General features: G+C 39.1%; 2 protein-coding genes across 2 annotated transcripts; both read left to right on the forward strand.

The window, feature by feature from the left end:
* The first annotated feature begins 18,248 nt into the window (after positions 1 to 18,248).
* LOC130549557 (uncharacterized) lies at positions 18,249 to 22,078 on the forward strand. The gene is made up of 6 exons (XM_057326789.1): positions 18,249 to 18,341; positions 18,807 to 18,929; positions 19,074 to 19,178; positions 19,598 to 19,714; positions 20,733 to 20,925; positions 22,059 to 22,078. Exons 1-6 carry the CDS (start codon positions 18,249 to 18,251, stop codon positions 22,076 to 22,078), a joined length of 651 nt encoding a protein of 216 aa, XP_057182772.1.
* Positions 22,079 to 32,133: 10,055 nt separating this feature from the next.
* Positions 32,134 to 63,495, forward strand: fam83b (family with sequence similarity 83 member B). The gene is given in 5 exon segments (XM_057326788.1): positions 32,134 to 32,244; positions 37,967 to 38,449; positions 58,956 to 59,120; positions 60,338 to 60,462; positions 60,612 to 63,495. Coding segments are annotated over 4 exon segments (2,772 nt in total). The 5' UTR covers positions 32,134 to 32,244; positions 37,967 to 37,990; the 3' UTR covers positions 62,635 to 63,495.
* Positions 63,496 to 72,089: the final 8,594 nt, after the last annotated feature.

Raw genomic sequence — 72,089 nt, forward strand, 5'->3', positions numbered from 1 at the left:
CCATGCCACGCTCAAAATTGCTTAAATCACCTTTCTTTCCCATTCTGACATTCAGTTTGGAGTTCAGGAGATTGTCTTGACCAGGACCACACCCCTAAATACATTGAAGCAACTGCCGTGTGATTGGTTGATTAGATAATTGCATTAATGAGAAATTGAACAGGTGTTCCTAATAATCCTTTAGGTGAGTGTATGATATATGCTCTGTTATATGTCAAAAATATATATGCCTGTAACAAATATTTTGTACAGTTTACATGTGACCACAAATGAATGTTTTGACTCTCTTATGTTATTATTTTTTTGTGTTTACCATATAGAAAAGTGTTCTCTTTATTATGTCTATGGATATGACTATGAGCAAGAACACGGTACATGAAACAACCACAGCAGCAGCAGGACACTCACTTCAAGTGTGCACCTGTGGCTGGGTGAAAATAACATCATTCAGGGGGTTGAGGATCCACCAAGGAAAGAGAGGGTGCTTGAGAGAGCAGAGACAAGGGCCTCGCATTGACGAGTACTTCTTACGAAGCAACCAGTCAAGTCAGTCGATTGAAGCACAGCGATGGGATAAAAACCAAAGTTCGCAGAGCATCAGTACCCCTGTCACTGAAGAGGACAATACAAGCACAGAAATGCCGGTGGAGGAACCCACCCAACCGCAGAGACCTCCTAAGGAGGAAAAGATCAAAGGACACAAAGCGAGGTGTGAGGTGGCCCAAAGCTGTTGAAAAGAGAGAGTGGGAAATAGTCAATAACAACCTGACAAAAATCCTGGAACAACAAGTGGGCACAGCAGAGAAAAAGCTGGAAAGGATGGGCGACATCATTTAGCACTATGGAGAAGAGCGCTTTGGAGTGAACACAAGGAGAAGCGTCAAAGTAACACCAGCACCAGCCAAATCCAGGAGGCAGCAAGAGATCGAAAGGCTGGTCAAAGAGAGAAGGCAGCTGAGAAAGCAGTGGAAGAAGGCCTCTGATGCAGAGAGAGAGGGTCTCAAGCTACTCCAGGGGGACATCAAGTGTCGGTTGGCAACCTTGCGAAGAGCAGAGAATTTGAGGAAACTTTGCAAGAAGAAGGAACACACAAGAACACGGTTCTTTAAAAACCCCTTCAAGTTCGTCAAAGATCTCTTCGCTAAGGAAAAAAGCGGAATGCTGAAAATTACAAAGCAGGAACTGGAACATCTGGAAAAGGTCCACCATGACACGAAAAGGCACGAACAGATAGTTATCCCACATGATATCCCACCAATTCAACCTCCTGATTTCAACCTGGAGACGGGCCCTCCAAAATGGAAGGAAGTAGAGAGTACAGTACGGCGCGGAAGATCAGCATCAGCCCCTGGGCTGAATGGAGTACCGTATAAGCTGTACAAGAACGCACCAGATGTTCTATGCTATCTTTGGAGGCTAATGAGGATAGTGTGGCAGAAGGGAATAATACCAAAGGCGTGGCGAAGGGCTGGAGGGGTGCTAATTCCCAAGGAGAAGGACACAACAGACATAAGTCAATTCCGGCCAATCTGCTTTCTCAACGTTGAGGGAAAAATATTTTTCAGCGTGATAGCACAGAGGTTGTCCACCTACCTGGAGAAGAATGGGTACATTGATACATCCGTACAGAAGGCTGGCATTCCTGGGTTCTCTGGTTGCTTGGAGCATACCAGTATGATCTGGCACCAGATCCAAGCGGTGAAGAAAGACAAAAGAGACATCCATGTCATCTTCCTTGACCTTGCCAATGCCTTTGGATCAGTTCCCCATAACCTCCTCTGGGAATCCTTCAACTTCTTCTACGTTCCATCATCCGTCACTAGTCTAGTAAAAGCCTACTTCGAAGACCTGCAACTGTGTTTCACAACATCATGGCAGGCTGTACAATCTCACCCCTGGCCTTCACAATGGCCATGGAGGTCATCATCAGGGCCTCGAGTTGGGTGGTGGAGGGTGAGCGAACTAAGAACGGGATACGCCTTCCACCTATCCGAGCATACATGGATGACATGACCACTGTGACTACTACTGCAGCATGTACCAGGCGGTTACTTGGAAAAATGCAGGAGAACATCAAATGGGCCCGGATGAAAATCAAACCAAACAAGTCACGAAGCATCTCAATAGTTAAGGGATAGCTTAAAAACGTGAAGTTTTGCATTGGTGACGACCCAATACCAGCAGTGTCTGAGCAACCTGTCAAAAGCCTGGGCAGATGGTATAATGCAAGCCTCAGGGACAAAGACCAAGTGCAGCAAGTAAGGCAGGACATCACCAACAGTCTGGAAAACATCAACAGGACCCTACTGCCAGGGAAGCTCAAGCTCTGGTGCCTGCAATTTGGACTTCTCCCTCGGGTAATGTGGCCACTCACTATTTACGAGCTCCCAATAACAACGGTGGAGAAGATGGAGCGAACCATGGCTTCATATGTGAAGAAATGGCTCGGTGTCCCACGCTGTCTGACTAACATCAGCCTCTACGGCAAAGGGGTCCTTGAACTGCCTATCACAAGCCTTACCGAAGAGTACAAGTGTTCTAAAGTAAGACTCCAGATAACATTGAAGGACTCCAGAGACCATACCATCAGTAATGCTGTTCCAACCCTGGTAACTGGACGGAAATGGACACCATCCGACGCGGTGCAGCAAGCCATGTCAGCCCTGAGGCACAGTGACATTGTAGGGCACGTCCAGTTGGGAAGAGGAGGCTTTGGCCTTACAGCAAGTAAGCCAACTTGGCGTAAGGCCTCAACATCAGAGAGGAGGAAAATGGTGGTCGAGGAGGTGCGCCGTCAGGAGGAGGCGGAAAGAAGCGCAAAGGCTGTCTCTCTTGCCAAGCAGGGACAATGGATGAGGTGGGAAGGCCTGGAGAGGAGAAAGTTCAGCTGGAGGGAGCTCTGGGAAATGGAGGCAAGCAACATCAGCTTCATCATCAGAGCCACCTATGACGTGCTCCCATCTCCAAAAAACCTCCACCAGTGGTATGGCGAGGATCCAACCTGTGCCCTCTGCCCAATTCCAGCGACTCTCAAACACATCTTGACTGGTTGTAAGACCAGCCTCACACAAAGCCGCTACACCTGGAGGCACAACCAGGTCCTCAAGAGTCTGGCAACAGCTCTTGAGAGCAAGAGGAATACCACCAACTCCTTGCCCCTGAGAGCAACCAATTCCATCTCGGCCCCAACCTTCATCCGAGAGGGACAGAAAAAACCCAACCATCTCCCTATCAAACCAGAAGCTGGACAGCTAGCCATGGCCCGGGACTGGAAGATGCTAGTCGATATTGGCCAGCAACTAATCTTTCCACCTGAGATTGCAGCTACCACCCTTAGGCCAGACTTGGTACTCTGGTCCCCCTCATTGAAGTCTGTTTACATCATAGAGCTCACAGTCCCATGGGAAAATTCAACAGAAGAGGCCTATGAGCGCAAGAAACTGCACTACATAGAACTGGCAGCAGACGCACAACAACGAGGATGGAAAGCTAAAGTCTGTCCGGTTGAAGTGGGATGCAGAGGGTTTGTGGCATCGTCCACCATCAGACTGCTGAAAGACCTTGGCATCCATGGACAGGCTCTGCGACAGACAATTAGATCTTCAGTCTCTGAAGTAGCTGAAAGAAGCAGCCAGTGGATATGGATTAAGTGGAAGGACCCTTGCTGGGCTCAAAGAGCCGCTCACTAATCTCCCTCACCACTTGAGAACCCAGGTTACAACCCTCCAGGAGGAGGGTGAATAAGGTATGCGGTCAGCTTTAGGCTTGACTCAGGGAAGAGGACGCCCTCTGCCTTGCATAGTCCCGTGGGCTGCGCTAGTTAAATAACCAGGCAATTCTCATGATTGGGCATGGGACACAAGCTCAGGTTTGATCACCCTGTAGCTGGCCACCTTTGATGAGGGTGTCTAGTGTTGAAAGGCCGAAACACCCCCTGATTCAAAGGTACACTACTGAAGATGTGTCCCAAATTTACAGCTTTCCCACATCTGAGATACAGCTCTCATGCCACTCTTAACATCAAGGCAAACCTCATGTACATACCACCCATTGGCACAATGGACAGTTTACCATCACGTCCCGTGTTTCATGATTCTATTGCATCATTTTCTGTTTTATACTTCTTTCACTACTTATTATATTAATATGTATTTGTAAAGCTTTTAAAGATTTAAATACATTTGAAATTAGAAATACATTTGAATTGAAGAAAATTGAATTTACTTATTTTGTTGGTTAGCTTTCTTCAAAATCTGATACGTATGTGTTTTTCTAATATTTTCCTAGTAAGGTGAACGCTAATATGTTAATGTAATTAATGATTTTGAGTCACCTGTACATGTACAGTCAGAGGTATATTACAAGTATTTCAAGTGCAAAAATAATATCTAAATAGTAGTGCTGTCAATCGATTAAAAAAATTAATCGGATTAATCACACATTTTTTCTGTGATTAATCATGATTAATCGCACACAACAATTATATTTTAAAATATACTTTTACATTTTAATAATTTCACATTTAATCTTCAAATTGATGTAGAAACAACATATTTCTTTAACAGCATCATTTTATGAAAGCATCATAAATATATGATATTAGTATTGTAACTGATGTCTCTATTAAATTGATTATATTAACATTAATTATAGCCATTCAACAGTATAATTGAGAGCTCATGTAGGAAATTGAAGGACACTTTACAGTCTTTAATGCTAAATTATAAATTAAATGCAGAAGAATTCTCATTAAAGCTACAAAATCACATTGATTTCTTCTTTTATTTTGTTCTTTGATTAACATTAGTGACAGGAGTCACAGCAGCACGTTTAAGAACGTGGCCCCTTTAAGAGCTGTCTCAGTTCGCAGATCTGACCGTCACCGCACTCCCATTTTCACAACTCTTTGCATTCATTTAAGATTTTATTTTACACTTTGAAGTCTGTGCTTAAGAAAATGCTAGACAAAACGGGCTTTCTGACATAATCTTGTGTGGTTTTATCCATTCAAGCACGAAAGAGAACTTAACACGGATGCGCTGACTGACAGAGATTCACCGACGCAGCCGTTACTGTACACACCAGACTGGACCTCTCGTTGCGTTTTGCCGCGTCCCACAGTTTAGAAGCTGTCTATCTTCATTGAACGCCTCAAAGCAACTGTTTCAAATCGCGCTTAAGTGGTTTAAAAGCCTGTACACGAATAAGAGCGTGATTACATAATGTAACGCTAGACAAAGGATGTCAAAACAAACGGATGCTGCGTTAATTGCGATAAATATTTTCTCACGCGTTAATTTGAAAAAATTAATTGCATGCGTTAATGCGTTAACGTTGACAGCCCTACTAAATAGTATGTTCATAAAAATACAAGCAAGTAGTAGTTTACTAAGAATACACTTTGAAGTGTACTTACAAATGTACTACAAGTATTGATCTACTTAACTATCAGTATATCTGCAAGTTCACCTAAAGAAAGGGTACAAACATACTTTAAATAATTTAGTAGTTTACTGAGAGTAAACTTTAAAGTGTACTTTTATGAATGACAACTGTGACCCTGGATCACAAAACCAGTCTTAAGTAGCACGGGAACATTTTAGTAAAAGACAAAAATATATTGTATGTCAAAATGATCGATTTTTCTTTTATGCCCAAAATCATTAGGATATTAAGTAAAGATCATGTTCCATGAAGATATTTTGTAAATTTCTTACCTTAAATATATAAAACTTTATTTTTGTGAGTGGATGGCCTGCCACAGTGCCCCTGATTAACAACTTCAAAGGTAATTTTCTCAATATTTTGATTTTTTTGCACTCTCAGATTCCTGAGTTTTAAACGGTTGTATCTCAGCCAGATATTGTCCTATTCTAACAACTCATACACCAATAGAAATCTTATTTATTCAGCTTTCAGATTATGTAAAAATCTCAATTTCGAAAAATTGACCCATAAGACTGGTTTTGTTGTCCAGGGTCACATATGGAGAATGTGGTTAATATAAAAAGGCGAGTAAAACACTAACTGTTATACTATCAAGATATCAAGTCAGTATAGCACATTAAACAAGTTGTTACTTTATTATACAATATAATATTCTATTTTGTCTGTTGAAACATGTACACAGATGTCCCCAGTACAGAACAATAAATAAATTAATAAACGTTAAACAGAACATTACATTAAAAAGCTTACAATGTATTATGATAATGTTATATATACAAATATACACATACACTAGCACATTTTTCTTTACATTTGCAAATTTAGTAAATATGTTTTTTTAGCAATCACTATTCATGTTGACATGAGTTATTGACTGTAAAGGTGGCACCTTTTGTGGCATGTATGCAGATTTCTCCTACTTACAACTCTTTACAAATCATTTTTCATTATTTGCTCATGTTTTTGTGGTACCTAATCTAGTTAAAAACTATTCATCATTTGTAAATGTTTATCAACATTTACTATTTATCATCTTGTAACTTTACGGGAAATGGACTCTTTTTTTCTTACACTTTTGCATTGTTTGTAGCATGTATGCCGGCTTCTTCTAACACACAAATCTTTAATTGTCTGTTCATGTTTTTGCAGTACTCAATCTTAGGTTGAAACTATTTAAAAAGGACTGCTTTGGAAAAGCCACTAAACAATAACATGTGAAGGGATGCATATAGTATAGTATCTCAGTATTTTTTATACTAAATCTCACCACTATTTCATTTTAACACTGTCTTTTCTACCTGCAGCCTCCCTCCACGTCTTCTGAAATGTCCAGTGGCCCGGTGCGCCAGCAAGACATGGAGTGATGTCATCGACCTCATTATTTATTAATTTTTTAATTTATAGTTAATATTCTCTTTCTGTCTATCTACGTTCCCGTTCTTTAATGTACATTTTTTATATTCTTTGATCTATTTTTATTTTTACATATTTTCTTTTAATATCTTACTTATTAGTTGGTTCTTATGTTTTGTTTGTTATTGTTTACACTAAATATATTGTTTAAAATGGCATTTACTTGCATTTACAAAATAAACCAATTTAATCAACACTTGTGACTGCTGAATTTGAAAAATGTTGTTTAAAAATTAAACTGAAAAAACAATATTTTTATGATTTAAAACTAACTTGGACATTAAATGTTTCTTTCCTTACATTTACATTAGTGACCACTTAATGTAAATTTCATTATTAGCTTTACATTTTACTATTTCTAGATTGTATTTTGTGAATGTTACACAGATACTGAACAGTTACTATAAATTCCATTAAAACTCATTTAATTTATAAGCATTGAATAACATTGAGAGAACACGTATAAACAAAAACATAAGGTTAAGAACAGTCCTAAAGCATAGAAAGAATGTATAGAAAACATTTGTATATGAAGAAATAAAATGTTACAATAACGTTTTGCTGGAGTTTGTATTACCCTACAAAAACGTTGGGTCAACGTTATAAAAACGTTTTGCAGAACGTTTTTCATTATCTTAGAAAAACATTAGGAGAACGTTTATATAACAAGAGAATTTAACGTTCTCATAACGTTTTGGATAACGTTCTTGTAACCAATAAAAAACGTTAATAGACGTTTAAAAAACTGGACGTTTTGAACGTTCCTAGAACTTTTAAAAATAACGTTTCTATAACTTAATGAGAACGTTATAAAAACGTTCTTATAACATAAAATTGTTAGCTGGGAGACAATGTCTTTAAAATCTGTTAACGAATAAATACATTATTTTTACCCTCTGCTCTTGTTGTTTCTTTAATAAATATAAACCAAATTCATTCTCCAAATGTTTTTTAATGATTTCATCTTTTATCATTTTAAAAAGTGAGGGGGCAGAGTGACTGAAGTGGCCGGGCCATGCCCCCTAGGGCCGCTCGTGGCGCCGACTCTGCCCTCAAAACTGTAACATTGTGTCATTCACATGATATTTTTCTAATTTTGTAACTGTAATATCTGTCTCTGTTTACTGCTGGCATTGTATTTGTTGCAATAAAAAAGACACATCAGCAGAAAATAATAATAACAAAAAAAATAAGCGCATGGATGAAGGAGGGGAGACGAAATGGAGTGGTTTGTTCGGTACCTTAAGATTCAGTTCTGGTGTTCCTGGTTCATATGCGCGCTTCAGCAGTCTTAGACCAACCCCAAATGCTCTCATTGGTTGAGACGTGTGGTGACGCCATTCCCCAGCCAGTCAACTAGATCAACATCCCACCCCTTCTGTGACCCGTTGTTTACGTTTCAGAGCCAGTGAGCAACGGACTTTCGAAATAAAATAATACTTAAAAAACTGCGTTAATACGATAAAATAATTGTCGGCGTTAATTAATTAACGCGTTAACGCGACAATAACGTGTTAACTTTCCCAGCCCTAATATTTATAAATACAACTAGCACTTTTATCTTTCGTTTTATGCTTTCTACACCATTAAAAACATTTTAAGGGGTTCTGAATACAACATATTTTACATTTCATCCTCAGTCAATTTAGTGTCTCTTGGCTCCCTGTCTGTGTCAAGCAGAGCTTTTCATTGTAGCATATAGTTCATTTCCAATCTTTATCAGTGCCACTAAAAAAGAAACAATGCAATCTACTGCACAGCATGGCTCCTCGTCTTATAACAAGGACACTAGTCTTTAATGTCAAGCCTTCATTTGGCCTATCAACTGAAACAAAGGAAATGCTACAAAGACTGCATGTTGGCTTTAATCTAAATAAACCAAATAAATTAACATAATATTATAGTGTTATTGCAAGATAATGCAATGCACAGTGGAAATAAACTTGTGAAGCAGAGATAGTTCTTTATAAAGAATAACTCCGTAACTACAGCTATTAATTATAATGAAATGACACTGGATCTGTACTGACACTTCATTAAATGTGTATTGCTTCAAATATATATTTACCCATAATAATCGTGGATACTAGACAGACACTTAATATATTATATGGGTAATTTAAGTCAGAGGTTCTATTGACCGCTAAAAATCTCATAAAAATGAAGTGTAGAGAAAAGTCTTTTTTTCTAAAGAGCTTTTCAGTAGTTCTGCCAAATGCATACATGAAAATAAATGAAAAGACGCATGGCCAAGTTGAGCAATCCTCTATAGTCATGTTTTCTCCTCCCTTATAGATGGTTTCAAAGCAACATCATAAACAAACGTTACTGAGCATGCACACGTTTGTGGACGGTACACGTCCGGAAACAACAGAGTGCCGTAGATTATTTCTGATGACAAGGAAAAGAAACCGAGAAGAACAGGCTAAACTTGCCTCTCAAACATTTTGAATTTAAACTGCGATACCAATCTCAACCGCTAGATGTCAATGTCCCATACGTTTTCTTTAAATGCGACAACGTTACACAACCCATTCAAAAAATTGTTTATTTAATAAAATGAACATACAACAAAATTCAATGAATCGTTTATTTTACAGAATTATTATACAATAAAATATTAATATAAATTATTATTAGAATAAATTAAATATAAATAGTTATATTATCAGCCACTAGCCAGACCAATAAACAAACACAGACTGGACGTTATATTCTGTCCAGACGCGTGCGTTTCTGATGAAACCGTCTATAGCCTCATTACTCTTTCTGTTTGTAAATATAGCTTTATATATTGTTCTTATTAATTATAATTAATTATATTTTGTTATCATTTTGATGGTGTTTCACATACTATGTGATGACTTCTTTTCATCTGATTTAATTTATTATAAGAAATGAAAAGGTCTGGGGACAAGCCGGAAATAGAGAAACTCATTTAATTTAATTTAGGCTTTTAACACCCAAGAACACACAAGAATAAGGAAAAGGTCATTAAAGAGACACAAAACGTAATTGAGACTATTAGAATGATATATTTTTAATCAATATTTTTCCCCATTGTAGGGGAAAAATCCTAATTCACTAATTACCAAATGTCTAATAAAAATACACTTGTGTAACAACTATCAATAGAGCGTTAAATTGTATTTCAAAGGTAAAATCCAGCTTCAGTTTTTCTTTTGATTATGTTTGAATACTTTAATTAACTGAAATGATTAAATTCACTTCAGGTCTTTGCCCAAGAAGAGCACTTCTGCAATTGAGTCAAACCTTTGAAGCAGTGCACAAAATATTTCCATGATCCATAGGGTTTGAGTGGATTTTCCATATCTTGGATCAGCTATGCGACAGGCCTATTTCTTCTTAACTGTTTTTTTTTTTGTGGTCTTTGCATGGACGAGCCTTAGAAAGGTTATAAGAAGTTAATTACTTTTTATAGAGGCTAAAAACGGTCTTTCATACAAAACTGACGTAGAAGGGTATTTCTTCAAATTACTCTTTCTCTTTCAGTCTCACAGCTATACAGTGTGGAATTAGCCATTCAGTTTTATCTTATGATAAATGAGCTGTGTTCTGTAATTCTCACATTTTATTAAATAGATTAATCATTACTTCATTAAAGATGTATCCATTGGGTTGAGCAGCAGATTAAATAAGTATCAGATTAAATAAGTAGCCTACATGGCTTGTCTATTTCTATGTCTGTTCATCTCTTTCAGTCCAAATCTTTGTGATCTTGGGATAATAAAAGTTCAAGGCTCTTTTACAACTAAAAGAACAATCTGCAGAAAAACAGATTGAATGAAAGTTGATTAAATCATTTGCAGGCTGCCTCAGGGATATTGCTGACATGATCAAATTAGAATGAGATTTAGCTCTGCAGCTCTTCAACTAGGGCTGCAGCTATCAATTATTTTAGTAATCTAGTATTCTACTGATTTTCCATCGATTAATCGGGTATTCAGATAATAGGTACTTTTTCTTTATTAAAGAGCAATACTAAATATACAAGAGAAAATAAGACAGGTCTCTTAAAATGAACAACTAATTTGTTTCCTTTTTAGAAAAATTAACATATTTATTGCTGAAATTGCATACATTAATATCTGTGAAAACTAAACCCATTTAGTACATTCCATTGCCATATTACATTCAAAATGCAATATAGGCCTAATACGAATGTATAAATAAGAAACATTAATACAAATAGAAATAATAATTTTAAAGGTAAACAACTAACTTCAGCTTATGCATGATGCATTTAGTTTATATAAATATATAAATTAGTTTATTTTTTACTATTAAATAGTAATATATTTGTCCACATAAAAATACTGAGTTAACCGGACTTTTATTTTGGCAGGTCGTGGGGAGATGCTTATTTTTTAGTGTGTTGGCTTCACTCAGTAAAATGTTCTGAAATAAACTCTGAGCAACTCTGGAGCATAGTTGCCAAGTCCGCTTATAATACGCGACCTTGGGCTTCTTTTTCTGTCAAGTCGCTTTAAAAAAATCACTTCGGTTGCGGGTTTTGGGGCTTATTTAAAAAAATATGGTAGCTTGCTTCTGAATCTGACAAGCAACTTCGTTTCTTTACATCTATTGTCGCTGTTTTGTTCAACCCATTAACACCGTCTGCTCACAGCTAGGCTTTTTGGACTACATATGGCAGCGCACAAGATCACAGCACCGCGAGAGCTATTTGAAAGCATACAGAGCAGTCTACTGTCGAATCACTGTCGCGGTACTATGATGTCACGCGCCGATTGGTCACACAACGGATCTCAGCACGTAAAACGTAGAGAAGCCAAGAATAGGCTCGTTTGAGATGGCCAAATTTTGCGCAGAACCGATCACCGGTGAAATTACCACAAATTGTGTTGCCTCGAAGCTTCGTTTAATCCATTTCACTACAGTACTCACGGAGCGCTGCGTTTACTCACGGACCGTTATTACTGACACACAGCCCGCTAAACTCTATTCATGTTACAGGGCTCTCAAGTCTCACGCATTCACCGTGAGACACACTCAGTTTAGTCTGTTCACACCCTCACACGTATATATCATGCTGATAAATAAGTGATAGCTTATTGAAATGGTGAACTGCTATTTTAGTTAGTTTTAGTCTATTTTGTGAGTGAAACTTCTTTTCCGGCTGCATTGAGTCCATCAAACTAGATGCGGACTTGTAGACACCCCATCCGTGTTGTGTCCAGTACGCACATTGTGCCTCTACTTGGACCGCACGCAGAGCTTCAGAAGCTCTGAGCAGCTCCTTGTCTGTTTGGAGGTCAGCAGAAGGGGAGGGCTGTCTCCAAACAGAGCGTGGATGCCGTCACTATGTGTCAAAGATTTGGCAAGCAAAAACCCAAATGCAGGCAGCGGTTCGGCAAGAACATAAATACTTTATTTAACAAACAAAAAACCCGCGATGGGGTGTCAAAGACAAGATAAAACTAAGAAAACTGAAAACAGGACTCCCCACGAGGGGGCAAAAACAAGAAACAACTAAACTAAACACTTACAGGACTTAGGTCAAACAAGGACATCAAGGCATCAAGACAAGGAATAATCCACACAGCAAGGTTTGACACGCACGTCAAGCAGACTGGGAACAAAACAGTACACAAAACGCAAGGACACCACGCACATACAATACACGAGCAACCAGACACTGAAACAAGAGGGCAATATAAAGGCAAGACAAACGAGGGATAATTACACAGGGCAGGTGTAGGTAATGAAACACTCAGGGAAAGTTAACGAGGAAACGAGATGGCGGGAACGGGAACAGAGACGCGGACCGGAGAGAGAAAGTATGGAAAGCCGAAAGGTCAACAATCTCTCTCTCCACATAAAACCTAAGGCTTTGTCATGACTCTGCTACAAGACCAAGAATAGACATGACATGATGAAGCAGAGTCATGACACTACGGCATACCGATCTCAAGATTGCCCCTGCCCGTTAGGAGTGAGGGCACACTCCACTCGGGGTGTAGCCTCCTCATGGGCACTGGCTCAGGGCGCCTCTCTGGCAGACATCTGGTTCTACAACCTCCACATGGAACCGGTGTCAGCCCGTGTCTTGCAGGGCAACAGGTAAGACCAGCGACCGGTAGGGCGTACGCCTGCGAAAGCACCTTCCCCCTCCTAGGTGGGTCAGCGTGCTAGGTCCTCCTTCCTTCTTTCCCCACTGGGTAAAGAACAGGCATTCCTCCATCACTAAGCACCTTCTGGGGGACCGGGCTGAGCAGAGCAGCCCTGCCCCCTTAGGCCGGGGAACAGTTGAGTTACCTACCACATAGCTCTAACTGGACCTAGTGCTCCAGACGTGGTAACCCCCCCCACTGGGTGGTTCCGTCTGATGCATCCTCATGACTGGTTCCCACCTCGTCAACCCATTACCTCCCTAGGTGGACTTCCACCTTGCGGTTAACTCCTTCAGTCCGCACATTTTCCCATGAGTTCTCCCCTGATGGTGAGACCATGTTGGTGTCTCCACTAATCCCTCCCTATGGTACGTAGTGGTCTCTGTAGCGTTTTCCCCCAGGGGGGAATAATGCTTACCCAGTGGCCCTTACAGTGCCGGGCGACTTCTCGCTGTTAGATAATCAAGGCCTCCGCCGGTGATGGCTGGTGGCAGGGGCTTCCCACCTTTTCTTCAAAAGCTCTGGGACCCTCTACTTCTCCACTGGACGGTTACAATTTCGCGCTAGCGCTCACGTCTGACTCGGCCAGGCCAATCAGCGTCACTCCGCTAGAGATTGTGACACGGCACAGCGCTGTGACGTTTTCCATAGGAACTGACACAACGTCGAGAGACCGAAAGAAAGGGAAAGTCTTGGTTACGGATGTAACCTCAGTTCCCTGATGGAGGGAACGAGACGTTGTGTCCTTCTTGCCACAACGCTGGCCGCCTGCCGCAGCGGTCGAGGGATGCTCTCACGCTCCTCAGACCAAAAGGTGAATGAATGCAGCACGCCGTCTCCCTTTTATACCCGGATATCTGGAGGCGGAGCCGGCATGCAAATTTCATTCGCCAATTTCATTGGCCTTTTCTAAAATAGTCGGAAGCGATAGGTTCTCAAGAGCGAACCCCATCTGTCGGCTCGACACAACGTCTCATTCCCTCCATCAGGGAACTGAGGTTACAGTACATCCGTAAACCAAGACGTTTAGTTTCCACAGATATTAATGAAATCTGGATAAAATAAGAAACAAGCAGTATTAGGAAATATTTTATGGCTTAAATACAAAACATTGAGTATATGCTACTGGATTTTCTAAAGTGGTCATGCACAAACAAAGACAGCTAAAATAATTATTATAATTACTATGACTTTTTTATTATCATAATGTGTTTTCTAACCATTTCTGAGGATTCAGCAAGAGACATCTCACTGGAACTGGAACTTGAGCCGTATGAGCCTCTTTTAATGGACTCTAAGACATCTTTGAGAGATGATACTATCCCAGGAAGATCTACAAGATAAAAAAGTATGTTTCAGATTGAGTTAATCTGATTGACAAAAAAAAAACTGTACAAAATAAAAAAATAATGAATTGTTGACTCAGTCGGCTTAAATCATTAAATAAAGACATCATATTTACATTTCAATTAACTCATAATTTACCTTTTAAAGCTTTGACAACATCACCATCAAGCTTGACAGTGTTCTGCGGAGGTGTGCTCTGCAAATGACTGTTCTCAAATTCCTTGCTTCCATTATTATCATCTTGTTCGTTGTCACTGTCCAGTGCAGCCTGTATGTTAAATTTGACACAAGGTTAGAAGAGGCTCGACAAACACCTACAGTAAGTTAGTGATGTTGTATTATTCAATTAAGTAACCAGTTTAGATGACATGAAATGTTATGTTAATGGTTGCATAATTATAATTTAGATTTTTAATTATTGTGTTCACTGGGACGCCAGGGGTTCATGCTCTAAACTATTCAACTGTGTTGCAGATTCAAGGAACTGATAAATCACACAAAATGCATGCAAAAAAGCAAATAGAAGGGTGAATAGCCCAAACTCACTGCAGCTCCCATAAAAAGTTTTTAAAAAAATAAAAACCAAAAAAAAAAAAAAAAATTTTAGAAAAAAAAAAATTTTTTTACATAAAATCATCCCACACAATGTAAAGAACATTATGTAAAAATATAACCTTGATATCTTTGAGTAAAGCAGTGTAAAAAAATACATCATAGTTAAATTAATAGGTGAAATCAAACTTTGATGCTTATCACTCAATTAAGATTTTTAGACTTTAGCCTGGATTTCACAGGGACACATATAAACATTTGATTCCAGTCTTATTAAAGGAAAACTAAAACAAGCTTTATGAATCTCCTTTTCGGACAAAGTGGAAAAACTGTGGTGAAGGAAGCCAAAAAGTTATGCGGCTTTCACACAGGACACGCGGAATGCGCTGGGTTCAACATAGCCCTTCAATTTGCGCTGCGCTGGCCGGAGCAAAGTATGCGGAATTTTCAAAACATTGGGAGTTCTATACGTTTTCTATAGCAAAAGAGCTTTATTTCAAAGTAGTGGAGGAGGCTAGAAGAGGGAGAAAATGGAATGTTGCCGCTGCCCGTGTCCATTTCACACGCATATTACCTACCTACAACAAGCTACCTGACTTAAAACACACCTGACATGCCAACTTGAATTGACATATGTCTCCATGTACGAGAGAGAGAGAGAGAGAGAGAGAACATTTTACTTCACGCAAAGCGAAACTAAAACCGCTAATAAAGCAGGCTGTCCTTATCAACGTACAAAATGAAAATAAACACTCGACTCTACACATGGTTATCATATTTATATTATTTATTTCACTTGTTCTTGTTTAGAAATGCACGCTCAGACGCAGCCGGCACGCACACACATAACACTGCGCTGAACATTTAAGTTTGTTAAGGCACTTTGTGTTTTGTGTCCACCAATGAATAAAATCATCTCATGAAGTCCTGAAACAAAGTTATTTAGTGACAGATTAGAGCAGTCGATGGAAAGAGGTGAGTGAGGCCAACCGTCAAGGTGCAGTTTAAAGCTGTGAACAGTGCTGCAGGAGACTGATGCACATTTACATCATGTATTATTGTATGATCAACATTACATATTTATATGTAATTCTTTCAGTATCTCTGTTAAAAATGTATATTACAAATCAATCTGTTATTTTCAGTAATGATGCTGTTAAAAATATTTTTGTAGACTTTTCAAGTTTTGTTTTTCTATATTATCTAACGGTCTGTTAATGGTGGAGGCCTCATGGTTTAGGTAAATTATCACACTGCATGAATAAATGATTATGTGTGTGAGGAGGAAATAGAATAAGCTGGTTGTAATAATAATGCTGTAGTTATTTCTATAGTCTTTGTGTAATATTTAAACAAAATGTTTGAATTGAGAGGTTTGGACTTTTTTTCACAGAAATAAATAAAGTAAAGTACCGAAAAAAGGTACCGTTTGATACCGGCACCGAATTCCAGGTACCGTTTTGGTACCGGCTAAAAAGTGAACGGTAACCAACCCTACTGCCGATGTCCCTATTCAAGCGCAAAATTGTGTTGTGCAGTTCCCAAAAAATTCCAACACAGAGTAGCATCCATTTTATCTTTCATGCTCGGATGCCTCGTTTCTATTGGCAGCGCCGGTAATCGTCACAGAGCGCAGCAGCAAAAAATTGCTTTTTTTTTTACTTTGACCGCAGCGTGCGTGCAAGCTCAACAGCGGTGCGTTCCGCGCAACATGAAACCACCCTTGCGCAGAGATTGCCATTGAAATGAATGGGTTTCATAGCGCAGAGCATTCCGCGTCCTGTGTGAAAGCCGCATTACCTTGATACTTAGAGAAACAATTTTCACTGTAATGGAAAATAGATCAGAGTGAAAATAAAACTTTGAATATAAAATGATTTAATATGAAATTAAAACATCGCTTACTCTTTTCCTTGATCTTCTACGCTCGTTCTTTTCAAACATGTCAATGTCTGTGTTATCTGAATCATCGGACATTGGAGTGGAGGTTATGGGTGCTGCTTTATTTCTTTGTAAGTTCTGGAGGTCTCTTTTGAGTTTGTTTCCCATTGCAACATCGGCTGCACCTTGAGAAGTACTTGCAATCTAAAAATAATACATTCTAATGTAACATTTCACCAACAAAAATAATAATCATAAAGAAACTGAAAAAGGAGCAGGCAGGCCAGTCATTATTGAAAAAATATACAATAATTCTGAAAGTTAGGAAAATCAAAAACCTTTAAGGCCTCAGCTGTTTTTTTCCCTTGCTGTGTGGTTGTCTTCCAGATGTCTTCGCCTCTCTTAAAAGCATCTCTCTTAACAATTAAGTCTTTGTAAACATCTGTCATTAAAAACAAAAGTTATATAACAAAATTATAATATAACAAAATTTTAAACTGAGAAACAGATCACGTCCATGCACACACACATCCAATAAGCGCGAGTCGAGGCGAATTGATTGCGCCAGCATCATGAGAGTTGCGTTGAAGTAATTACATGATTAAATACTTTGAAATATTTGTAATAAATAACAACTTTTCCCCTATAGTAGCTTTACTAATAAAAGATTCTATTATTGTAACGAGGCTTAAGGCCGATTATTAATAAGCAAGCAGTATTTTTCATGCAAACAATGTTTTATAGCGGTTTTATCAAACAGAAAGTCACTTTCTAGAGTAAGCATCAACAATCGGTGCCTAAATTACTAACGTTAGACCTAATGCTAGCAAGTCGGTATTGCGTCAAGTAATCCACGTAGCTAACATTGTGCTAAAAGCTAACAAACGTTGAAATGATGTTTGCGTGGGGAAATTGTTTCTAAACCCAAAGTGATCTTAAAGCTAGTTATACTAATCGATAACATTAATAACCTTACCACTAAGAAGTAGTATTTTTGCTGGCAGTGTCTTGGTCTGTCCATGTCGGCTGCGACTTGACAGGCGCACCTCTACGTAGCCCTCTTCGCTTCTAAATTGCTCGCGTGAACTGACCACGTACTCTGATAGTCTGTGCTCTCTTAAAATGATATCGGTGCTGTCCACTTTCACGATATCAGAGTCAGGGAAATAAAACAAAGCATAGTTTGGAAACGACATGACTCCTGCTGACATTTCTTCTCCGTTACTCAGCCAGCCGGAATGACCTCTCAAAACGTACGTTTTCAATTGGCTGTCTCTGATTGGACAGATAGTGTTAAGATGATTTGAAAGGCTTGACACTTATTGGTCAAACTGAATGCACCGCGAAAGTGCATTCACTGCAAAAGAAGTATAAACTACTGTTGATACAATTAATAATTATTATTTCCGTCGCCGTTACATCAGTTGGAAAGCCTTTGGCGCTGAAGTGACAATAATGAAGAAATACAAATCTTACCTGGACTCACAAGATAATGAGATTCCAAAAACGACAAATCGCCGCTTTAAGGAGCTGGGTGCAAATAAAGAGGTACATTTTATTTGAATGTTTTTTTTCCAGCATTGTTTGAAGATTGTAGCCAGACATGCAACAAATTATATATATATTATTTTTCTTTAATCTGCATGGAATTCCTGCTACATACAACATGCTGTTTTTGCACGTCTGTCTGTGGCACCCAGGATTTCAACATATTTGTCAATTTCTATTTTTTGCAGAATTCACGCAGGTTTGCAGGTGGTTACAAAGACTATGTGTGCTTCAATGATTCTGAATTACCAAGAACAACTGAATACAGGAGAAGGAAAAAAACTGGTAAATAGACAGTAGGCTATTTGAAATGGTTACTGAAACACATATGTGTTATGAAACACATGATTTTTTATTTGAGTATTTCATAGCCTACTGCAAGTACTAGGGATTTTTATTATTATTAATTGATTCATGAAGCTGCAATTAAGTTTATGATACTAACAGTAACTTGGTATCTTTCAGCTCCCGGTCAATTTCAATAACAATGAGGCAACCAAGGAAAATAACAATGTTCATTATACTCAGTGCCCAAGACCAGCAAAGAGATTCAAATCGGATAACCAAGAGCAGGAAATAGTTGAGTGGGTAGGTAAAAGTTGTATCAACATCAGTTTTTTAATTTAAATATTTTTATTTCACAGATTTACAATCAAACAACATATAATGTTATATGTCATATAATGACAAAACAGTCATCCATCATTCGGATTTGATATGTATATTGTATAGAGTGTTAATGAAGTGACTACTAACGATGGCAGAGGGCTGCCTCACCAGACCAACTTGTGCCAGTCTCCTGAGATTCATCATCAGGAAGCCAACTTACACTCTCAGGTAAATATATTATTATTTGTTATGTACATCCACAATTACATTACATGTGGCTAGATGGACTACTGTCACAACATGACAATATTATATGACTTGGCATTTATAAATTAGGTTTTGGAACTGTGAGGGTTAGATGGGTTTATTTTTGTACGTATTACTTATTTATTCCTTCATTCATATATTTAAGTTCATTTTACAAATAGCATGTCACAAATATTTAGTTAGTTGCAGGTGGACCTGTGATTTAAGAAAAATACAGACATAATTGTAACAGCTAAGCGAAGTGGCTGTGAAACATTTATAGAACTATTGCAGGTCATTTAAATTGGTCATTTTAAAATACTGAACCCTTCTCTAAATTTATTCAAATAAAAGTTGTTTGCAGAACTCGCCACTCAGAAATACAAATCTTTATTCAACAGACAATTCAGGACAGGACAGATATTGTCTGTGGGGGACACCAAGAGCATACAACTGATTTGCAACCAGCACCCGAGATACCTCACCTGAACCAAGGACCAAGCTCAAATCCATCGCAGGTAAATTATTCATGGTGTGGCTAAAATCCTGCATTAAATAAAAGGAATCTAATTATAATGATTGGCCCACACCATTGGAAAATAATTTATAATTGCACCAAACACAAACTTAAATAACATAGTTGCACATTACGTTCTTTATAGAATTTTATCTACCAAGGACCTGGAACCAATGCAGGGTTTCAGGTCTGTTTGTTGCAGAATTTAATGAAATTTGGTAAAGAGGTGGATCCTGGACAGTTTTCGTTAAAACTGTTAGATACTGTAGACCACTATCTTTCTGCACTATCACAGGCTTTCTGCAAGTGCCCCTCTAGTTACTAATCTGTTTGTTAGTAGTGATGGGAAGTTCGGATCATTTTACTGACTCAGACCTTTGAGTCTCGTTCAGCAAAATGAACGAATCTTTTTTCGAGTCATATCTTTCATTTCGTTCATTTTAGCAAAATATAATTAAAATGTTACATGTTACTTTCCTAACACATCTACTACTTATGCAAACGTTGATCACATTACAAACAATACAAAACAATAATGCTATAAGAAAAAGAAAAGATGAATTCATTGTTTACCTGGGTCTTTAGTCTATGATTAGCTCACCACACCTCTTATCTGACAAGTCCTCGGGTTTGACTCGTTCGTTCACGATGTGACAGCTTCGTAAGCTAAACCAATGCCGTCTCAGCCGGAAAGAGAATTGATTAGTTCACTTCTCGATTCTTCGGGTTCGAGTCATTCGTTCATCAAGTGACAGCCCCCTACGCTTTACCAATGCCATCTGAGCCGGAAAGAGAATTGATTAGTTCACCTCTCGAGTCTTCGGGTTCGAGTCGTTTGTTCTTTTGTCACAGGACCCATAGAAAGTTGCGCAATGCGCATGCACGACTGGACGAATCACTCCACGAGACGACTCGTTCTTCCCGAGTCACATTAAAGATTCGTTCAAAATGAACGAATCGTTCAAGAACGACCCATCACTATTTGTTAGTTCATTTATTTATTTGTCTTCTTGTTGTAGGGATCAGAGGTGGATGAGCTACTTTACCCAGGAGCACCTATCTCCAGAGGTCAGAGTTTGATGCTTTTAATGTCCTTCATTTTGAGACAACCTCTCACAGCTCTGGAAGCTCTGGAAGACCTCCTCAAGTTGTTTAATGAACATTTCCCAGGAACTGTGCCAGCTACTTCTTACCCATTTCATAAAGCTTATGGTCAGTATGGGCAATATGAATCACATTTTTACTGTTCTGGATGCACAAACTATATAGGTAAGGCTAATGGTCAGACACAGTGTTCTGTATGTCACATTATGTTTGATGCAGACACATATTTAAAAAACGGGTCGTATTTTCTGGTTTTGAAATTATCTAGCCAAATTAAGGACATTCTGGAAAGTCCCAAGAATTCTTTAGAGAGAAAAATATCAACTAATGGCATTATTAACGACATAAATTCAGGAATGGAGTATGAAAAGCTAATCAGGGCTGGAAAAATTGGTAAAGAGGATGTGAGTTTATTGTGGAACTGTGATGGTATCCCAGTTTTCAAGAGCTCCAAGTCTCAGCTATGGCCCATTCAGTGCCAGATCATTGAACTGGATCCAAAAGAACGGAAAAATAATATCTGCATTCCATGTATTTGGTTTGGAGAGAAGAAACCTAACATGGCAACTCTGTTAACTCCATTTGTTGATGAGCTTCAAGAACTGAAGCAAAATAGAATCAAATGGACAGACACACAGAACCAGCAACATTCATCTAAGGTGCATGCCCTGATCTGTAGTTCAGATTCAGTGGCTCGTCCCCAAATTCGAAACACAAAACAATTTAATGGCATATATGGCTGTGACTTTTGCTATCATAAAGGTGGGAGATCATACTCTTACACATGTCCTGAACCTTCTCTCAGATGTGAATCTGAGCATTTCCAACATGCTATGACTGCAACTCCTCAGCAGCATGTAATGGGAGTGAAAGGTCCCTCTCCTTTAATGAAGCTAGCTAACTTTCAGATGGTTAATGGGTTTGTGCCTGAATACCAGCACAGTGTTTGCTTAGGAGTAACACGGCAGCTAATGACATTATGGCTGGATTCGACTAATCATGACAAACCATGGTACATTGGCACAAAATCCGAAGTCATTGATAAGCAGTTACTATCAATCCAGCCTCCAGTAGAGTTAACTAGAGTTCCACAATCTGTAAAAGAACGTAAATATTGGAAGGCCTCTGAATGGAGATCGTTTCTTCTGTTCTATGCTTTACCAGTGCTTTGTGGCGTTCTTTCCAAGAAATACTGGAACCATCTTTTCCTTCTTGTTTTTGGTATTTATTCTCTGCTTCAGGAAAAGATATCAATGGTTGAGGTTGATAGTGCAGAGAACACACTCAAGAAATTTGATAGGGAATTTGAGAAGTTGTATGGCAAGGAAAATATGACATTTAATGTGCACTTGATGACACACATTTCTGCAAGTGTGAGAAACTGGGGACCTTTGTGGGCTACATCCACCTTTTCTTTTGAGTCTTTTAATGGCACACTCTTGAAGTTCTTTAATGGAACCACACATGTCCAACAACAGATAGTCAAGAGATTCCTCAAATGGAGAGACCTTACAACCAAGGCTGAAAAGTACATGAAGAATGCCAAAGACACAGTCAAAAAACTGTTCTATAATATGCAGAACAGCATGCAAGAAACAGCAAAATCAGCACAACTGTCAGAGAAAGTTAGGGTTTTTGGTAATCCTCATTCAGTGACAATTCCAGTACGGCACATGCTTGCTATTGAGGATCTTTTTGGTATCAGGGTACAGCAAGGTCTTTACTATGATCGTTTTCTTATTGACGGTGTACTTTATCACACAGAAACTTACACAAGGCTTCAAAAAAGAAACAACTCTGTTGTAGAATTAGCTGATGGCACATTATGCAAGATTCTGAGCGATGTGGCATTTAATCCTAAAGGTTGTAATGAACAAATGAGTTGTGTTTTGGTTAAGGAGCTTTGTAGGTCTGGAAGACAGCTTTGTAGGGATTCAGACCTTAACATTTTTTCCAAGTTTATCCATGAGGTTAAAGTGTCAAACACTATTTATGCAGTGCGTACACAGTCTTTTAAACGAAAATGTGTTATGATTGAGATGAAAGACAAAATGTATGTCATAGCTCTGCCAAATAATATTGAAAGAGACTGAAATGATTGCAGTTGTATTAATGAAAGACTTGAATTACTGTAATTAATTGTATATGTAAAATACTTTATAATCAGATTTTTTCTTTTGGCCATTCATGTGTGGAGCACATAAATTGTAAATTTTAAGATTTATTTTTTGTTGTACAGTGTATCTGATGTTTTATACTGTTGTGGGGAAGTATTGGTACTAAGGTTCAGATTCAAGTTTGAACTGGATTTTTAAACTGCCTGTGTCATTTAAATATTGAAAGACATGATGTTAAATGAAAGTGTCTTGAGTGAGTAAAATTTATTGTGAACATTGTTTTCACTTGTATATGTAAATATTTGGCAAATAGAGCATTTGACAGATTGATACACATTTACATGATTTACAGTATATAATGTGCGATATTTCAATAGTACTAAAACTCATTTTGTTGTTGAAAATTACAAGAAAAAGAAAACATATATTGTTAGTTTGTTATTATAATTGTAGCAAACCAATAAAGTAAACGAAAAGTACACATTTTGCGTCTGTCATATATAAATATGATGCAAGTAAATACTCTGAAGTGTTGCAAAAATATGCTTTATTTTATTTATTAAATATGTAATTAAGCATATATTTAATACCAAAGTTCTTCTAATACACTTTTTAGAAAATAGTTAAAGTACTTGTATATAGTGCATTTTTTTAAAGTGTTGTTAAGCATATATTTCTTACCAATGTGCTTGTAGTACATTTGTTATGATTACATTGAAAGTATGCTTGTGTATAGTGCATTTCTTAAAAGTGTAGTTAAGCATATATTTATTACCAAAGTACTTCTAGTACATTTTTTATGATTACATTGAAAGTATGCTTGTGTATAGTGCATTTCTTAAAAGTGTAATTAAGCATATATTTATTACCAGAGTACTTAAACTTTTTACAAATATATTCATATGCAATTCAAGATAATTGCACTTCAAATAAGCATGTTGAAAATACAAATGCATTATAAACGTACTACTTGAACTTTAAGTATAATTATAATACAATTATTACTATGTATTTTTCACCTGGGAAGGTCATCTCAATGCATAGGTATCAGAAGCATAAACAATGTGGGTGGGTCCTCCCCCAGAAAAACAACACCAGTTTACCACCATATTTAGTAGTGTGGCGAGTAAAATGCGTGACTAGTAGTTTTGGCACTATTTTACGCTGGTTCGAATACCCCTATTGCCAATCTCTCTCTTTTTCATTTCACATTTTCACATCACATATCAGACCGTACAGACATTTTTATATAATAGATTATTGTAATTCATTGTTGGGGGGATCTCCTGCAATGCTTCTGAATAAACTCCAACTGGTTCAAAATGCAGCAGCTGTCAGGCCGGGGCTAGCAGACTCTCAAAACCCCAGAGTCTCGTGCAGGCCAGGAATGTGGGGGAAAAACACAGAGAACGATCAGTGCTCAAAAGGTTTATTCCAGAACAAAAACTTCCAAAAATGATAAAGCCAATATCCAAAACAAAACAGTCCGAAGTCCAAAAGGGAAGACAAAACAAGGTTTACCAGAGGCTGGTCAAGTTGTGAATACAGGCAGGCAAGCAAGCTGATAGGGTAATCAGGTATATTCAGATTTATAGCACGGATTAGGTACGAAAACCATCCACAGGGTCCAAAACACGGGTAAACAGAATGCAGTTGACGTTAAGACCATACAATGTGAAAGGAAAACCTACAAGCTAAAATAGTGTCCAGGTAATCAGGTGCAGGTGGCGAAGAAATCAAAGATGGCTGACGGAGTGTGGTGCATGATGGGGAGTGTAGTCTGTTAAAAGTCCGGTGACAGGGATCGGTTAAACCGTGGTGTGAGCGCTGATGTAGGGGGTGTGGCCGGTTGAGGAGCTGAAGACGTTACAGCAGCCAGAGTGCTCACTAGATCAAAGAAATTTGACCATATAAGCCCAATTCTGTTATCATTGCACTTAGGTTTCCTTTATAACTTATAAAGCATTGAATGGTCTAGCGCAGAATATCAAAATCTTCTAAAGGTGGTTGATCCTTTTCATACTTGGCTCCTAAACTTTGGAATAGCCTCCCCAGCCAGGTTCGGGATTCAGGCACACTCAATCAAAACTCATCTCTTTAATAAGGCTTTCACCTAACTCACTGATAACACTGTTAACTCACTGCAAGCGGTTGATATATAGTTAATATAGTTATAGCAATATAGTTAGCTACACAAGTTCGCCTGTGCAGATAATAAAGATAGCAGGGGTAGATAAGGTATACATATTTGGCGTGCTGTCCGGGGAGCGGGCTCTGAGCTCGTCGGTTCCTTCCGAACCCGGAACGCTATCTCCCCTCGAGTGCGCCGAGCTCGGAAACGGCCCGAACCCAGAGCTCACCCCCCGGGGTCCTGCTGTGGAAAGCGAGTTCGGGGAGATCGGCAGGGGAGGTGGAGGGATGATTATTACTTGTAGAGATGGCTCAGGTAAGATTCCTTGTCTATTTATGTGCTGGCTCATTTGAGCTGATTGGGAAGAAATTGTGATGGCTGATAGCGAACCAGCCAAGCTTGATTATAAACTCCGGCTTCTCCAGAACTTTGTTAATAAAACAGATCCGAACACACACATATCCATCATAATGTGACACTTACATTTATGTGAGCGGCCTTTACGCTATCAGTTTTTGCTTTACATGTCTCATCCTCGGGTTCCCGAGGGCACCAGAAGTCGTCTGTCAAAGCTCCGGAACTGGCCTGATGCTCTTCACAGTACAGCCAGACGCTCGTTATGATGGGCAGTTCACCTGATGAAAACTACAGCCACAACCTACATTCATCCAGAACTATAATAATATTGGACAGACCTAAATATCTCTTTTTTCTATCCTATAGTTCTTTCCTCTTTTCACTAACCAGGCCGGCAAACTATTTCCAATGAATCTCAATAATTATTCTCTTTGTAGTTGCAGCAGTGCTATTTTAATATGCCAGAGGAGAACTGGCTCTCCCGGTTGAGTCTGGCCTCTCCCAAGGTTTTTTTTCTCCACTCTTATACATCTATAGTTGAGTTTTGGTTCCTTGCCACTGGCTTACTCACTGGGAGACTGCTGATTTACTTTAATCAATAAATATAAACAACTTGCGTTTCACAACACACATGCACGTTAACATATTTTAACAATTATATTCTTTCCGCACGTTGTGGTATTATTGCAAATTGTTCTGGTATATTGTAATTTTAGGTACCCAGTCCTGATAACAATATTTAAAATATTAATAAATAATTAATAAATATAATATATTAAAAATATATTTAAAAAAACGTGTACTGGAATACCATGTATCTTAATACTGTGCATTCTCTTAATTCGTTCCCCAAGGATTTTTTTATTAATATGGTAAAGCTGCTTTGAAACAATGAAAATTGTGAAAAAGCGCTATATAAATAAAATTGAATTGAAAAAAATATATTTTCATTTTTTAATGGCTAACAGGTGTTTAATAAGAAAGTGTATGTATGGCAAGGTTAGGTGTAGTCGGGAGGTCTTTTGTCGCAGTTAGTTGGCATCCATTTAATGATTTGAATTAATTTGATAATTTAAACTCTATTACTATTATATAATACAACAATACTTTGTTTACCTTGCTGTGTCGAATCGAAATTGAGTTTAATATATACGTACTCTGAATGAGCCAGGTGGATTTAAAGTCACCATGAAACGGAAGTTGCGATTGACTTCTTTTCCGTATCATGACGTATATCCGAGTGAAACGTCTTCTGAAATTAGAAAAAATATAGTGCAGGGCTTTATTTTGCCCCTTCCTTCTTGATTGGTTTGTTGTAAGTTGGGCCTGGAGGGGAGGGCTAAAAATGTCTGGCCATTGGACAGTCAGAATAGTCCTACCTCTTTTTTTGTTGCTTACATCATGTGAAGACTTGTTGTTGAGAGGGGAAGCTTAACGTTTTTGATGAAAGATTACAAGTGCAAATGAATAAAAAAAAAAGGTGTCCACGGATAAATCCTTTATAATAATCACTGCAACACTGTGTAAAACACTTAGAATTTTCCTGGTTGATTTCATGGTGACTTTAAGGAAACAGCAGCTTTGAAGTGAGGCTGTAGCTAAATGCAAAATGAAGTTTAATTTATCAAGCATTCCTCAAGTGGAATGGGTTTGACTGATGGGGCTCTGTGCTAAATGAGATGCTAAAAAGGAGTGGGTCCAATATCATTGGTCTAAAAAGTGATTGGGTCCTGTCCCGCCCACATACATTGGTTCGACGTCCATGTGTCAATGACTAAAATTATAGTGAAACTAATGGTTGAAATCAAACTTTGATGCTTGTTCTCTGAGAATTAGATTTTGTGACTTTAGCCTGGTTTTCACCGACTGCCTCACAAAAAACTTAAAGTTTCTGTACGTTTCTCCACAAAATCAAAAGATATTTTTTTAATGGAAAACACTGGAGATTTTGGCATTGTAACTTTATTTTCCTATCGATTTAATAAATGTTTTCTTCTAAATTGTCAAAAAATACTTGATTGTAATCCATGATGTAATCCTGACACAAGTTTACTGTCAGGGCCGGGTTACGAACCCGGAACGTGTCGTAAAAAACCCGAGGATCTCCTCCCTGAGTCAGCTGAGGTACGTGAACCCACGTTGCAGAAACGCACAAGAGACTGAGTTGAGGTGAAAATAAGAATAGTCTTTACTGTACATAAATCCTGGGTTGTTCACAGGAAGTCCATCAAAGATAATTCCAAAACAAAGAAAAAAAGGCATACACAATAATCCCTTCCAACGGGTAAGTATCCTTGGCAAAATCCCAGATGCAAAATAGACAAAAAATGTAACACAAACAATAAGGGCACTAAGCCACAGGTTTCTATAACTTCAGCAAACATCAAGACTGAGCATTGAGCCAAACGAATGTTGGCATAATATAGGCACACAATAAAATACACAGGTGATATCAATGTCCATTGATGATAGTGTCATCAGAGAGGAGCTGTGAGAGCTCCTGTCATCTCTGGCTCCCTCTGCTGGGCTTGAGTCACTGTGACAGGACCTCCTCCTCTACGGCCGACTCCTGGCGGCCCAGGGCGGTCTGGGTAGAGACGATGGAAAGTCTTGATCAAGTCAGGGTCTGAAATACTGCTGGGGCATTAGCCAACCCAAAAGGCATCACCTGGTATTCCCAGTGACCATTGGAGGTACTGAATGCCGTCTTCCATTCATCCCCCTCCTTTACACGCACCAGATTGTACGCACTACGTAGATCTAGTTTAGAAAAAACTCTGGCCTTTTGAAGCAGCTGAAATGCAGATGACATGAGTGGGATAGGGTAGCGATTCTTAACAGTGATCTTATTAAGGCCGCGATAGTCAATGCATGGTCTGAGACTGCCCTCTTTCTTAGTCACAAAAAAGAAACCAGCACTGGCTGGTGAGGTAGAGGGACGAATGAAATTGTTCCTCAAGGCTTCCTGGATGTATTCATTCATGGCCTTGGTTTCTGGGGCAGAAAGAGAGTATAGGTGTGTTCTTGGGGGAAGTGTACCAGGAAAGAGTTCAATCGCACAGTCGTACGATCTGTGGGGCGGTAAGTTGGTTGCACGTTGCTTGCTAAAGACTTCCTTTAGATCAGCATATTCAGGCAGTATGTGTGTCATCTCCGTGAGGTGGTTCTGCGGACTCACCTCTTCGACGACTGCCAGGAGCCCTCCGTTGTTAATCCGGCCGACGTCTGAGGAGAGACATGAGGCCTCACAGGCCGAACTCCATTGCACTAGCGTGCCAGAAGTCCACGAGAAATGCGGGTTGTGCAGTCGTAGCCAGGGGTAACCTAAAATCAGAGGTTCTATAGGAGTGTTAATCAAAAAAAAAGAAATTGTCTCACTGTGCACAGAATTAATAGTCAATTGCAGAGGAACAGTCTTAAACTTGATTATTCCTGGACCTATGGGTCTACCGTCCAGGGCCTCCACTCTCCAAGGAGGTGTACAAGTCTCATATGGAATGCCCATCTTCTGGGCTAGTTCTAAGTCTAAAAAATTCTCAGCTGCCCCTGAGTCCACAAAGGCTTCTAAAAATAACATGTCTCTCTTAGTCTCTCCCCAGGCCAGACTAGCTGTCAAGAGTAAGCGGGAATGGGGAGCGTTACACTGAGCAGTTCCGCTCGCTAGGGACCCCGCACTCCCTAACGAGCTTCGGTTTTTAGCGCCAGTTCTGGGCACAATAAGCATGAATGACCCAATCCTCCACAATAGAAGCAACGGCCCTCTCTGAGACGTCTCTCTCTCTCTTTCAGAGACAAGCGAGTCCTGCCCAGTTGCATTGGTTCCTCCTCCGTTAGTTTGGTGGAGGAATAGCTCTTAGGAACATCTGGAGGAAACACGACAAGTGTACCTTGCGAAGTTGCGCATTCCCTCCTACTCTAACGAATTCGGCTGTCAATCCGAATGGCCAAGGTTATAAGCTCCTCCAAGTCGTTGCCCCAAGATCTACTGGCCAGTTCATCCTTAAGCTCCTCGGACAGCCCGTGGTAGAAGGTTGAGAGGAGAGCCTCTGAATCCCACCTGCTCTCTGAGGCCAGCGTACGAAAGTAAATAGCATAGTCAGCCACGGGTTGATGCCCCTGGCGTAAATCAAGAAGTCTCCTTCCTGCCTCACGCCCACTGACTGGATTCTCAAACACCTGTTCGAGTGAGTCTATGAATGTCTTGAGGTCCGAACAAATGGGAGATTTCTGTCTCCACAAAGTTGAGGCCCAATCCAAGGCCCGATCACTCAGGAGGGAGATGATGTAAGCAATCTTGGCAGTATCAGAAGGAAAAGCGGAGGGTTGTAACCCAAAGATGAGCGATACCTGGGTCAGGAAGCCTTTACACGCATTTGGTCTCCCATCATAGCGTTGAGGTGCTGGGATCTTGGGTTCATAAAGAACCGGGGGGGCTAGAGAGGGAGGATCTTGGGCTGGCACAATTTGGGGCAGCTGTGCCTGAAGTTGTTGCAGGGTCTCCCCAATTTGGGAAATGGCTTCGGTCAGTCTCTGAAGTTGGGCTTTGTGTGAACCTAGCAGGATCCCTTGCTGGCTGACGGCTCTGTGAATCTGTTTCGCCTCTGCTAGGTCCATCTTTATAGTGGCTCAGTCTTACTGTCAGGGCCGGGTTACGAACCCGGGACGTGACGTAAAAAACCCGAGGATCTCCTCCCTGAGTCAGCTGAGGTACGTGAACCCACGTTGCAGAAACGCACAAGAGACTGAGTTGAGGTGAAAATAAGAATAGTCTTTACTGTACATAAATCCTGGGTTGTTCACAGGAAGTCCATCAAAGATAATTCCAAAACAAAGAAAAAAAGGCATACACAATAACCCTTCCAACGGGTAAGTATCCTTGGCAAAATCCCAGATGCAAAATAGACAAAAAATGTAACACAAACAATAAGGGCACTAAGCCACAGGTTTCTATAACTTCAGCAAACATCAAGACTGAGCATTGAGCCAAACGAATGTTGGCATAATTTAGGCACACAATAAAATACACAGGTGATATCAATGGAGCTGTGAGAGCTCCTGTCCTCTCTGGCTCCCTCTGCTGGGCTTGAGTCACTGTGACACTTTCATTGGAACCAGTGTAAACACCTAACAAACAGCACAAACGCTAATTAAGCGGGTTTCCATCACTCTGGTTTTATTCGCATTTTGAAGTTTCGCATCAGAAACGAGTGATGGAAACGCCAAATTTCGAATTAAAAACCCTTAATTCGCAAAAAGTTTTTACGCTCGCTTGAGGTGGTTTTTCATTTTTGCGAAAAAGGGTTAATGCGAATAATGAGAGATGGAAACGCATTTGCCGAATAAATTCCTCTAAAAAGTCACGTAATTGCACTATGAGACGGCGTAACTTGACTAACCAGTGTACTGATCTTGTTACACAGCATCAGAAATGTTGTTATGGTCATTCTTAAATGCCTGAGCAAAGTCGTCGAAGTATTTCTGTAATTGCCTCTTAGAACTAACAGCAGGCATCCACAAAAGCACGTAATCGTCTGCTTGCACAAGTATTATTCTATATGAAAATCATTATATTCAGTGGCTTCTCTTACTTTTCTTACTGATATTTAGTGGCAGTTTGTTAGGAAGTGACGGTTGACTATTTGGATTGAAACGGTGCTTATTCGAACATGTTTTATGCGATATTGCAATTTTGCGCATAAGCTAAATTCGCAACTTTGGATGGAAACCCGGCTATTTACTGTAGGCAGCTGAGTAAGTTGCCTGTCATCTACACTATTGAGGGGCATACATGCTGGAACAAGCCAACATGAAACGCATCAGATCAGGTGACGTATGTTACAGTGTGGGCTGCTTGCATTGAGATGCTTACTTTCAGATAGCATTACTCACCATCTACCTTAAGGGACAGAAACCTGTTGTGATTGTGCTAATGTACCTAAAGTGCCTTGAAATACTGCACCTGTTCCAGCAATCCTCTGGCCATGTCTAAACAATGCACGCAAATTCTTACCCCTCTCAAATGATACGTTTCTGTCCTCACTACATAAAATTGCCTCTGGTGTGTTTGCGACATAGAAAAATATACCTGTATGGCTGAAATAATCTGCTTTCTAAAGCAGAACGGATAATGATAGGGTTTTTCCCTGTTATTTAGATACTGGCCTGGCATGTTAAACAAAGATAGCTGGTGTCTCTGTCCAACTTCTGGGTTTATGCAGTTCATTCGGTACCTCTTCAGTACCTACCTTCTTTTAATACTGTTTGTAAGCACGCCATCTCAGATTAGACAAGGCCTTCAATAATCAAAGAAATACAAAATAAAAAAATCTGCTCAGTGAGACATCATCAACACTACAATGTGTTTTTAGCCTTCCTACATACTGTGAAGAACTTAAATTAGCCAAAAATAAATAAATAAGAAAACATCATTTTTGGGAAAGACATTAAAATGCTGTGCGTGTCACAATTACAAAATGTTATTGCCTTTGTCAGAGACGAGAAGATAGAAATAGAAACTGTCAACTTTATCTGAGTGTACTGTGAACTCTGTCAAAGCAGTATTACCAAAGAGTGAAAGAGGCGTACCTTTTGCATACTGTATGTCAGACAGGTTTACTGCCTCTGGCCAGTCAGATGCTCTTGTTATTTGCATGTGAAAACTTGAGTCCCACCCTCCATCAGGTTCTTAGCACTCCTCGTGTTTAAACACATTCAAGTTTTGTCGGTGGACAACAAACTCCCTTTGGCTCTTGACATATCTCTGCTGTACCGGGAAAAATACACGGAATCATTAAGAGACACAGCATGACAAGTTCCTCTTATGTAAGTTTTGCAAATGGCACTTTTTTAGACTTAAATGTCATACTTATTTAAGAACAGTAGTTAAAGTAAACTGCAGATATTTGAACAGAACAATTCTTAGAAGATATATAATGAACTAAGTCAGACTATTATTTCAATTAAATTGATAAAATAAAGGATATATTTCAGTACAATGTCGAATTTGTAACATGACCGAAATGGGATTCTTACTGTCTATGTATTTGTTCTGTTTATAGATCATTTGGTTTTATCTTCAGAATGTGCTGATGTCTTAAAGCAACTTATAGTTATAGATTAAGAAGAAGAGTTCTGAACCTCCAAAATCAGGTTTCTATATAACTGTCCCAATAATTAATGTATATTTGCACTATGTTTGCACCATGTGTACACTTTCTTCTGCACTAAGCTCCTGTCGCCAAGTCAAATTCCTTGTGTGTGTAAACACACTTGGTAATAAAGCTCCTTCTGATTCTGATTCTGATTATAAAAACAAAAAGGCCTTTTTGCTAAATCTACTGAAATAATCTTCGAAGAGAGGATGTGCATTTAAAGTATTTTGTATGAATTTCAGGACCTTTATGAAAAAGTGTTCCAAATCTATAAAACAAGCTGTTACAAAAGCTAAACAACCAAAAATACACTGCTCAACGCTAAAGCTGTTGAACAGAATAAAGTCCAGTTATAGCCTACTGCAAACGATTTCCATTTATTTCGCAAAATTGCTCACACACATTATTAGCTACTTAAAAGTGTCTTGTTATACAGCCACCATATGAATCAGTGTGTCAGAGAAGGAGGGGCATTATGAGTGTTGAATGCTTCTGGCCTGGGGAGATCTCAGCAGCTGTTGATCAAGTCACGTCAAGTTGAATGAATCAAGTGATGAGAAAGACTTATGCCTGATAGGATCGATTTAAATATAGTATAGATATGGGTTTGTGAAAGAACGACCTTTAGTTAAAATAACCTTTTTATTATGCTCTCCCTGCCTTGTTCAGCGTAATAGATATTGATTTCTCTGCCACAGCTCTCAATACCTGATGGAGAGTTCACTTAAGTTTTGTCGGTCAACCTTGTCTCCGGTTTTTTTTAAATACATTGAACACATGAATATATAAATAAATAAATACAGACTTTGGGGGCATTTGGGACACAGTTTGAGACATTATTGAGAGTTCTTCTAAAACGCACAAGTGACACTTTTAAAATAACTGTTGTCTGTTGCTCATGAGAAGCATCTGAAAAGCTTAATAGGTAAGCAAACCTCCCACTTTATATCCACTGAATCATTTGGTGTCTAGATTTATCTTAATTAGACTTATACCAAGGTCTTTTTCGAATACTCGATTCTGATTGGCTGGAAGGTGTGCATTAAAACCCTTTAACGCACAGGTAGCTCCAGTAAGTTTGATTACATTTGAAATTTAACTGACAAAATCACTGTAATTTTCACCTGTTTGATCTAAAATTTCACTGTAAACATCAATAAAAGATTTAACTTGGCAAATGACCACGGTATACGTGGGATAATCCACAGCTAGCCATGCGTTAAAGGATTTTATGCACTTCGCAGGTGGTTCTTGGCAGATATTCATACAATAATCTTAGTGTGTGCTCTAAAGAAAATAAATACACTCATGGTTTTAGAAGGATGAAAGGCTGCCAAAGTAATGACTTAATTTTTAAGTAACAGCAAGCAGCACCAACAACAAGATTTTGTGCGAGACCAGGCACAGTGAGAGAAATTACAGACTTAGATTTTTATACACACACACAGCAAAATCGCCAGTGTTAAAAAAGGTCAAATTAACTCTCACAGTGTACAGTATATATAATCCACACTTCGATAGTGTGGATTATACAGTATATACTGTACACTGTGAGAGTTAATTTGACCTTTTTTAACACTGGCGATTTTGCTGTGCACTCATTACTTTAGGTCAAAAATGACACAATCTGCTCCACCTAACAAATTAATTAAATGACTCACAGCAAATCACTCTCCTTGCTCCTGGTAAACTTGTTTAACTTCTCTCTACTCTCCGCTTTCACTGTATTATGCCGCGGTCAGACTAGACATTGAGCATGCAAATTTCTCTTGGACAGTGCTGCGATAATGGGTGGAAGCGATTCCTCCAACTTTTACATTTCTGTACCGAGAGGTCACGCTGTCACATTTTGATCTTCTATTGGTCTCACGCATTCACGTGATGCGAATTCGCAGGTCAGAGTTCACCAAACTTGAACTTTGCTACACAGTGAAATGCAAAATATCTTTGGATGGGCTTGTGTTTCCGGTCTGACGCGTTCATGTTCGTATGAATGGAAGTCAATGGAGCGAAAAGTCAAGTGTGACCGTGAATTTACTCATGTGATCTAGTCAGGGAAGAAGTGAACACAGATGAGTGATACAAACAGGGACGGACTTGCCATTAAGCAAAGGTAGGCAATCGCCTGGGGCCCCGAGCTACCAGGGGCCCCCAAAAGGAAGGGGTGGACTTAACCAATAAGCCATGTCAGCAGCCACGTAGAGCCCCAAGTAATCATCAAAATAGTCGGGATATCCCTGTTAACGTTTTACGTTATTACATCTGTACGAAGGCACTCCCCCCATTATAGATTAGAGTGGTGTCAAGAATGCGTGGAGAAAGAACCCAGATGCAGGCAGCGGTAAAGAGTTAACAAAACAAGACTTTAATATATAAAACAAAAAACAAACAAAAAACCCACGAGGGGGTAACGAAGACCAGACTAAGACAAGGGCAAGGTAATTCACTGGGAAAGCACGACACGCAAGCATACAGCACAAAGACAAAGCACAGGTACATACACATGCAATACACGAGCACAGGACAAAGAAACATGAGGGCATTTATAGGTAAGACAAACGAAGGATAACGAGCGAGGGCAGGTGTGAAACATAAGACACGGCAGGGAGACAATACATGAAACGAGAGGGGAGGGGCCAATGACAAGACACTGGAGAGAACGCATATTATGTTAAGATAAACAATAATATGATTCTCTCCACATAAAGCCTAAGGGCTCTGTCCCGATCCTGCCACATGACTAGAAATTCATAAACAAGAAGGTAGGACCGTGAAAAGTGGACCATTCCGTTAGCACTGTATATATGCGCGAGACGAGTTCGACACCAGCTAGAGAAAGTTAACGCAGCGGCGGAATTAGTAGAACTGCCCACAGCGAGAGTGTCATTGGCAAAACTAAGTAAAAGTCGCAGGGAAATAAAACAACAAAGAACGCAGCTACACCAGCGGAGAGGAAAAAAGACGATTTACAAAAGATTGTTGCCAAAGTCTCTGCTTTTCCCCCACACAAACTCCACCGCTGCTCCTACAGCAGTAGCGCCTCTCTCTCCCGCCAGACACAGCACTCTCCCGGCCACGAGCAATGATAATGTGCCGGTGAGTATTTCTCCATTAACACCGACAACACCGTTATAATGGCTGACAACCAAAACATCTGTCAAACAAAGAGCGCTGTGCGCTTGGTAGGAGAGGGCCAGTTCAAAGGTAGAAAGGTTGTTTGACTCCGCTGCGCAGACCGATGGGCATATAAAGACATAATATAATAACGTCAGTACAGTGCTAACGATTCATACTGTACGCACTAGTACAGAAATTTGGTCACATTTAAATGCATGAAAGGTCGTTAACCACAAAAAACACGGAGAGAGGTATATAGTATATAGTAATCCTAGATCAGGGTTTTTCCTGCATAAAGAAATTGGAGGCGGCCGCCTCAATAAAATTTCGTCCCCCTTAGACTCTCGTCAAAAATATGATGAGTGTCTTCACAAAAAACACTGCGTGCATTATTAAACAGATTGTCATTTGTAACTGCAGTTACAAAACAATGGAGGCGCTGTTTCGTTACCAGCAGTGAGACGCTGAAGAGTTCAGTAAAAGAGCTATAGCCTATTAGGAGCTGTACGATCAGAACGACTCGCAAACAATTGACTCCTTTGAACCAATTCGTTTACACAGAATGTAAGAGATCAGTGAATCGTTCAAAGCTCAGTGAACTACAAGAGAACGTAGGGTGTGAATGAGCTTTGCTCATTTAGTTAGACTGGTTACTTATGGGCTAAAAAGTCTTATAAAAAAGGCTTATATTAATATTTTCAACTTTTCTTTTTGATTGAATAATTTTAATGCTTTACATAACTTATTAGTTTTCATTTCATCAATTTTTTTAGAACTTTAATATAAGTGTTTTGTTAAGACACTTATCCCATGTTTTTCATTTGGGAATTCATTATTATATATTTTTTAATTAGTCAGTATCTGTGTTTATTAAGCTTAGTTTTCCCCTGTCACTTTGACTGGGGGTGAAAAGTTGTGTGCTTTGAGGAAGAAAAATAAGGGTTGCAGTAAAGTAAAATGGTGTATAGTTGGGGCCCCCATACATGGATTTGCCTAGGGCCCCAAATCACTAAATCCGCCCCTGGATACAAACATAAAATATAACATTGGCTTTAAAGGCGCAGTTCTTAATTAACAGCAGCCACTAGCGTTGTATTATAGATTTGCCACGATTCGCTCAGTCCAAACACGACGGTGGCCACCACAGTACAAAAAAAAATTGTTCTCATGTTGACGCAGGGAAGAGATTTTGCGAGCATTAGAAAGATGCCCGTAATACTTATGCATTACATAAAATAAAAGGTTTGTGGATTTTAAGTTTAAAAAGAAGGATAAAAGTCAGGCAGGAGCTAGGACCTGTGTTAATATTATAAAGACTTTACAGCAGAGACACGTTAGGACTAAGGCTTTTAGAAGATATGTACTCACAGATATCTATGGAGATATTGTTGTTGTATTGTTGTTGTTGTAATATTAGCTGTGTCATTGTTTATCTGGAACCGCTTTAATATTGTACTCGTCCAGATGCTTGAGAGAGAGAGCGCGTTGGAGCTGAAACTGGAGAGCGAGCGAGAGCGCGTTTTATTCTTTTACTCAATGATGAATAAACTTTCAGTTAATCCGCGGGTCACGTGCGTTCCGCACCGGAGAGCACGATCCGTACAGATCTTCCCGCGATCCGTTTCACCACGATACTGCAGCAGAGAGGAAGAGAAAACGCGCATTGTAGAGTTGTTTGTCCGTTTAGGGCTGCTATACAAAACATGGCGGCCAATTCAATGTATGAAGGGCCGCTCTGTATGTAGATCTAAATAGCTTATTCTAAGGTATTACACACTTAATGGTTCATTACGTAAGGTCTTTATACACCTCTGAAGAAATAGTTTTGTATATTATATTGTATTTCTGTCAATAGATCCTCCTAAAAATGCCGTATTGTTCCTTTAACACTCAGGTCTGCTGTTGGACCTAGTTTAACAGTTTTTAGCAGTAATTGATCAAATTCATTGACATTAGGTCACTTGGTAGAATGTTGAGTTATTAAGGCAAAGGTCATGGGTTCGAAACCTACAAACACACAATCAGATGTTAAATGACGATAAAATATCAAGCACATGCTTAAATGTAAAATTAAACCAAAACTAGAAAACACAAAATTTATTATAAGCATGTAAATAGATTTATAAAAGCAATGTTGAAATGCGGTAAAGTGTGCTAAGAAAAAGCCTTCAGCGTGAATGCTTCTGTACATTTACCTGCATGAATTGCTTATAGTATCAAGGTGCATACTTGTTCTTTTTAAATGCTGTGTTGTTGTTTTTTTCCGTTTGTCACAGAAGCTGTAGACCGTTTTGAGGGAGATGGATAGCTTAATGGAATCTAATTTGTCCCTGCTCTCTTCTTCAAAAGAGGAATTTAAAGCAGAAGATTATGTACAGCCTCATTACAAAGAGGCGTATCGGTTAGCCATAGACTGTCTTATCGATGGTGGAGAAGCTTCTTATCAAAACTTCATCAAGCAAGAAGGCATTTGGGGATTTATATCTGAGAAGGAAATCCAGCACATTACAGGGAGTGTTGTACAGCTACCCACCAGCAATCACACTGAGGAAGCGGACTGCCCGCCGGATGAGACATCTTCTACGGGGACATACTGGCCGACTCACTCTGACACTGAGCCTCCAAACCTAGATTTAGGCTGGCCGGAGGTTTTGCACAGCAGGCTTAAGACCAATATAGACCTGCTCTTTCACCCACCAAGGCAAAACAGCCCCACCATCAAGGAAATGATCCGGAAACATATACAGGATGCCAGGCAGGTAATGTTGACAAAACAGCATGCTGTGAAGTCAATCTGTAGATCATGTGCTTTTCTGTTTTATTTATCCCATAGCTAACTGACAACTTTTACATTTGCACGAAGTAGACCCTGTACAAGAACAGGCATGACATTAAAGTTTTTGTGGCCCTTTTCAGACAGGACTAGTTTTCATAATTTATGAAAGTAAACTCATTTGAATTAAATAGAAATAGTAAAACATTTTCTTAATTAACTAATTCGGATAAATGCATTTTTGTATACATCACCAACTGCGGTCTGTTTTTTCACAACTTTTTTTATTTTGACGCTCATAAAATACTGTTGAAGCCAGGTTTCTTGTTGCGCTACCTGGTACTCTTTCATAATGGAATTAGACCTTTTAAGAACATGAGTTAATATTAGAGCTGGTGGTGAAAGTACTGACATAAAAAAAGAAAACGGTTATATAATTAAATGACCTTCTGTTAAGGCCAGATTCAGCTAACAGATAACTTGTTAATAGGTATGTTGTGATTTTTGTCTAAAGCAAAACATGAAAATACTTACCTTTGTACTGTCTAGAGGACGTATTTTATTTTTATTTGGAAGCTGAGACCGATATTAGGAGATGCAAAAATTGATATGCATTTGTGATTTTCTTGAGATCATGTTTTATGTCAAATTCAACTGGGGCCCTTATTTATAAAATGTTGTGTAGAAACCATCCTAAATTGGATTTTAATATTATTTCTTAAAGTACGTGTTGTAGAATTTATGCACAGAAAACGTGTGTACGCCTCTTTTTCAGAGGTGAAATGCAAATGATATTCAAAATTGTGCACAGCTGAACAGTTTCAGATCTCCGCTTTTTAACGAGGTCTAATTATTATGTCTGCTCAAACCCTGACGTGGCACTAAGCATTTTTCCATGTCAAAGACTGTTAAAAATATGAACGTTGCCATGAATTTTTGTGCACGCACACTCCATGATAAAATCTGTGCGTACGCACGTTTTATAAACAAGCTCTCCAATTATATTTTCTTAAATGTACTACCTTTCATGTATTAGACAGTGGCCATACAAAACATTTAAACTGAAGACAAATAATAAAATAAACAGAAAGAAGGCAAAGTGATGGAAGATCTTGCTGTAATTATACAGTTGTGGGTTCAAACAAGGGGTAAATAGGAACTTACTAATGTACCCTTTAACAAAACAGACATGGTTCCAGTAATAAATAAGACATGCTGTTTTCAAAAAAAGATACTAATTGCCAAATTTCAAGTACACATAATGAAAAGAGTGTGCCAATCAGAGAAGAAATTATTTTAGAAATGTTAAGCATGCCACACACTGTCCACTCCCACAATACAATGTGAATTTATGTAATTTAGTCAAGCGTATTGTACTTAATACTTATAATCAACTTACCGATGAACTTATTCATCAATGATGAGTAGTTAATTCTCTTATAAACAAGTTTAGTTAAATAGACTTTTGTTCATTTAGCAGATGTTATATCTAAAGCAAATTGTAAGTGAGAGAGCATTTAACATTTTGTCAATAAGAAAACTGTAGTGGAAAAAGCTATGTTTACATTTAGGACTACAGTGAAAGCTGTAGTCTGCCTTTTAGACAGAGTGTTACACTTTTGTCTTTTCCCCTGATTTTGATATACACTTTGCCTAAAATGTCTAATAATAGTTTTTAGACATTGTTAATCCTAACAATTGTTAGAATTGTACAAAAGAAAATAAATGTAAAAAAAGCTGACAAAGTGATCAGCCACTTGTAAATAAAATGAATAAATGATAAATGTGAGTCACGGTAATAGTGATATTAGGTTTTATGTAATATGCTGTCATATGTTGTTGGGTATTGGTATTTTCTCATTTGAGTCATAATGTAGATTTCTGTTATTTCCATAGAACTAAACCAGTCAGAGATAAAGGCTATGAGAACAAAGACTCTAATAAAATTGACTTTTTCATTATATTGTTTTGAATCTTGACATGATTGACAGCCATGTTAAATGTACCCTTACACTGAACCTAAACCTTTAACAGTGTCTTCAGATCTGTTTATTGTGTATCTTACAAATATCACAAAAACATGACCTGGGGCCAATTTCAATAAGAAGGTTCAACCAACTCTAGATTAAACCTTGAACTCAGAGTTGGTTTACTTAGAAATTAGAAACTTTGAGTTTTTGGTTTCAGAACAGCTGATTTGAGTTAGTTCAAGTTACTCTGGGAAGACTTACCCTGGGTTAAGCGCGTGCCCCACGACTATACAAATACGTCATCAATGGAGCTCCGATATTACGATTCACCATGGCAACGGCACCAAAAAAAGCAACATGGCGGCAGAAAGCACTTGAGAGTGAGGCACACTTTCCGCTCTGCATACACTGGATTTACTGATGTCCTGAAAATTACTTAAGTTTAAATTAATAAATTGATAAATGTACCAATAAACAAATAAATGAATCATTAAATGAATGAAACAACAGAAGTAATAAAAAAAATTGTATGTTCTCACTCGCCATGAGTGCTCTAGTCACACGAGTGAGACGTCATGGTGTATAGGACACCTGTAAGGCGTCAGACTCTCGTGCAAAATTAGACTGATCGAACCATGCTCTGAGCAGATTTGAGTTGGAATGACTGCACAAATTACTTGTTTATTACCTTTATCACTTCATTTGAAATCAAAGTACATCCCAATGAATTAATGCAGCCTCTTCATGAATCCTCTATAAAAGCACATATGACATATAAGTCACTGAGATGGTCTCTGTGTCATCAAAATGTTTGCCATGAATGACTGTATTAAAGAATGAATGAATGAGTTACACCACTTGCGCTTTAAAAGGGGGAGGAGATTGAAATAAACTTTGGGTTTACCAAAGTAAACCTGCTCCCGACCAGGTTAGGTTCACAGAGTAAGTTACTACGGTTACTGACTCTGAGTATAAGTTACCCAGAGGTGGGTAGTAACGCGCTACATTTACTTCGTTACATTTACTTGAGTAACATTTTGGAAAATATGTACTTTTTAAGTAAAATTAAAAATGTGTAATTTTACTCTTACTTGAGTAAATTTGTAATAGAAAATCTGTACTTTTACTTTGTTACATAACTTACATTGCATGTCGTTCCTTCGTTCCTTCATTTTAAAATATGCTTTTTAAAACGCGTTGTTTATTTCAAAGTTGTCGTCTCTTTTTACGGGCATTCCCGAGTGATCGATTCTTTTGAGTCGATTCTTTTGAAAGCATTAATTGAACAATGGGCAAAACCACTTGAATAGGCTAATGAATGAGTTCAAATGATTTGTTCAGTTCGCAGCACGATCTGAATCACCTGAAGCAGGATTACTCACTCCTCGTAGCGCGAAACTTAAGAACACGCAGAACACAAAGAGCGTTGGATGAAGTGGATATGAATCTATATCTATACAATCAAAACTGCAAATGTGTCATATTGTTTGCCAGCAATGATAAATGCCCGTCATATGCGCGCACCCGCGCGACCTGTTCGTCAGACACAGCAACATGCGCGTTACCTGTCAGACACAGAGACGTGGGCTTGCAGAAATATACATTTGAAGAACAGAAGGAAGAAAACGTGTTGATGGGCGTGTGTTTCACTGTTTACTGTTTGTTTACAAGTAAGAGCGTTTCACAACACACACGTGACACAACACGAGAAAACATGAGCTTTGTTCAAAAATGTGTATTTCATTTAAGAGAGCACTGCAGATGTTCTAGATCATCTTAGGAAATGCTCTGAGTTTAGTTAATGCTTTAGTTTGACATGGTCTATTATTCTAAATAAGTTGTGTAAACTACATTGACATCAGGACTAGATGAAATTTACAGAAATGCTTGTCTCTTCTGTGTTTGTCTATTCTTTAGTCTGTCTCTCTAGTATATTGCAAAGATATCTGCTTATGATAATTAAAAATATTGATTAAAATGTAATATTAAAATATTGGCGTTAATATTAATTTTATGTAGTAGGTCTATATAATCAGATACAAGTAACTAAGTAACTAACTACTTGACTAGTTGTTTCATTGCATACTTTTTTACTTTTACGCAAGTAATTTTTAAAATAGTGACTTTTACTTTTACTTGAGTAACAATTTCTCTAGTTACTTGTACTTTTACTTGAGTAAAGATTTTGGCTACTCTACCCACCTCTGATTACCTCTCCTTTAGAAACGTGACATATCTCACATTCTGAAACGGAAAACCCAGAGTTTCCCTCATTTCAGGGTTAATATATTCAGAGTTTTCACTAAACCTCCTTTCTGAAACGGGCCCCAGGTCACATTTTGCATAATATTTTTCATGAAAATTTTGAAAATTGTCTCAATTTTATAATGTTTAAGGGTGTTTTCAAGGTTTTATGTACAGGCTATTCTCAATGGTGATTCGCATTAATACTAAATGTGTTTATTATTAATACTAAATGTGTTTATAATAAATGTGTTTTATTTAATATAGTTTAATAGAAAAACAAAGAACCCACAATAAATACATATGTACAGGTTCATCTAAAAAATAGAATATCTTGAACAATATCATGAAAAGTTATTCTTTGTTAATTTAATTCCAAAAAGCTAACTTTCTTATATTATAGATTCATTACAGACAAAGTAAAATATTTCAAGGTTTTTTTTTTATTCTGGTGGCTACGACTTGAAAATCCAGTTTCTCAAAAAATGTGAATATTTTTTCAAAGATGAATCAAAAATTGATTTACAAAACAGAAATGATCAAGATCTCTAACATATGTTAAATTATGCACTCAGTACTTGGTTGGGGCTCCTCTTGCATGAATTACTGCCGCGTGTCATTGAGGTGATCAGCCTGTGGCACTGCTGAGGTGATTTTAATAGCGGCCTTCAGCTCATCTGTATTGTTTGATCGGATGTTTGTAAACTTCCTCTTGACAATTGGGTTCAGGTCAGATGAGTTGGCTGACCAATAAAGCACAGTAATATCATGGTCAGCAAACCAGTTAGAAGTAGATTTGGCACTATGGGCAGGTGCCAAGTCCTGCTGCAAAAGGAAATCAGCATCTCCAAAATTACGAAATTCTAAAATCTCCTATTAGATGGCTGCATTGACTCTGGACTTGATTAGGCACAGTGGACCAACCCCAGTAGACGACATGGTACCCCAAATCATCATAGACTGTGGAAACTTTACACTGGACTTCAAACAACTTGGATTCTGTGCATCTCCACTTTTCCTCCAGACTCTGGTACATTGATATTCAAATTAAATTAGGGCTGTCAACGTTAACGCGTTAACGCATACGATTATTTTTTTCAAATTAACGCGTGAAAAATATTTAACGCAATTAACGCAACATCCGTTTGTTTTGACATTCTTTGTCTAGCGTTACATTATGTAATCACGCTTATTCGTGTACAGGCTTTTAAACCACTTAAGCGCGATTTTAAACAGTTGCTTTGAGCGTTCAATGAAGATAGACAGCTTCTAAACTGTGAGACGCGGCAAAACGCAACGCGAGGTCCAATCTGGTGTAAACAGTCAAAGAGTTGTGAAAATGGGAGTGCGGTGACGGTCAGATCTGCGTACTGAGACAGCTCTTAAAGGGGCCACGTTCTTAAACGTGCTGCTGTGACTCCTGTCACTAACGTTAATCAAAGAACAAAATAAAAGAAGAAATCAATGTGATTTTGTAGCTTTAATGAGAATTCTTCTGCATTTAATTTATAATTTAGCATTAAAGACTGTAAAGTGTTTGAGAACTTCCTTCAATTTCTGTATATTTCATGATAGCTCTCAATTATATTGTTGAATGGCTATAATTAATGTTAAACTAATCAATTTAATAGAGACATCAGTTACAGTACTAATATCAAAATGTTTTCTTTCATTCATAAAATGACGCTGTTAAAGAAATATGTTGTTTCTACATCAATTTGAAGGTTAAATGTGAAATTATTAAAATGTAAAAGTATATTTTAAAATATTATGTGATTAATCGTGATTAATCACAGAAAATGTGTGATTAAGCCAATTAATTTTTTTAATCGATTGACAGCACTAAATTAAATGCAAAATTTACTTTCATCTGAAAAGAGAACTTTGGACCACTAAGCAAGTCCAGTCCAGTTCTTTTACTCCTTAGCCTAGGTGAGACGCTTGTGACGTTGTTTCTGGTTCAGGAGTGACTTGTGATGTTGTGAATGTGACAGCTGTAACCCGTTTCCTTAAGATGTCAAATTTTTTGAGAAACTTTATTTTTTTGTTTTAGCTGTAAATCAAAGCCATCAGAATAAAAACAAAAACTCTTGAAATATTTCACTTTGTGCATAATGAATCTAGAATTACGGAATCCGCTAGGTGTCACCGCGCTGCAACGGAAGAAAACACATGCAAACCGAAAAAACACCAGCAAATTCAAAAAGCATCTTCATTAGTTTGGCGACACATGCCCTGCAAATTCTCGCAACACAAACACATACAGAAACGCGCTGCAAATTCTCGCAAAACAAACAAATACAGAAACGCGCTGCAAGTACCACAAACGACAACGGAAGTGTTTCCGGGGGACTCAGAAAACTGATGCACCATTGTTTATGCTTTTATTTATTTGACTGCTGCGGCTTTGACTATTAATATATGTGAAGCTCTACTGTAACTCTAGCAATAAGAAAATAAATTTTAATTAGGTCAACCATGTGAAGATGTGTCGTGTGGGTTTCATCTCATGTGCTTTTTTTCACATATGTGCAGCCATATTCATTTCTGAGGTAAACCTAAAATAATAAAAAATAATGTCTGCCTCTAACAACTTTAACATTAGTTTGTACGATAATAGCTAAATAAATAAATACTCTCACGCATATGTAACGTCTTTTAATTCCATAATAAAATATAAATAAAAATATAAACAGTGAAGGCATTCATTCATCATCTCGAATGTAGTACAATAACAATGCTACTAAACGTAAAATAACAGATTTATGTGAAACAAATCATAGAATTAAAGATAATTTAAAATAGTAAAATCATCTTTCACTATATGTAAACTCATCCGTTGCTTTTCTGACTCGTGATGCGACGCAGTTGGGTGGTTTTCCCTCTCCACTTCTAGCGAAGTGATGTAAATGTTCCCTTATTCCCTAACAGTTACGCCGTTCATAGTGCCCTTTGAACTGAACATGTTTCTTCACTTCGTATTGGAATCTCACAGAAATGACACGCGTCCCAACCATGGTGCATCAGTTTTCGAGTCCCCTGGAAACACTTCCGTTGTCGTTTGTGGTACTTGTAGCGCGTTTCTGTATTTGTTTGTGTTGCGAGAATTTGCTGGGCATGTGTCGCCAAACTAATGAAGATGCTTTCTGAATTTGCTGGTGTTTTTTCGGTTTGCATGTGTTTTCTTCCGTTGCAGCACGGTGACACCTAGCGGCTTCCGTATAGAATATAAGAAAGATTGCATTTTGGAATTAAATTACGAAGGAAAATGAACTTGTTCATGATATTCAAATTTGTTTAGATTAACCTGTATACGTTAAATATGACCTAGACATGGTTTGGACAGGCTTAGATAGATTGCATTGACTCTGAAATATAATTTGACATTGTTGTGAACAGATGTCATGGGTGGTCAACATGTCAGTTTCTGTGCACCATTGTTAATAGATATATAATCTCATAATTTATTCCGATTAAAGGACTAATGGGAGCAGTCTCGCTGTGTGTCAAAGCACTGAACCTGAGCACCATGTCGGATGTGCATGGAAACATGTCAAGCGCTTTCACCAACCTTTGCAAATAAGTCATAATCTCAGAGGAGCATACCAATTGATTTCCTTTAAATTGTGGCTTTTGAAAACAGCCCTGCAGTCCCAATATCTTAAACTCATGCTAAAGATGTGATAAGACATCACCCTTTCCCCGAGGCATCGGTCATGTACAAATTACACAAGTCTCTCCCCAGCAACAGTGGCAGCCCCAACATACAGAACAAACACGAAGTAAACAATGAAAGTTGTGCAACCCGCACAGCTTAAATGCACACTCCCTTTCCAGTTGTTCATACAGGAGTGCCTGAAATATCTGGGTGTGTCCATGAGAAGCCTGTCCGACTGCAAGAAAAAAAAAACATTTTGTCATGCACAGAAAAGCCCTGCTGGGGTGTGGAACGAATCTTCACTAGATGGACGGAGTCAGCGCTTGTTTTTCCGTGCAGTGAAATTTTGGTTTTATTTTGATGATGAGAGATGATTAAAGCACTGGCTGTAGAGAAGATAATGAAACAGTGCTTCTGTTGTACACTGTAATTTATGGACTGAATAGGAAAATGTATTGCCACTCTGGACTCATCAATGCGGCTTTCAGCTGCTTTTGTGGCCAGGAAACAGCAAAACAGGAAGTAATCATATCACTTGAATTAGCATTACAGTTTATATGGGAGGTCAACAGATTCATAACATTGTGCTTTTTTTCAGTCCAGTGTCACTGTTAACTCACTGCTGTGAGTTCAGAAGCGTATCACACATATTCAAACATGTCAAACATATTAGCAAATTATTTGACACAAGTATTAGCTCTGGCCAGCCAAGATTCAACTCATCTGAAGGCACACTGGTTTGCATAAACAATGTAATATGTCATTACACATTTGTATAAGTAAACCAGCAGTGCATTATGTGAAGACTAAATGTGTTTTTGCATAAAATAACAAAAGCTGGCGTAAGAAATGTTAATGTTTTTGCAAGCTTTGTACTGTAATTCTGTTATCTGTGTACTGTATGTACACTCTTAACCCGAATTAGTTGACTTTACTAGAAATTTGCGTGGAAACCCGTTGCACTAAACTTTTTTAGTTTTTGCGCAGGATGAAACTAAACATAAGTTGAATTAACATAAAACCTTTGGTGGGTGCAGTAGACAAATAAATTTTGCATCAGCTCTCTTCACTAAAAATCATTAATTCACATTATTTAATTTTACTAGTTTTTATTATTTATTTTACTTATTGATTTTACTATATGTTTTGTATACTAAAATGTAAAATAAAACAATAACAATGTTTCACAATAACAGTTTTTTTATTGTTGACAACAATAAACAGTTACTTGTTGAGATTCACATAGTTGAGCATCATGGGCTTTCGTATGAATCTTAGACAAGTGGACCTTAAATGCATTAATGGAGTTAAATGTGCACAAACAATCTTGATGTAGGCAAGGAAATGGAACAGTTCTGCTGTAGCTTCCATGTTTTAACCTATAATGTTTTAATAGGTAACCCCGTTTGTCACATATATATTAACAAAACTTACATTTCCACTGCATCTTTGCAAAAACCTGTGAAAACAGAGCATAAGAACTTTTAGAAAGTCATAGAAAATGAGTCGATACAATGCCACTGTTAACATTAATTAACATCTGCTAATGACCTCGCCTTCAAAACAGTTTAAGTTACCACTAACGTTATAGATAAAGACAGAAAAATCACTTGTATATAACTTAAAGTAGAATTTTTAGAAACGTATTACCTTAATTAATAGGCCTACATCAGAGATAACTTTAAGTTAGCAACAAACACGTGTAACTTAACGTTCATAGACATGTGCGGATAAGAACCAAAAGAAAAACGTTTGCCAACCAAATACACACGATGTAGCTAAAATATGAACATACTGAAACAATCTGGTTAACGTTATAAATGGTGACCTGACAGAAATAGCAAAATTTAACGTTATAACTAAACTGTTAAAAGGCAAACAAAATAGCGTCGACAGGCACATTAACACGTTAACTTTTTAAAGCTGAACATCAGTCCGGATTTTGGGTTATCACATTTGTCAGAAATATATCTACAGAAAAACTTTGTACACTTACCGATTTGCTTTTTTGAAAACCCACGTTAAGCGCGCACAATCAGACAGGTTCACTCTTACCAAATTAGTGCTGTCAATCGATTAAAAAAATTAATCGGATTAATCGCACATTTTTTCTGTGATTAATCACAATTAATCGCACATAACAATTATATTTTAAAATATACTTTTACATTTTAATAATTTCACATTTAATCTTGTAGAAACAAATTGATGTAGAAACAACATATTTCTTTAACAGCATCATTTTATGAAAGCTAACATTTTGATATTAGTATTGTAACTGATGTCTCTATTAAATTGATTATTTTAACATTAATTATAGCCATTCAACAATATAATTGAGAGCTCATGTAGGAAATATACAGACATTGAAGGACACTTTACAGTCCTTAATGCTAAATTATAAATTAAATGCAGAAGAATTCTCATTAAAGCTACAAAATCACATTGATTTCTTCTTTTATTTTGTTCTTTGATTAACATTAGTGACAGGAGTCACAGCAGCACGTTTAAGAACGTGGCCCCTTTAAGAGCTGTCTCGGTACGCAGATCTGACCGTCACCGCACTCCCATTTTCACAACTCTTTGCAATCATTTAAGATTTTATTTTACACTTTGAAGTCTGTGCTTAAGAAAATGCTAGACAAAACGGGCTTTCTGACATAATCTTGTGTGGTTTTATCCATTCAAGCACGAAAGAGAACTTAACACGGATGCGCTGTCTGACAGAGATTCACCGACGCAGCCGTCAGCCCATGACTGTTTACACCAGACTGGACCTCGCGTTGAGTTTTGCCGCGTCCACAGTTTAGAAGCTGTCTATTTTCATTGAACGCGTCAAAGCAACTGTTTAAAATCGCGCTTAAGTGGTTTAAAAGCCTGTACACGAATAAGAGCGTGATTACATAATGTAACGCTAAACAAAGGATATCAAAACAAACGGATGCTGCGTTAATTGCGATAAATATTTTCTCACGCGTTAATTTGAAAAAATTAATCGCATGCGTTAACACGTTGACAGCCCTATACCAAATACACCGTATGCTCACCGTCAACCTGTTTCAATAGGCCCTTCCCCTCCCTTTTAAAAACATAACATAACGAGTTGTATCATCTTAACATGATCATTAGACTCACATTTTTTTCTGAATAGTGCAAACAGCTAATCTGTTTTAATAATGAACACGTCTTTTGAAAAAACTATAATGAATAAGCAATGACCACTTAAATTGCTTAACACAAAATCCGGGTTTACAGTGTATGTTTGCGTGCGTGTGTTTTAGTATCATGCCTGCTTTGTTTGTAAAGGGTGTAAGTTCATAACAGGATATTTTAAGGGGAAAAAATATACCCATAAGTTATGGAAGACGGTTTTCAGTCTGTGATACCTGTTCATTATATTTCAACATCACAAAAAGCAGTAAATAAAAAAGGCTCAAATTACTGCTTTGAGTAGGAGACACTTTATTGTAGGTCCAACAGAATTTGGATTTCAATAAATTAGGGTTGGATGTAAAATCATATGCTGAGCAGTACATGATTGTCAATGTTGGTTTGTCAATGATTGTCAGTTTATACTCGTGCGTAGGACCTATGCTGTAGCCTCTACGCCAGGGCTAGTCAACTGGCGGCCCGCCAATCATCTTTACCTGGCCCGCCTTAATATTTCATGGAGAGAATTTGAGAATGGTGTGCTTTAAGAAATGCGCATCCTGAGACGCCACGCCTTTGAAAGTTCAAACGCTGCTACATTCAATATGAAAGTAATTCCCGCGGCTCATAACGATTGCGATAAGGCGATTCGAGTCAATAAAGCGAGTAGGTTTGCGCACGCGATAGGTCGCGATCCAAAACGCGTCTTGTGCCCTTGAAAGTAACTGCAGGAAAAGTACTACACCACGTGAACTACTGTCTCAGATAAGGAAATAACGATGTTGTTTTTATTACTGCATTCTTTATGTATGATTTAAACAGCTTTGTTTACGAAAACAGCTGTTCATCTCCTTCCAGAACTTGCACTTCAAACGATCTGCCCTTGTACGTGCGTGGGGCACATGCATTGGCATTAACCCGAAGATTCGATAATAGCGTTCAGTTTCTTGCACAGATCGATTGATTCGCTTTATTAGACGTCAGTTTAACGTCAACGGGCAGGGATTACTTTGTGCTGAATGTATTAGCGTTTTTGCCTTTTTTATTTGACTTTAATTTATTCAATATCTTCATAAATATTTTATTGAAAAAACAATACCACCCACATCTTGGAAGTATACTGGGGACTGTGGGTGAGTAAATTAACAGCAATTGCATTCAATATATTAGGGAATATAAAATACAATTAAAAGACAATATCCCTTTTAATTAAATAGCCTATCTTGAAAATGTATATACTGGATGCAATATTTGTGTGCATGTTTTAATATATGACCTGTAAGTAACAGCAACAAAAACAGTATAACAGGATCAAAATGCAATAAATAACGGAAATACAAAATAACAGAAGAAATTATGATATGGGAAAAAACTGGCCCACATCCTATTTATACTTTTGGAATCCGGTGTCCTGCCAATTTATGCTACCCATAAATTTGTGCTACCCTCGTGTTGTGATTGGGTTGGGGGAGGGGTTATTTAGGTGTAAGGGTTGGGTTGGGGGACGGGTTAGTCCTGCTTGTATGGAGGTAGCAAAATTTAATAGGGATGCATAAATTAGCAGAACACCGGCCCTCAAAGAAAACGCCGTAGGCTACGTGTCGGTTTTAATTTATACTTCTGCGTCGTTGTCCGCGTCAACAGGCATTGACCACTAGGTCAGTGTCCACGCACGTGTTGCTTGTGTAACCAAGACAAGAGCCAAATAAGAAGCAGCTCTTTTGAGAAACATTAGCTGTGATAGCAGCAAGTAAAAGTCACTTTTGTTGCAGCTTGAGATGTTAAATACAGAAGAATAAATAATTTACTTAGATAATTAATTCGGAAATGCGTTTGAGTAAACATGACGCTATCGCAGAGTTTTTTTACCTGAGGGAGGGGTTCAAACAGACCAATCACAGCGCTTGTAGTGTAGGGTCCGCGTTGAATTGACGCATTGTTACATTTTTGGAGAGGTGCGCGTCAGGCTACGGCGGGATTTGTACATTTGCCTAGCTCTGCTCGGCGAGCCTCCGCTGACTGCACGCGTACCTCCGCAAACGGACGAGGCATTTATAGTTGACGCGCATGCCGATGTGCTATTCTTTGAAACAACAGAGGGCGACTCGGAGTAAGCGATTCAACTAACCAGCACGTATTACCATGGAGAAGAAGTGGTTTGCTTGAACAACGCAATTTACCATGGTTTTAGTTTTGTATTTATAGTATAAATCATAGTGGCCACAAATTTACTATTGTCTCACTACAGGCACATTATAGTTATATGATGTTTCTTATAAAACTATGGTAATATAAACAGAACAGTTTGCCAAAAACCTGTCTCTACACTTGTATTATAGTAAAACCATAGTTACCTTTCAACGTGCATTCACATATTAAACTTTACATATGTTATTTAAAACGTATTGGATAAAGAGTCTGCATTGTTCTGCGTGGATTAATCATTGAGATGTGTCACCATTCTGCCTGTCATGTCTTGTTTTGGCCACTAGGAGTCCCCATTGTGTTCTGGTTTTGATCCCTGTTTAATTTGAGTAGTTGTTTTCACCTGTGCCTTGTTTTCCCGTGTAGTACTTAAACCTTACTTTTTTCCTCAGTTCCTTGCACTAAGTTTGTATTTTAGTACTCAACCTTGTGTGTTCTACCCGTGTGGACTATTGCTTGCTTGCTTCCCGAGACTGGATTTCTATTGTGACCTCCATTTTTTGGTATGTGTTTGTTCCCCTGCGAACCCTGCCTTTTTTGAGTTTATTCTATTTTTGATCACGAGGTTTTTTGATTTTGCACTCTGTGGATTTACCTCTCCACCTATTGGATTATTTACTTTTGTGAAGACACTGCGTTTGCCTTTGGCTTTTTTTTTTTGTTCATTAAACTGGAATACTTAACCTGCTGTGTCTGCCTATATCTTCTGGGTTCCATCTGATACCACGTGGCTCGACTGGTGTAGTGACTATCCCTTACACCAGAGACCCGAGTTCGAGCCTGGGTCCTGACAGAAACTTAGTGCCACTATGAACCCAGAGGCAGCCAGCTCACAGGAGATCCTCTCTACACTGTCTCGCCATGAGGGGGCGTTCCAACGCCACGAGGCCATGCTGGTACAACAGGAGACTTTAATGGCGCAACACTCCCAGCTATTGTCACAGATGCTGGAGTCCGTTCAACGGATGTCGGATCGACTTCCCGCTGCGCCTGCCGCTCAAGTCCAGTCCATCCAAGTCCCCATGGCACTAAACCCCGGGGTGGAACCTCGCCTTCCACCACCTCAGCGATTTTCAGGTGACCCGAGTTCCTGTAAAGGCTTTTTAACCCAATGTTCACTCTCGTTTGAACTGCAGCTCAAGGTACCTGCTGCTCCAGCTACTCGGCCTTTTCGGAGGAGTTCAAGCGAGTCTTTCGACACCCTGCCAGTGGCCCAGAGTCGTCCAGGAAGCTACTAAATCTCCAACAGGGCCATCGCAGTGTGACTGACTACGCTATCCAGTTCCGGACGATTGCAGCGGGGAGCGGCAGGGATGATGAGGCACTCATGGCATGCTTCCTGAACGGTCTCTCTGGTTCAATTCAAGATGAACTTGCTACCCGGGAACCATCAGAAGGTCTCGAGCACCTGATCAAACTAGCTTCCCGCATTGACAACCGACTGAGAGAAAGGGAATTTCATCGCAGACCTCTCTGCCCGTTCTCCACCGGTCCCAGTCCTGAGTTCCATCCATCTCTCTCACAAGCACCTCCAGAACCCATGCAACTGGGACGTACCCGCCTCTCCCAGACAGAAAGAGACCGTCGGATGAGGGAACGTTGCTGCCTGTATTGTGGCAGACCCGGCCATCTCCGTCATGCCTGTCCCGAGCTTCAGGGAAACGCCCCAACCCGTGCAGACCAGGGAGAACTGTAACGGGGAATGTAAGCACCTCCCATGCGTCCAACTCCCGCTTCCTTCTTGCAGTCACCCTCTCCTGGGACAATCAAGAGCTACCCCTACGAGCGCTGGTGGACTCTGGTGCTGCAGGAAATTTTATGGACGGTACCTGGGCCAAAGAAAACGACATCCCTACTGACTCTCTTACCTTTCCCTTGAAGGTCACTGCGCTGGATGGGAGACCTCTGGGGCCAGGCCTAGTTTCCCGAGCTACTACCCCTCTTCGCATGACTATCCTTCGACACAAGGAGATGATACGGTTTCATCTCATCCCCTCTCCCGAGTTCCCCCTCATTCTTGGATACCCCTGGCTCTGTGATCACAATCCGGACATTGACTGGGCTGTGGGGTCCATCAGTCAGTGGGGCCCCACGTGCCATGCCAGATGCCTATTCTCGAGTTCCCCTGACCCTTCTCCCGAGGTTCTAGAGTCCATTGATCTGTCCCGAGTCCCCAAGTGTTACCATGACCTTAAGATGGTGTTCAGCAAACAGAAGGCCACCACGTTACCACCCCACACGCTCTACGACTGCACCGTTGATCTGCTTCCAGGCACCTGCCCTCCCAGGGGCCGGATCTTTTCTCTGTCTCCGCCAGAACGGCTTGCTATGGATTCCTATATCCAGGATGCCCTAGCAGCGGGCTTGATTCATTCGTCCACCTCACCCGCAGGGGCAGGTTTTTTTTGTGGCCAAGAAGGATGGGGGACTACGTCCCTGTATAGACTACCGAGGGCTCAATAGCATCACAGTACGTAACCGGTACCCTCTACCCCTCATGGCCATGGCCTTTGAGTTACTGCAAGGAGCATCCCTCTTCACCAAGCTGGATCTGCGGAATGCATACCATCTTGTGCGGATCAGGCAAGGCGATGAGTGGAAGACAGCTTTTAGCACTCCCACCGGTCACTACGAATACCTTGTGATGCCCTTTGGCCTGACCAACGCCCCGGCTGGTTTCCAAGCCCTTATTAACGATGTGCTCCGGGATATGCTCAACCTCTTTGTGTTCGTCTATCTGGATGACATCCTCATCTTTTCGGCCTCCGCCCAAGAACATACGGAGCATGTCAGAAGAGTCCTCAAATGTCTTCTCGATAACCACTTGTACGTCAAGCCCGAAAAGTGTGAGTTCCATGCCTCTCGAGTACAGTTCTTGGGATTCGTAGTGGAACCTGGCCGTGTCCAGATGGACCAAAAGAAGGTTGAGGCGGTAGCAGATTGGCCCACCCCCACGTCCCTCAAAGAAGTCCAACGCTTCCTCGGGTTCACGAACTTCTACCGGAAGTTCATCAGAAACTTCAGCTCTATAGCAGCTCCTCTCTCTGCCCTCACCAAGGGTGGCGTCGCTGAGTTTCGGTGGGGGGCGGAAGCTGAGGCAGCCTTCGTGAACCTAAAACAGCGGATCATCTCTGCTCCCATTCTGATGCTTCCCGATACGGACAAGCCCTTCGTCGTGGAGGTAGATGCATCTGAAGTGGGGGTTGGAGCAGTACTGTCCCAGAGAGGTGACGACAAAAAACTCTGCCCTTGTGCCTTTCTCTCACACCGGCTCACACCCACAGAGAGGAACTATCACGTAGGAGACCGTGAGCTCCTGGCGGTCAAATTGGCACTAGAGGAGTGGAGACATTGGCTCGAGGGGGCAGCACATCCTTTTCAAGTACTCACGGACCATAAGAATCTAGAGTATATTCAACAAACAAAACGGTTGAACTCTAGACAAGCACGTTGGTCCCTCTTTTTTAACCGGTTCCAGTTTGTCCTGACCTTTCGGCCCGGTTCTAAAAATCTCAAGCCTGACGCCCTGTCCCGAGTATATGCTCCCACCACTCGAGAGGACACTGACATACCCATAATCTCCAACACCAAGATCGTGGCACCCGTTTCATGGGTTATTGAGAGAACAGTGCGACAAGCCCTAGCCAGGGAACCGGATCCGGGAGGGGGGCCTCCCAATTATCTGTTCGTCCCTAAGGCTGTACGTGCTCAGGTTCTCTTCTGGGGACACTCTTCCCGCCTCACTTGCCACCCTGGCATCGATCGCACCCTCGAGTTCCTCCGAAGACGGTTCTGGTGGCCCACGTTCAAAGAGGATGTCAGCACCTTCGTCAAGGCATGCCACATATGCAACCAGAATAAGACCTCCAGTCTCTGCCCTCAGGGGTTACTCCATCCGCTGTCCATTCCCCATCGGCCCTGGTCCCACATCTCACTGGACTTCATCACTGGTCTTCCCTCATCCCAAGGCAACACAGTGATTCTGGTCGTCATTGACAGGTTCTCCAAGGCAGCCAGATTTATCCCTTTGCCCAAATTACCCTCTGCTAAAGAGACTGCTGACCTGATTATAATCCACGTTTTTCGGGTTTTCGGTATCCCCCAGGATATAGTTTCGGACAGAGGCACCCAATTCACTTCTAGATTCTGGAAAGCATACTGCCAGCTCCTTGGAACCAAAGCCAGTCTGTCGTCTGGGTACCACCCTGAGTCTAACGGGCAGACGGAGAGGATGAACCAGGAACTGGAGACTACGCTCAGGTGCATGGCCTCGAGCAACCCTTCCACCAGGTCTTCATTCATTGTTTGGGCAGAATATGCCCACAACACCCTACGCTCTTCTGCCACTGGGATGTCTCCCCATGAATGCCAGTTTGGCTATGCTCCCCTGTTGTTTCCTGACCAAGAGGTGGAAGTTGGCGTTCCCTCAGCCACATCATTCATCAGACACTGTCGACTCACATGGAGAAAGGTCCGTCACAATCTTTTACGCGCCTCTCAGTCTTACCAACCGGTCCCACCCTTCGCCCTGGTCAGAGGGTATGGCTCGCCACAAAGAACTTGCCCCTACGAGTGGAGTCCCGCAAACTTGCCCAGAAATACATCGGACCCTTTAGAGTAGCCAGGAGAGTAAACCCTGTTACTTACCGGCTATACTTGCCCAGTTCACTTAAAATTAACCCCACGTTCCATGTATCCTTGCTAAAACCTGTTGTGTCTTCTCCATTTGTCCAGGCAGGCAGACCCCCTCCTCCACCTCGCATCATCCAGGGCCAACCAGCTTATACCGTCAACCGGATACTGGATACCCGCCGAGTGCAACGATCCGTGCAGTATCTGGTGGACTGGGAGGGTTATGGTCCTGAGGAGCGCTCCTGGGTTCCTGCCAAGGATATATTGGACCCGGACCTTATTCGACAGTTCAAGGCCCGTGGTCTCGATAGACCCGGTGGGAACGTCAGGAGTCGTTCCTAGAGGGGGGGATTCTGTCACCATTCTGCCTGTCATGTCTTGTTTTGGCCACTAGGAGTCCCCATTGTGTTCTGGTTTTGATCCCTGTTTAATTTGAGTAGTTGTTTTCACCTGTGCCTTGTTTTCCCGTGTAGTACTTAAAACTTACTTTTTTCCTCAGTTCCTTGCACTAAGTTTGTATGTTAGTACTCAACCTTGTGTGTTCTACCCGTGTGGACTATTGCTTGCTTGCTTCCCGAGACTGGATTTCTATTGTGACCTCCATTTTTGGTATGTGTTTGTTCCCCTGCGAACCCTGCCTTTTTTGAGTTTATTCTATTTTTGATAACGAGGTTTTTTGATTTTGGACTCTGTGGATTTACCTCTCCACCTATTGGATTATTTACTTTTGTGAAGACACTGCGTTTGCCTTTGGCTTTTTTTTGTTCATTAAACTGGAATACTTAACCTGCTGTGTCTGCCTATATCTTCTGGGTTCCATCTGATACCACGTGGCTCGACTGGTGTAGTGACTATCCCTTAAACCAGAGACCCGAGTTCGAGCCCGGGTCCTAATAAGATGCATGTATAGACGTGCCTGCTCGGCTAGACTCGCATCCCCCTCGTTCATTTTCGGATGCGTTGCCGCGCGCGCAGTTACAAAAAAAGCCATGCACACCGCCACTCGAAATAAGGTTGCTCGCACTCAAAGCGAACTTCCGCCAACACCGCGATGACGTCATGTTTGCCGCGCGCACCCAAGCGAAGTTGCGGACGCGTGGAGTATAAAGCAGCCTTAACGTTGGCTACAGTGTAGGTCCTAAGCACGAGTATAAACTGAGCTTAAAGGAGTCATATTGCATGGCTAAAATGAATATTATTGTTTGTTTTAGATGTAACGCAATGTGTATACACCATTTAAAGTTTAAAAAACGTATTTTCCACATACCGTGCATGTTTGTATCTCCTCTTTGCCCCGCCTCTCTGAAACGCGCTGATTTTTTACAAAGCTCATCGCTCTGAAAAGCGAGGTGTGCTATGATTGGCCAGTTCACCAGTGCGTAGTGATTGGTCAAATACTGCAAGCATTTCACGGAAATGTAACGCCTCTTACCATATTCGGAACATCAGGTTCCAAAGCAATTGTATTGACATGCGATACAATGAGATTTACAATTACGCCCACATTAACTACGTGTAGATTTGGGCGGTCTTAGTCAAATCATGTTACGAAGTTACGTAGATTCACCGGGGTGTGGTTACACGAGGCGTTTCAGGCAAGTCTGGTTGAGCATTCGCTTTTAGATATGTAACCTTAATTGTGTCAATTCATTATTTCATTTTATTTTTTTATTTCTTTTCTATTTTATGTTAAAAGAGAAATGTATGTTGAACTCTAGTTTAATGTTTAGTTAAAAAGCTATTTTGTGCATCTGCCCCTTTAAGGCAGCGAGGGCTCTTGGGGAAAAGGAGAGCGAGAGGGAGTCGAGTTTGAGTTGCGTTAGGTGGCTGTTGTGCCGATGCCGATGATTCCTAAAAGTGAAATAAAGAACGTAAATCTACCTGGTGTAACCCGTGTTTCATTTGTATTATCCACACTGAAGAGACTGGAGTGTGCACGGCAGGAAATAAGGGTTACAGATAGAATGCATATTTTGTTCCCACACTTTAATTTGTGTAATTTTACGTGTCTAATACATGCATGGGCAACTTATAACACACCAAAAACACAGAAAAAGACGTACTTCCGCCATATGACCCCTTCAAGGATGAGATCCAGTGACAATTTACAGTAATGTATATAAACCATGCTTCAGAAAAAAGCACAAAGAAATCATATTCTAATGTCTTCTAGTGTTGCTGGGGTGTGGTAAAATATAACTTACATTAAGACTTACTGTCATCAACTGAAAATCATGAGCCTGTCATGGCTTGAATTGTAGAATGCTGGTCTGCCAGAAAGTCAGAATGCTGGTATTAAATGCTCAACGTCTTTAGATAATACAGACAGACATACAGCTTATTCTTCTTGCCTGACTCTTTAGTATTTAGTATTTGGAACAGTGCCTGAAAAACACTTGACAGTTTAAAAAGTTTTGATATATGGACTTTGTGTTTCGTGAGAGTATGCAACCATGATGTTGGCTGGCATTTAATAAACCAAGTCAACGCTGACTTTTTTAGACTTCTACTTTGTTCAGTTCTTTATAGATAGATACTGTATCATTGATTTAAGGGAATAGTTCCCGTACTGTGAAAATTCTCCTAATAATAATTATAATAATAATACTTTGCTTTCATGTTTCATGTTACAGGTCATTGCGATTGCAATGGATATTTTTACTGATGTGGACATTTTTAAAGAGGTGGTCGATGCATCAGTCAGGGGTGTTCCCGTCTACATTCTACTGGACCATATTCACTTCAAAAGCTTTCTCACTATGATTGAAAAACAAGATGTCCAAATACAACAACTCAGAGTAAGTGTACAGTACTTTTGCCATATTAGGGCACAGATCACAATACACATGCGCACACATTTGTGCACATGCACATGACATAAGCACACACATAAAAAGTTATTTCCTTTTGCCACAAAAAAGTATTAACAATTATTATTAAACAGAAAAACAAAACTGCAGCTATGATTTTCCTCACAACAGCTCAGTAAGTACCATAAGGCCATACATTGGAGTGTGACCATAAGATTACATTGTTTTTAGTTTAACATTTCTATAGAATCTCTAAGAATCACTAAGGTGGCAAGAGACATCTCTTTCTCTGCAGCCAAGACTTTTGACTACTGTAAACAGATGCTACATATAAGCCATAAAATAAAGCGTTAACAGACTCGTCACTTCGACAGTGCGACAGTGATAAGACCTGACCCTTGGCTTCAACACTGACAGAATTACTGTCATAATGTTTCTATGTTTTCAAAGCAGCAATGAGGCATATTTAAGTAGGCATACTTTTTAAACAGGTTTAACATTTCTACTTTGTCTCTTAAATTGAACATGAAAGAGTAAAAGTTTTTTGGGGGGATGATGTATATTGGAAAATTATTCAAAATCATGTGATGTTTTTATTTTAGTCAAGACTACTTTGGGATGGATGAGGATGTAAAGAGCATCCATGCAAAAAGGAGGTCAGAGTTGGGACAAGAAATGAATAGAGGACTTAAAAGACATAATTGATGTCTGACATGTCAGAACTTTATTGTTAGACATTGCGAGCAACACCTGATTGCATGCTTCATGAACGTGACCTGCCTGAACAACATCCTTGATTTCATGGAGACTTACAGAAAAATATCCTTGAACCTATACGACAGTATAGATCATACAGTTGTTCAAATACACTTTCCTCAAATACGACCTAATTGGAGCATTTACTAAATTACTGACTGCAGGTGATGCCGCAGAAATGGCATCATGAGTTCCTGTATCTGAGTTAGCAGAGCACTATGTTAGTAGCACAATGACAAATGTACATATTTTGATTGGGAGCGATGTGGTCAAACGTCAGATCATGGAACACTCAACACAACACCATTTTTTGTTATGATAGCTAGAGGGTACCTTACTTTAAAACTATAGGTCGTAATAAGCTTGTTGCACAAACAAGCTATGGGAAGGACAGGTCCTTTCAGGACATTTTCTGAAAATGCATCTAAACATTTTCGTTTTTATCGCAGAATATGAAGATCCGTACAGTGAAAGGCCAGGAATATTGCTGCAGATCGGGAGCAAAGTTCCATGGAGCGATGGAGCAAAAATTTCTCATTGTCGACTGTCAAACAGTGTTTTTTGGATCATACAGGTAAGGACGCTTGCATTTGTTTGCTTTTTCAGAAAAAAAAAATGATGATGCTAAGAGGTAATTGGTAGATGTGAATAAACAAAATATCCAAGATAAGGTGCATTTCAAAGCACAATGCCGATGTTTATCTCCATTTTTTCTTCTTTCAGCTTCATGTGGTCCTATGAGAAGATTAACCTCAGCATGGTGCAGGTTATAACAGGCCAACTAGTAGAGACTTATGATGAGGAATTCCGAACATTATACGCTCGTTCGACAATCCCAGCTCCATTTCAGAACAGTTTCAATGGAAACCAGTGTGACGTGAGGCCTAATGGTAAAATGGATGGAAACCTCATGCATTCCAGCAACCCCTTCGAACGCAAAGACCACTTAAGGCACACGCTCGATGCAGTTTACCGGCAAACCTGTGAAAGGCGATCAGGATTTTTGCCATCACGGGATTTTGAAGAAAGGCAGCTTGTTGCACCACAGACACGCTTCCTTCAAGAAGCATCTGAATATTACAAAAGGCACAGCTATGCCGGTGAGCGCCAGGAGCCTGCATATATTCCACATTTGTCTAAGTATGGCGCTAGTAATTGGAACGTGGCAGCGGCAAGCAACCACTACTGTGGTTTCTCTAACAACAAGGAACACCAATATGAAAGTTACGTCATCAACCCAATGCACAGAAGCTCAAACATGCGCCAGTCCTACCACGGGCAAGACAAACAAATTCTCAACATGAGGCAAAAGATGCCCAGCTTAGCTAGTACATCAAAGTCTTTCCTCCGAACATGGAGGATAGAGTCCTACCTTAACAACCAAAATGATGCACCTTACAGAGATAACTACGAATATCTGGACCAACACGAAATGGAGAAATATAAAATACCGGCTTCCCAACACTCGCGCATCAGGTCATCGGTTGTTTTCACATCCACTATACCAGAGCAACCAGAGACGAACAGCTACTCCAATAACTCAGCGTCCTCCAACCACGAAAAAATTCAGTCAACCCAGTGGAATCATGCAGGGGCAGCACAATATGACGACTACATGCTCAAGAAGCGCAGTACACAGATTTCAGAAAATTCAGGGACCAGCACAAGCTACAGCTCAGGAAGAGATGCAATATATGCAAGTCTGAACAGAGCAAACAGCAGATTTGCTAACAAGGAACATGACATCCAGCAAGTGGATTTATACAAGAGACACAGTGTGGCCGATCCCAGGTGCAATACATATAATAGTGACAGGAATGAGCCATCTAGTTACATGTATGCCTCTTTGCCTAGAGCACAAAGAGACAAGGTTTTAGTAAATGAGCATCCTACAAGTGGACGGTACTCACAAAACCTGAAAGAGGACCAAAGATCTGTCTCACACTATGATTTTAAAAAGGCAGATGAAACAACTACCTCAGGAAACGTATGGCAAGAGCCTCCCTAGAGAACTGTATCAGCAACACTTCTAGAAAGAGAGGACGGTCCACCTTTAAAAACAAATAGCATATCATCACCACACTTCTTCAAAAGGAGCACAAAGAAAATAAAATCTCTTCTAAATATCCCACAGAAGGGGGACGGCTTGCCGAAAAGAAAGAACCCTGCAAGTCTCAAAACAGGAAGCAGCACTGATACAATTCTTGCAGATGACGATTTAACACGAGATAAGAAACACCACAGTAGCACTACCAGTTCTGTCAAATCCATTGGAAGCATCAGACTGAGACGCGCAAATGGGAAGATTCCCAGTGCTGATAATCCCACCATGGGAGGAACATCGGCACCTCGGTTTAGCACCGAAGAGCTTCATCACCCGCTGACTAAAAGTGTTGCAGAGACTTCCAAAACACAGGAACAAACCTTGTCCGTTGCTCAGAATGACAGGTCAAACTCAACACTGACCAGATCGGATCTGTTGCCAAAGAAACAAGTATCAACAAACAGGCCGTATAGCAGATTTGAGCCACTTTGTTCATTTGAAGCGAAGCATTCCTCAGAAGGTCATTCAGCCTATGTGTCTTCAAACAGCAATGCAAGCGCAAAATTGAGGAATTCTGTGTTTTTAAGAGGAGAAACAATTAATAATCATAACAGTTATGCAAACCAACAGACACACGGACATGACAACAGACTTGGCCGGTTCATGCAAAGGGTTGGCAATTTAATACACAAGAAATACTGACAAGCCAGTTCATAGCAAGTTTAATGTTAAAGTGTTTCATTCTGTCCACTTGCGTGACCAAATGGAATCGCAGAATGATTGTATTTAAACCATTCTCACTTGTTAGTTTGACAAACATATACTGTACCCACACTTACATATGCAGTTTTTGTAGTGCATGTAAACATAGTCAATGTTGCTGTGCTGGGTGAAATGCGCAAACAAAAAAAAGAAACAGCGTTTATGGATCTGAACCGAGAGATGGCTTACTTATATCGTAGCTGTCTTTGCACATTCAGCTGGGATGGAATAAAGTATTTTAACATCATTGAAATTACACACTTAAGCTTTAAAAATTTTAAACGAACGATGTTTACTTGAATAAATTACTGCTAATGCCAGTGTTGAAGGTTGGCACTATAACTTGTTGTGAATGCTGCAAACACTGTCTATGGTCAGACTCCAAATAATTATTTTATTCTTCTGGTGTACTAAAAGAGATGATTGTGTCTTAAGTGGGGCTGCAGGCAGATGTAATGATAATAATTTCATAATTTCTTTCACATGAGTAATTGATACTTTGAAACATTAACTGTGGGTGATACCTCATATTTAGGTCTGATTGCAAGCGGTAGCAAACCATTTTACGATGATAAATTGCACATCAGTCTGGACAAGAGCTTTTCCAAAATAACCCTGATTGTAATGTTGACAGTGAAATGCTGGAACAGATGCCAGATAAATAAATATTTGCTAATGGGTAATTGCATGCTTAGCTTATCATTAAGGGTGATAAACCATGCCAGAAAACACGAAAACATTGTTTTGCTCAAGATGACATATGTGTTAAATAAATAAATTAAAATAAAATGTTATTTACTCTTCTTTCACAGAGTGCACATGTATGATGAACAATATCAAATGTGCTATAGTAAGTACTATTTCATGAAATACATATGGCTCACATAGAAATCTGATCTAATCATCATTAAGTCAATCTTGGTTAACATGTACAGCCTATACCTGGACTGTACTGAACCCAATACAGTAGTGCCTTTAATACAGGTAGAAAAAAGGTCATATAGTCTATTCTACAACTAGCCTACTTCCAGAGGTGTAAAGAGTACCTGAAAACCATACTTAAGTAAAAGTACAGATACCTTGCAGTGAAAATTACTCCATTACAAGTTACAAGTCACCAATTCCAAAACGACTTGAGTAAAAGTCTTCGAGTATCTGATTTGAACAGTACTTGAGTATTTTACTTATACTGAATGTAGGCTCAAAGCAGCACTAGTCCTCAACACTTAAGAGACATGTCAGTGGAAAAACTAGAAACAGTCGATTTGTGAGGAGAGCAATCGCATTTATTTTCTTAAATCATAATAAGACTGAACACCTCAAAATTGCAACAAATCATGGCCGACATCATAACCTACTGTACGTCTATTACAAACACCCAAGTCTCATTTAAGCTCAACTGCTCATAAGTAAACCAAACTCCTTCAAAAAGGTCTCTTCAATATAATGGATAAATAAAGTAATGTTAAGTAAAATCAAAAAGTCAAAGCCTTTTTGCACTGGACATGCTGGTTTGGGCCTCATGGCCAGCTGCAGTCATGTCCTCATTTCACATACACTGTTAGCCCTTACCTGCCATTTCTACAGTAATATACTGTATTGACAACACTGTTGCCTGCTAGTTACTGTAGGTGTTTTACAGTAAACTACTGCAATGGCTGTTTGAAGATACATTATAAAGAATCTATTAATGCACTTAAGTCACACAGTCTTAGATGAACACGTGTAAATAACAGATGAACACAATAAATCTGTCAAGATTTCACCAGAGGAGAATTAAACACAAACATCAATAACATCTTCACATATTACAGACACCACTTTCACTTTATTTCTGTCATCTGTGTAAGATCTTATTGAGATTGAACTCTAGTTCATAGTGGTTCAATTGTGTTTTAAGTCACCATTATGGCGATCAGTGTTTGCTTTGGTTGGACTCTTTGACTTTCTTGTAGCTTTAAAATGTACACTTATACAATAACACTGAAAGGGACTTTACAGGAACCGCAACTTTATGTTTGCTTAGTAACTGAAGATACATCTGAAAGAATTCAATCATTAAATAATAATAATATAGCATTTAAGATTTATTAAGATATGTTTGGTAAAGTGATTACATGTTATAATGGAAAGATCTCTGTCAGAAAATCTTTCTTTGCAATTGAGACACAGTTAGACACTTGACATACAAACCTCATCAATGGTGACAAACAATCATGAATGAGTTTTGTACTATGTACCCAGCATGCATTGCAGCATGAAGCTGTTCAGTTGATTGTCACCATTGTTGAGATTCATATGTGAATTGTTCATTTCTCTGTGTCCGACTCATTCTATAGGTTAATATTTTGTCTATATAGTGTGAGAGCACTTTTGAAAATTGAAATACTATACATTCTTTTTACTGGTTTACATCACTTCATGGCAATAGTCCCACCATATGGTCAAATTTTGAGCAAACATGTTTAGAGCACATTTAGGAAGAGTTAGTTTTAAAAACAAGAGCTTTTGTAGATGTGTGACCTACAGTAACTAGCTGGCAACAGTGTTGCCAATATATTACTGTAGAAATAGCGGGTAAGGGCTAACCGTGTGTAAACCGCCAGCGATTGACATCTACCTGATACTGCACTCATATTCATACAAAGAAGCCATGTTGACAAGTTTTTGTAAGTTAGAGCAAAATCCACAAGATTGTAGTACCTTCATTGCCCTGTAAATGGCAATATTAATTATAAGATAGGTGACATGCAAAATGTAATGTGTAACTGCATTAGTCATTACAAATGTAGTGGAGTAAAGAGTACATATACTTGTTCAAAAATGTAGTTAAGTAGAGAGTAAAAGTTGCTAATATCTTTAATACTCAGTACAACTACAAAGTAGCCAAAAAGATACTTAAGTAAAGTAACTAAGTACATTTACTCCAATACTTTACACCACTGCCTACTTCTTCATACAAAAATCTAATTTAATTATTGTAGTCAATAGCAAATAAGGTTTGGAAAAAAACGAATATTAAAATGTCCTACTAGCATTGAGGCAATAGATGTAAATTAACCTCTTAAATTGCTTTATTTGTTATGATTTTTATTCATATTTTCATTTATAGTGAAAAATATCTCTGTTTTAAACAAACAACGCTGATGTAGCTGCACTCTAAAAAAAGGTTGGGTTAAAACAACACATTTTGGGTTATTTTGGTAACCCAACGCTGGGTCAAATATGGACAAACCAGTTGGGTTAAATCTTTGACCCAACATGCTGGGTTGTTTTATTTAACTCAACTATTGCTTAAAAATTACATTGCTGGTTTTAAACAAACCCAAAATGTTTGAAAATAATAATAAAATCACAGAGAATTACTGGAGGCAACAGTAAGAATCAAAAGGTGAAGTTGTGAAAAAAATTCACAAGTTGTGCTTATCTCTCTACGCATATGTGAGATAAGCACACATGACGTGCTGTCGCAGAGTATGTATGTATTGTAAAATATCCCCATCTCTCTACGATGCGCATCGTAACATTTTTGCATCACGAAATATCCTAAAACTTATGGGAGGCAAATCCTGCCAAATTTAAATAAATAAATTAAACGATGAAAATGAAAACCAGATTAGCAATTTCATTATACACAACTGCGTGCACAATATGTGCCAAAATGAAAAAGAAAATGAAATTATTTTATTTTCATTTTTACACTGACAATACGTTGTCCCTGTCAAGTTGAAAAAGAAAATGCAATTTGTGATTTGACATTTAATTTTCACTAAAATCTCGAGGCAAGACTGCCAATATGAAAATGAAAAGGCAAATGTGAAAAAGAAATTACAAAAACATTTTTACAAAGGTTTTTATTAATGTTCACACAATAATACTGACACAATTCAAATTAAAATGTCAAGTTTGATTTTCATTTTATTTTCTGTTCTCTTTTATTTCATTTTCGTTTTCATTTTCGTCCTCGTTTTCATTTTATTTTTCTTGTTCAAAGTCATGCAAATTACATGTTAATCAGTGGGTGTGGACGAGCGTCTGCATTACTGGGAACGCCCACAAAAACGTCATATCCGTTTATTCGAACGAACGTGTGTAGACCTTGTCAGGCGTTTGGCCTTATCTCTTTGTAATGATCAGGATGACTGTGCCTGGTGCAAAACAGAAAAGTTGAAAAGTTGTAGTGTGGTGTTCTGCACCTCTGATAAGTTAACAGACGTCTGAAAAGACGAACAAACTAAAGCATCGGTGAGCCCTGTATCTCTAGCGTGCCATGCCCCCACTGTCCCCACTCCGCCGCTGACCTGCGCTTACACTGTACATTACCATCCGCACCCGAGCACGCTATCATCATTACAACTCAACTCAACTCAACTTTATTTATATAGCGCTTTTACAATTTTCATTGTTACAAAGCAGCTGCACATGAGACACATTGACTACAAGCAAAACAATCAAAGTTGTACCTGCAAAAACAAGAAAAGGTTGAAACACAGAAGACAGACACACCCACACACAAAACACTCCACACACACAACACGCACACGCACCAACACACACAGACACAGAGACACACACACACACGGATGCGCACGCACACACACACAACACACACACACATACACACATACGTACACAGACAAGTACGCACACACACACACGCTCAGTGAGAGCACACATTTAGGATAAAGGAGAGAGAAGCACAGGTCAAATATAGCAGATAATAAATTCCTATATGCAATATTAATTAAGTAAAACTTTAAGATTCTAAAGCAGCCCCCCCGGTCAGGCAGATAGTGCAAAAACAGTATGCAAACGGTGGCGAGGAACCCAAAACTCTAATCGAGAAAAAAAACCTCAGGAGAACCCAGGCCCAACCAGGGGATTCCAGTTCCCCTCTGGCAAAAGCTGCTGCCTCTGCACAAGCTCCAGAGAACTTGCACAACAAGGCTAAATAAAATAAATAAACTTAATAATAAAATAAATTATAGTTTAAGATTATCATTAATAATCTAATAGCATTTGAAGTTTTGTGGTGAAGACATGTCAAGAGACCGCGTCCTTCTTTATCCAGCTCTATCATCTCAGCTCTTGTCAGGTCCCCACTTCCCATTCTCCACTCTACCATCAGGTCAGGCCATGAACTGCATCCTGCTCGCTGTGGTAACCTTGGAACAATGAGACAAGACTGGCTGAGAGTAGAGTACTGTTCTGTACTCTTTGATGCAACAAGTACATCAGTTGTGTTTTTGGTTCCGGTTGATCTAACTAATGCAGCCTAAACCCTCTGAAGATTTATATTATGGAAGAGTAGTGTATGCAAGATTAAAAAGATGCGTCTTTAGTCTAGATTTAAACTGACAGAGTGTGTCTGCCTCCCGGACAGTGCAGGGAAGACTATTCCAAAGTTTAGGCGCTAGATAGGAAAAGGATCTACCACCTGCACTTGATTTTGAAATTCTAGGTATTACCAACTGACAATAGAATCCATCGTAATGTTCGGTTTGAGGTTAATAAGGTGAGTTTAACTTCACGCGCGTGGTGCGCAGATCAATTCGCTTACGCTATCATCATACGAGAGCGGCTCATATGTGTTAAAAAAAACATCTAATATGCATAACACTATTAAGTGCAGGCCTGTGTCACCACGCCGTGGGACAAAAAAACCCATTCGAAAGAACGAATAGTGCTGTGCGTATTAGATGTTTTTTGCTATGACAGCTGAACTTCAAGGAGGAATTTAAACAGGCGCATCATTTAAAACATGCATTCATAACATAGTGCAGCGCATCGTATAACGATTGGCTCATAATCATAATGAATGAAGTACGTGGGGCTGATTTAAACACATATGAGCCGCTCTCGTATGATGATAGCATAAGCGAATTTGTCTGCGCTCTGCGCGCGTGAAGTTAAACACACTTTATCAACCTCAAACCGAACATTATGATGGATTCTATTGTGCTGATAAAGATCGCTTTGTTTATGTTTTCTTAAAAGCAGTCACAGTGTAATGATGATAGCGTGCTCGTGTGCGGATGGTAATGTACAATGTAAGCGCAGGTCAGCGGCGGAGTGGCACGCTAGAGATACAGGGCTCACCGATGCTTTAGTTTGTTCGTCTTTTCAGACGTCTGTTAACTTATGGTGCAGAACACCACACTACAACTTTTCAACTTTTCGGTTTTGCACCAGGCACAGTCATCGTGATCATTACAAAGAGCTAAGGCCAAGCGCCTGACAAGGTCTACACACGTTCGTTCGAATAAACGGATATGACGTTTTTGTGGGCGTTCCCAATAATGCAGACGCTCGTCCACACCCACTGATTAACATGTAATTTGCATGACTTTGAACAAGAAAAATAAAATGAAATAAAAGAGAACAGAAAATAAAATGAAAATCAAACTTTACATTTTAATTTGAATTGTGTCAGTATTATTGCGTGAACATTAATAAAAACCTTTGTAAAAAATGTTTTTGCAATTTCTTTTTCACATTTGCCTTTTCATTTTCATATTGGCAGTCTTGCCTCGAGATTTTAGTGAAAATTAAATGTCAAATCACAAATTGCATTTTCTTTTTCAATTTGACAGGGACAACGTATTGTCAGTGTAAAAATGAAAATGAAAATAAAATAATTTCATTTTCTTTTTCATTTTGGCACATATTGTGCACGCAGTTGTGTATAATGAAATTGCTAATCTGGTTTTCATTTTCATCGTTTAATTTATTTACTTAAATTTGGCAGGATTTGCCTCCCATAGATATGCAAAATAAAGTAAGCCAAAAGAAACCAGTGCTGTTCCGATCAGAGAAGCGATGAAGTGAGTCGTACTGTATATTAAAAGATTGAATGACATGCTAAAAAAACAAGTATGTGATTTGCATGATTGAAGAAATGTAATACAGCTTATGTAATATGTCTTTTTGAAAGATGTTTCTCATTCATTACTGTCTCAAGCAAAGACAGCGCAGCTTCAAAGAGATACGAGCCAATAGCGCTTGAGTGTGAGCTGTCAGAGCGTTTCTTTGGTTGAATGTACTGAATGAACACGCACTTCACTGAACGAACGAGTCAATTGAGTCAAAATGAGACTGAATGAACTGCTACATGTCGTTCATGGTCTAATATTCTCTGTGTTACAACAATGCATATCCAGTAGTTACTCAACTTTTCTGAAAAATAAAGGTAATGACCTGGTTTAATTTAATTCCAAGGTAAAGTAAATTATGTTAAATCTTTGTATGGAACATTTAATTACACCAATTAAATGAGTTAATACAGATAGAATTTAGTAGACTAATATAATGTACATTTCGTCGACTAAAAATAGACTAAAACTATGATAAATTGGGATGACATAAAACTAAATTGCATTTTAGTCAAAAGACTATGTCAAATAGAAATATGTCAAAATTTGCTGTCAAAATTGACACTGATCTTAATTCTAATTTCAGTTAAGCCTTAAAATGTTAAAAAAAATTAAATTGTATGTGCAACAAAATAAATTACTGAAATTCCTGAAATTTGTATTATTTTGAAAATAAATGTTATTTGAATTTCAGTTTCATTTTTTAATTTTGTTCAAAATATCGAGATGTGTATCGTATCGTGAACCCAGCATCAAGATATGTACCGAATCGTGAGCTGGGTGTATCGTTACACCCCTAATATATACAGGTATGTATAGATGTGTCATCGTATTTGCTAAATGTGTAAGTCAGGGATCTCCAACCCTGTTCCTGGAGAGCTGCGGTCCTGCAGACTTCAGCTCCAACCCGCTTCAGCACACCTGTCTGTAATTATCAAACAACCCTGAACACCTTGATAAGATGGTTCAGGTGTGTTTGATTGGGGTCGGAACTGAAATCTTCTGGACAGTAGCTCTTCAGGGGTTGGAGACCACTGGTATAAGTTATATGTTAATTATGCAACATTGTGGTCATGTGAGACATTTCATTCCTTTGTATGTCCCACATATAACAAAATGACAATAAAACTGAGCTGACTTGAAAGTGTACACTCTGCACTTTTCATACTTAAAGAAATAAAGGTGGCCTCAAGCATCATATTATTGCCCACCAGTTTTCACCTGTTAACCTGAATCAAACACATACACTGAAATAATACACCTTTATTTATTGTGATTAAATTTGAAAAAAGGTTTCACAAATCTTCAGTGTGTCTGATGATAAGGCATTATATTGAATTATATTACTGAATGCACTGAACCTTGAAAAAATTTGCAGAACAATCCACAAAGGTATCTCAGCTTTATAAGTGTTATCAAAGGGGCTCACTAAGAAATATTGATCCATAAGATTTGACATATGAATACTGATATTTATTTACTTCTTTTCTAAACAAACGTGGCTATAGAATTATGCAAGTGTATATGAAAATGTTTAGAGAAAGATGCAAATAAACTTACACTTCATTAGCCTGATATTCTGAATATGGCCTTTCAACGTTTAGGTCCATTTAAGCAATACTTGATTTTTAATTATGTTGCAATCATTCTATATAGTTGTAGACTACTTATGCCCTCAAACTACATTGTTCACAATATATTTTAGATAAAATCTCGCAATTTACAAGCCTATTGTCTCTTGCTTTATTTTGTTTAAGCAATAACGCCACGCCAGTAGGTGGTGGTAAAGCTCCGTGGTCCAATGTGCATGCACAACACCACGTGTTAACACGTAATTTACGGGTTAACACGTCATTTTAAACTACGCGTTAACACGCAATTACGCGTTAATGTGTAATTACGTGTTAACACGTATCTATGCGTTAATGCGTTAATTGAGTGTTAACGCGTAATACGTGTTAACGCGTTGGTTTCACACGTTTTGGCCCTTCTGGCCTTCCATAGCCGTGCACGCTCTCTTCACGGCGTTCTTGTGAAATACTACTTATAATAATAATAAATACACTAATAAGTAAACAAGCACACTGCTCCCCTGAAAACACCACTTACCCGGCAGCCGCGAACGGTATGTAGGCTATCCTGGAAATGCGCTAATCTATTGAAGGCATCTGAACGTGATGAGTCCTCCCAGATGAGCTTGTCAGATGAAACGTCATCACGTAGTCATTTATTTAGGCTTAAATTGTTATTCATTAATTTTACTAATAGTTAGATTGAGCAGGCCTTCACAAAATTGCCTTTAATTACAATTTTTTTTTTTCATTTCATTTGAGTGATTCGTTCTTTTTCAGTTCATTCACCAAAATGATTCGTTCAGATTCGTAGATTCGTTCACTGATTCGTTCAGTGAACATTTCTATAATAATGTCAACGGACGTATTGTGATAAAGTGTGGTGTGAAAGTGTGTTGACGTATGTGTCATAAGGGTAATGTGAGGGTTTGTACATGTGTCCTAATTGAAG

Source organism: Triplophysa rosa, unplaced genomic scaffold (genome assembly GCF_024868665.1).
Source record: "Triplophysa rosa unplaced genomic scaffold, Trosa_1v2 scaffold132_ERROPOS662094, whole genome shotgun sequence".
NCBI lineage: Eukaryota > Metazoa > Chordata > Actinopteri > Cypriniformes > Nemacheilidae > Triplophysa > Triplophysa rosa.

Bases quoted from the DNA above. Each gene is read 5' to 3' on its own strand.
- LOC130549557 (XM_057326789.1), top strand. From the start codon at position 18,249: ATGAAGAAATACAAATCTTACCTGGACTCACAAGATAATGAGATTCCA. The intron at 18,930-19,073 runs GTAGGTAAAAGT...TATATTGTATAG, and splicing joins AGCAGGAAATAGTTGAGTGG to AGTGTTAATGAAGTGACTAC. The intron at 19,715-20,732 runs GTAAATTATTCA...TTCTTGTTGTAG, and splicing joins CAAGCTCAAATCCATCGCAG to GGATCAGAGGTGGATGAGCT.